The 72,089-nt window shown below is 39.6% G+C and overlaps 1 protein-coding gene across 1 annotated transcript; it reads left to right on the plus strand.

Moving 5' to 3' along the window:
• Window positions 1-1,285: 1,285 nt before the first annotated feature.
• Window positions 1,286-1,810, plus strand: LOC119805497 (protein LTO1 homolog). The gene has a single exon (XM_038317457.1). The coding sequence runs from the start codon at window positions 1,286-1,288 to the stop codon at window positions 1,739-1,741; it is 456 nt and encodes a 151-aa protein (XP_038173385.1). The 3' UTR covers window positions 1,742-1,810.
• Window positions 1,811-72,089: the final 70,279 nt, after the last annotated feature.

Consider the following 72,089-nt stretch of genomic DNA (forward strand, 5'->3'; position numbering starts at 1 on the left):
AGCTGTAAGTCTTTTCTTTTATGTTCTAGAATTACATATAAGTGTGGTGGCCTTCAGAAATGATTGTCCAGCAGTAAAAAAGGTTTTCTTGGTCTTTAACATTTTCATCAAAATAATTTAGACATGTTTTTTTCATTTATGTAAATAATAGTCTCTATATTATATGATTAAATGGTTGAACTTGTGTGGATCTTGGAGACCAAAAGATAAATTACCTTCATCAACAACTCCCTGCTGTATAGTATATAAATAATACCTTTCTATAGATTTTTGAATGTATTTTTGCTTCCTTCTTTTATTTCATCAATAGCCCATTAAATCATGTGGTCTGCCAAGGTGATACTCTGTGGGTTCTGAAAGCTCAAAGGTACACTCACCAACTTTAGTCAGCTCTGTTTTCTCTAAATAGCAATGCACACATCTTTTCTGGGGTTAGAGCAATGAAACTCCTCTGGACATCCTTGTCACTCACAATACTTCTAATTTAGGAGGCATTTCCCCACAGAGAAGATAAAATTATTTACTCAGTAAAGTGTCTATGAGGTCAGCAGTATGGAGGGAGTTGAGGGAGGTATAAATGGTTGTAATAGCTCAAAGTGGTAGCACACCGCTTCACATATCTGGGATTAGGATTTTCTGATAAAACATAGTTTAGTGTGATGTGGGAGTATAAGCATGGCATGTCTATGTATTTTAGAAGTTTTTTCCTAATTGATCAATACATATTGTTCTGTAATTATGGTTACATTGCTCATAATCTCAAAAATGATTCTTGCCAATGAACCAATAAACAGCAATTCTGCATTCTCACGCTGTTTGCATTGTTATCATTAGAAACCAGCATTATTTTCATTCTCCTGTGTCTTTGAACTGTACCTAAAATCACATAATTCCAATCACAATTAACTCTATAGACCCCCTTTCTATGAGCTGCTTCTTTGCTTTATAGATATTTAGAGATACAATTTACATACCAAAACATAATTTCTTTGAAATATATTGTGATTTTAGTAAATTCACAACATTATATAACCAGCAACATCTGAATCTAAAGCATTTTCATCAACTTTTGAGAAATCCCATATTGCATCCTTAGGTGACATGCTGGTCGTTGTTGTGGTCCATAGACATCATAACTGGATAGGACTATTGGTTGTTTTCTTCCTTTGGAAGCTTGCATGGCAACTTTTGGCACCTTAAAAGCTACTTCTCGGAAGTGGTTTCCTCCAGCTGACAAGCCGGGCCTTTGTAGCCGTTCCTCGGCGGCTGGCGACTACTACACAGAATGGCAGGAGTGCGAGGGCCCGGGGAGAACCGGGCCGCCACCATGGCTGTGGAGCAGGACATGTCCGACGCCGTCGTGATGGCGGATGAGAGATTCCATGGGGAGGGATATCAGGAAGGCTATGAAGAAGGCAGCAGCTTGGGGATCGTTGAAGGAAGGCAGTATGGCACGTTACACGGAGCCAAAATTGGATCTGAGATTGGGTGCTACCGTGGCTTTGCTCTTGCATGGAAGTATCTCCTACACAGTGGTGCAGGTGAGAAAGACAGCAGGAAGATGAAGGTGGTAGAGAAGCTGATTGCACCGCTGCAGCACTTTCCCTATGATGACACCACTTACGAAAGGCTCCATGAAGACCTGGACAGAATCAGAGGGAAATTCAGACAGCTATGCTCACTGCTCAACGTGCAGCCAGACTTCAGGGTGACCGCGGGAGGCTCCAGACTTGCGTTTTGAGGACTCGGAAGAGCAGATGTCTGCACATATAGTGTCAGAGTGATTAAAGGCAGCCTGAGTGGCCCTCATTGTTCCATGAGAGGACCAGTGTGGCCTCTTCCCTAGGCTCTTGCTGGCTGGCTTGCCGAGATAACACTACCCTGCCTTCTGCACAGGGTCCTGGCAGCACCCTCAAGAGATTGCTCACTGCTGGCCAGAGTGAGTGGCTTTGTCATCCCAGTGGTCCTGGGTTGGATCACCCTGAGGGTAGGACTCAGGCAGGCTGATGTAAAGGCGCTTAATGGGGAGCTGCAGCAGGTTCTCTGCTGTGTGCTGAGCCTCTGTTGACCACACTTGGGCTTCCTTTGGTTCACTCCGCCCTTCTGGCAGTCCCAGAGGTGAGTGCCGTTCCACTTTAGAGGTGATGAAGTAGACCCACCTAGTGTGACAGCCTTCCAGCAGAGCTGCCTGCTACCCCAGATCCATGTCCTGCAGTGCCACACACACAGTGCCTCTTCCTTGAGCATATGTCGTCATTGCCTGCACCACTGGGACCCTGTCCTCTGCCGCAGAAGACCCAGATTCCTGCAGTGTGTACAGGGTTCAGACTCCATTGGGCTTAGTTTGTCTCTGGATGCCCAGCTGAGAAGGCAAGGCCAGTCGGATCCCTAGGAAGCCGAGGCATGGCCTTCATGCTCTCCCCAAGTGTGGGATGAGCTCTACACATTAAGAAGTGGCCGCGGGGGACTCCTGGGCACCAGAGCAGGACCAGATGGTGACTGCCGCTGTGACTGTCAGGGGCTTGCCTGTGTGCCACTGCTTCTTTAGCAGCAGCTTGCGCGTCCTGCATGGTGTTCACAGGCAGGTATAAGGTGAGCTAGCAGGAATAGGCTCAGTATATACCATTTCACAGGCGTGGACACACATGGCAGCATGTGTTGATATGCCCTCCTTTGGGTGGCACCATTGTACCCTGACTGTCCTACTTCAGTTCTAGGGCATGATGTGAAGGGGCCACCATGGATGTGTGCCACTTTGGTTTGGGTTCTTTTTTTTTATTTTCTTTTAGAAACAGTCTCACTGTATAGCTCAAGCTAACCTTGAAGGGTGATCCTCCTGCCTCAGCCTTATGAGTGCTGGGATCTCAGGCCTGTGGCCCTAGGACACTGTTTTGAATATCATTTCATAGCATCTTGATAGAGTAGGTACAGCTGGAGCTCTTCCCTCATTCCGTCAGCCCAGCCTAGCCAGAGAGGGATGGTGCTGGTGCTTGAGGCCTCGGGTGCCACGCATCTGGCTTCCCGAGCCTGGCAATGGCCTCTCGGGAGTCTCACACTGTCCTCCAGCTGCTCCCAGGATCACGTGCCCTTCTGTGAGCTCCTCTGGGTGCTGAGCTCAGACAGCTGTGGCTGCTGTTTTGAACATAATTTACTTTTCTATTTGGAGAAAAGAATAAATAATGTGCTTTACAGCGGAAAAAAAAAAAGCTACTTCTCAGGGGAGAGGCTTTTAGATCAGTTCCAGCTCAGGGACTTCTTGTCCCTATATCTAAAGTATATGGTGTCTTCAGCAATAGGGACTTACCTTCCTCATCTGGGAGGAAACAAGGGAAACAGCAATAGCCTGGATGTCTTGGGCAACCCTGACTAATAACTCAAAACAACTTCTCATGCCTGGTCTTGGGAACTTTTTTAGGTGGGTCTTTTGCTCTGGGAAGAAACATTGTCAGCCCAGATGAGAATATTTCATTTAAATTATGTGTATATATTCATACACAGGCTTAAATGTATTATCACATATAAGGTCTTTTGGGTAAATAATTAATGTATAATTCCTTATGGTTTTTTCAGTGCTGTTATTTTGTCTTCCTCCATCCTTGAATATCTTCCCCTCCCTAGAGACCCTTTTCCTCAGTTCTCCAATATGATCACCTCTACCCCAACCACCCTACTCCAGCAATGGTCCCTTTTTACTTCCCTCGTTTCTGAAGTCACTCTAGAATATGTACTCACATCTGAAGATTTGGAGCTAGGACCCTCCAATGACAGAAAGTGCATTATTTTCGTTTCTCATTCTATGTTTCCTCACTTAATATGATCATTTTAGTTAGATCCACTTACCTGCAATTTTGATGATTTCTATAAAGCTGAGTAGTATTCCATAGTGTGTATTTATCACATTTTCATTACCCAGTCATTGGTTGAATGAAATTTAGATTGTTTCCATTTCATACATATTTTGAATAGGGTAGCAATGAACATGAATGAGCAAGTATCTGTGGAGTAGGACGTTGAGTCCTTTGGACATGTGCCAGAGAGTGAGATAGCTGGGTAATATGGTAGATTTATTTTTCATTTTCTGAGAATTGTCCACACTGATTTTCATAGTGGATGCAACAGTTTACAATGTAAGAAACAGAGAATTGGGGAGTTTTCTATGACATGAGTTTCTTCTAGCAACGTAGAGTTACACGGATAAGTATCACCACCATGAGCAGAACAAGGACAAATACACACACACACGAGAGAGAGCGAGAGAGAAGAGATGAGAGAGAGAGAGTTAGAGAGAGAGATAGAGAGAGAGGAGGAGAGCTTCTTGAGAGAGAGAGAGGACGGACGAGGAGAGAGAGCTGAGAGAAGCAGATGAAGAGAGAGAGAGAGAGAGAGAGAGAGAGAGAGAGAGAGAGAGAGAGAGAGAGAGAGAGAGAAAGAGAGTTAAAGTAGTCAGGGGAAAGAAGACAAGGCCTCAACTTTTGCAAAAACCTAGAGACAGATATTGGAGTTCAAATTGAAGATCAGAGAAAAAAAATCAGACAACTAGAAAAACCTTTTACCTCTACCAAATCTTCAGACTGAAAGGACAAAATCCTATCTCTACGAATCCTCAGACTCCACACTCCACGGAGTTCCCGTCCTTTCCACTTTATATTCCTCTCTCTGCCCAGATATATTGCTTCTATCTCCACCTCCCTAATGCTGGGATTAAAGGTGTGTGACTCCCAAACACTGGGATTAAAGGTGTGAACCACCACCACCTGGATCTGTTTCTGGGTCAGTCTTTTGTAGCCCAGGGTAGCCTTGAACTCACAAAGATCAGGCTGCATCTGACTTCCCAGGTCTCTCTAGTTGTCTGATTTGCTTTTCTGATCTTCAATTTGAACCCCGATATCGGTCTCTAGGTTTTTATTATTCATGTTACACTCAACCCTATGCAAAGAGCCTTGGGTAATTAGGAAATGCTGAGTGTGCTGCCCAGGTGGCATGCAGGATCCACTCTCCTGTGTGCTGTTACTGATGTACAGCAGGGCTAGTTCTCTCACTGTTGTGAACCTCGGGGCCAGCTCTCTTACCTGCCACAGGTAGAAAGGGGTGGAGCAGGGAGGGCATCTTTCCCTGACCCTGTTTTTGGGATTGCAGGTAAGCCAGCCTCGAGAGCATGAGATCAGGAGACCTCACCCAAACTACTATGCATCCTACAGAAATCATGAGAGAGGGCCCTGCACCTGGTCTGGGAAAAACAGTAGAGTGTTCCCTGGGAATATCAGTTAAGGCAGACCTGGACCTGGAGGGCTGTAGAGTAGGAGAATTGGCCCTGCTCCTTGCTGCAGGCTGTGTTGGTAGACAGTGCTGGAGAGTTTCTCTAAGAGAAATCTGGTAGGCTGACCAATCAAGCTACCACCAAGGCTCAGAATTGGGCAGTGAGTTGGCCTATCCTAACATTTAACCCCCACAAACTGCTGGAGCATGTGAAGGGGACGAACCTACAGATCCAAATCAGCAGGATCTCCTTGACACAGCACAACAGGATATCCAAGAGGAAATCCCCAGTAAGATCTCATTATAGGTGGTTAGGCCTTGACCAGTAACTCTTGGTAATGAAAACTTGAAAGTAAAGATGAACAGATTAAAGGCTAAACTGTGTGTCTCAACAGGTCACAGTACAGCTTCCATGAGAATATTCTTCTATTCTTGTTTTGTTTGGATTTTGGTTTTTCTTTTAAATTTGGATTTGTTTTATAAGGATAGATGCGAGAGGAGAGGGAAATAAGAAGGAACAGATGCATACTGTGACAATGTGCAAAGAATCAACAAAAGTGAGAGAAAAAAATGCTGAGGGTCAGAGAAATATTTGTCCTCAAGAAAGACCATATCGCTTGGGTAATCTATACCAAATGATCAGCCCTGAATGCACATATACAAATAACTCACACACTGAGTAAGTTATGTTTAGGAAGATAGATAGATAGATAGATAGATAGATAGATAGATAGATAGATAGATACATAAATACATACATACATAGATGATAGATAGATAGATAGACATGTCACAAAAATTAATGAGAAAAAGGCCATGAACATAGAAGAAAGGATGGATATATGTGAGGCTTTGGACATAAGAAAAGGAGAAATTATGTAATTATATTATAATCTCTAAAATAGAACAATTCAGGAAAATTGGAGAACACAAAAACGCTAGAGATGTAACTCTGTGTCAGAGAGCTTGCTTAGCATACATTTGCTCTTTGCTCAAGTCCCAGCATACTATATAAATATTGAGAGGATGAGGTATCATTGGACCTCAATAGACATTTCTCAAAAGAATACATAAAAATAGGCAACACGTATATGAAAAGTTCCTGTCACCACTAACCACTGGGGAAGTACAAATTAAAATCACAATGAATGCCACTTCGCCTGAAAAACACTGGCTACTATGGATCAGTGAAATAGCTCAGAGGGTAAAATTGCTTGCCAGAAAAGCCTGACCACCCAAGTTAGATTCCTGGAACCCAAAATAGAAGGAAAAAACTGACTTACAAAGTTGTCTTCTGACCTCCACGTAATCACCATGGCATGTCCACGCCTACATTAGTACATAGTCATCATCTGTGTATATGTGCACAGACACATATGCTGAATGACAATAAAAGCAAAATTAGAAAAGTATAGTTATTATAAAAAAGACAGAAGATAACTGTTAGCAATGACGTAGTGAAAAGAGAATCCAAGCATATTATTAGTGGAAAAAACAGTCTTGAAGCATATTAAAATATTAGATGTAGAACAACTTCTGATCCAGCAATCCCATTACTGAGTATATAGCCAACATATCAGTATGTCAAAGAAACTTCTATAGCCTCTTTATTATAGCAGAATTCATAATGGTTAAGGTGTCAGAACAAAGATCAACAGCCAAATGTGCAATTTCTACTCTCTCTCTCTCTCTCTGTGTGTGTGTGTGTGTGTGTGTGTGTCTGAGTGATTTCTACTGTCTATCTCTTTCACTTTCTCTCTTGAGTAATTTCTTCTTCTTCTTCTTCTTCTTCTTCTTCTTCTTCTTCTTCTTCTTCTTCTTCTTCTTCTCTCTACCTCCCTTCCTCTCTCTCTCTTTCTCTCTCTGTGTAATCTCTCTCTTTCTCTCTCTCAGTAATTTGTACTCTCCTTTTCTCTCTCTGAGTACTTTCTACCCTGTATGTGTATGTGTAAATATAATAAAAAATAAGAGAACACAAATTTGAGAAGTAATGAGAATGAGTGCACAGGAGAGGTTAGAAGGAGGAAAGGCAGGGGGAAATGCTATAAATGCAATACACATCTGAAATTCTGAAAAATATATAAAATTTTAAAAACAGAATTAAATGGGGCTTTATTAGTCACAATTTTACTTAATATCCAAGAGTGAAAGTGAAGACTGTAATATGTATACTACATCTACACTCCCTACACAGACACAGAGAGAGTTTTAAAATGAAGCATCATGCAACTGCTGGACCCCCTGCTCCAAATCTTTCTCATATTTACTTAAGTTTTTCCTGTGAACATTATCACACCCCTCCCTTCATGAACCATATTGAATAAATATGTTGAAATAAATTAATTCAGCGAGACAGTGAGGGATGGAGAGACTGAATGATCTCCACCGGAAGTGAAAACTAGTAAAATGCGTAGCAGAAGCAAAGTCTCATCCCTGTTAGTAGTACAGATTGTGACATCCAGTGACCCTAGGTGGACATGGCTATGGAGTGTATGTTCAATATGTGACCACAAAATTCTCATAAAATAAACAGTTGTCCTAATTACAATATAGAAACAACAGACATACTACTATGTGTGAAGCAGGTCCCCTACAGTATGCTTTATTTGGTCCTATTACCCACCATTAAGAATAAAAGCAACAAGACAATGACAACATACAGGATCAGATAGGAAAGATGCAGAAGGCCCTGTCTTTTTTATTCTTCTATGCCTTGGTGTTGTGAAAGACCTTACATGAAGGAGATGCAATTACTCAAACTGCTGATCAGACAGAGGTACACTTAATAGAAACATAAAACGTTTTTAATTGGAAAATAATGAAAGACCCTAGCTGGGGCTCTGGGCTCAGTTATCAAGAGGACCAGGTGGGCTTGAGAAGGAAGTATATCAGGACCTAAGAATTCTTCTTGAAAAAAAATCCATGAGAAGAATCAAGATAAGTGTATTTGATTCAGCGCAAATAGATCAATTTTTGAGAAGTAGGAAAACATACATAAAATACACCGTGGTGTATATCTTGTTATGTTTTAGGCTGATTTTTATCTGATAGAATAACCTGTGAGAGCCATGCTTTCTGATCTGAATGAATACATTTATTAAGTACATAGCAAGCAAGGAATGGAAGTGCAAGCAGTAGCTAAACAGCAGAACATCAGATCAGACATTTATATCACACAGCAGGAGCGACTAGAAAAGCTTCATGATCATAATAGCTGGAAACCTCTGAACACTGAAGAGGGTCCTGATGGAGGAGAGTTATCTGTCTATGTTACTTTTCATTGGTTAATTAATAAAGAAACTGCCTTGGCCCTTTAAGAGAACAGAAAATTAGGTAGGCGGAGTAGACAGAACAGAATGCTGGGTAGCAGGAGTGGGGAGACGCTTCAGGCAGTTGCCATAGTGAGTCTCCATGATTCTCCTCTCCGAGATGGACGCAGGTTAAGGTCTCTCCTGGTAAGCCACCCTTCTTGGTGCTAAATAAATTACTAAATATGGGTTAATCAAGATGTGAGTAAGAGGCTGAAACTATGGGCCAGGCAGTATTTAAAAGAATACAGTTTCCGTGTAATTATTTCGGGTGTAAGGGGCTAGCCGGGTGGCGGGACGCGAACCCTGCCGCTCCCTTCTACAGGGTCCCCTTAAGAATGTCTTAATCCTCAGGTGAAGCGTCTGAATAAAAACACATAACAAGTTGCGATAGATTATCATCATGAAATCAGGTCATAGAAGAACAGCAAAAATGACTGGAGAAGGAGTGCTGAAAGTCATGCTAGGGTCCCAGTGAGAAATTTCTGGCTAAAGCAGAATAGTCTCTCTGTGGGTCCACCTCCAATGTCCCGTTGCCACAGCAATCATTTTTATACTGTAAGATAAGCAACAGTAACCTCTGTTAGAAATGGTTTACTGTACATTGTTCCCAAGGGCACAATGGTTTTACCCAATTTACTCACTTTCTGTTCTCAAGGGTACAGTGCTTTTCCAGGTGAGCTATCTTACTGTTGCGCTTTTCCTCTTTGTCATAGGGCTATGGAACTAGTCAGTCCTCTCAAAGTGTCTGTATTCGTTACTTTTCTGTTGCTGGGATCAACTGCCATGACCAAAAGCAGCTTGTGGAAAAAAAGAATTTATTTTGACTTATGGTTTCATAGAGGATAAGAATTCATTATGGCAAGCATCATGAAAGCATGTGGCAGACATTTGGTAAAGAGTACAAATCTAAGTGATCACATTCTCAAGCCCAAACAAGAATAGGAGTGAGGTTCTTCCAGCAAGGTCACAACTCCCTATGTTACCCCCACCCAAAACACAACCCCCAAACTGTAGACCAAATGTTTAAGTACACAAGAGTATGAGGGACATTTCTCATTCAAGCCACCACAGTTCTCTCCCTGACCCCCATAGGCTTAATGCCATATCATAATGTAAAATGCATTAAGTTTACCTGCAAATGTTCTCATACTATTTTTTTTATCATTTTCAACACTCTCCAAAGTCTCTTCTGAGATGCAAGGACATTTTTTTTAAAGATTTATTTATTTTCATGTCAAGCACATGAGTATTATTCTTGCATATACTAAGTACAATGCATGTGTGCCCAGTGACCACTGGATCCAAGAAAGGGTACATGGAATCATGGGTGTTTGCAAGTAGTTACATGGATGATGAGAAAACCAACCCTGTTCTCCACAAGAACAGCAATAGTTCTCTTAACCATGGACTCTTCCCTTAAACCCCATCCAGGAAATTTCTTAACTGTAGCTCCCAATAAAACCAAATAGCAAATTATATACTTCCAACATACAATGACATTAACATTCCGAAAGGGAGGCATAGAGACACAGTGAGCAAATATTGGATCCAAGCAAGACCAAAACCCAGCTGGGAAAATATCAAATGCTTTAGGTCCATGACCAATGTCTGAAAATTTAGTCCTCAATGACTTAGATGACGTAGCCCCACAAGTGTAGCTGACTGCAACATATATCATTCTGTTTGACTAGTCCAACTCACTGCATGCAGCCTCTCTTGCAGATGTCTCAGGGATCTGGCATCTCCAGCAACCTTAACCTCATTTTTCATAACTTCACAAACAATCTCTGAAGGCCTCCTGCCCTCTAGGGGCCTTCACTCACCGACTCGGCTGTCACACATTGTCTGGCCTTAGTGCCTCACTGAAACCACAGCAGAATCCACGAACCCTTTCATTCTTGCATCTTTCATGCCTCTAAAGCCAGCCCCATATGGATAGCTGCCAAATTCAGCAACCTGCTTGGGGTGGCATCTGACTTTTATAATATCATATTTTTAGCAGCTTTTATTTACTTTCTAGAAGCTGAAAAATCATTGAGCCCTTTTGTAATCTGCAAGCTTAGCTTGGTGGGGTCCTGCCCTGAGGGTATCCTTGCTATTTTTTTCTAGTATCCATCTGGAGGTTTCTCATTGACTTTAAGCCTCCTACTGCTGTTTTTCTCTCCAAACTGCACATTTGGTTTCTTTCTGCCCCACTTGTTTTTTCTTTGTAGACCTACGTTAACATTATGAGTATGGTTAATGCTAATAACCATGTTCGATGTTTGATTGTCTTGAAATTTCCCCTGTGGAGGAAAGTAGTCCATTACTTGTAAGTTTAAGCTTATGCAAATTCTTTGGATATGGGAATAAGGAAGCCAAATTCTTTGTCATAATATCTCATGAATAATTTTTTGACTCGTTGCTAGTATTGTGACCCTTAAAAATTCTTCAGTTTTGCCTCTACAGTCTTCATTGACCTCAGAACTACTATATTCCAGGATCCACCTAGAATGGCCATTTAAGCTCTACTTACAGTATTCGTTTCGTTTTAGTCCAAAATTTTAGTCTTCCACATTTCTCCACAAACTTCATAGGGAAAAGCCTTCCCTACATAAAGAACTTGAAGTGACTGAGTAAAGCAGGGAGTGGGAGAGATGGCTCTCTCCAGGAAAGAGCACAAGAACTGGTTGTCCAGTGCCAAGCATCCCTGAAAACATGTATAGAAGCAACATTATATGGAATCAGCAGATTATATGGAATCAACATCTTATATTTTGAAATATACATATTATATATATATATATATATAATATACCAAGTATGTATCTGCATGCAAAAACAACTGATAAAGAAAAAGACCATGAATTTGAAGGAGAATGAGGAGAGGTGGTGTGGGGTGTTCGGAAGCAGTTATTCTTAACCTTTATAATGCTGTGGTTTAATACATTTAAATTAATCATTTAACCCATAATAGAGTTCCTCATGTTGTGGTGACCCCCAACCATAATATTATTTTCATTGCTACTCATAACAGATCAATAGGTTTCTCTGCCAAGACTAATTTTTTTGAGCCAGGAAGATTGTGAGCTCAAGGTCAGCCTGAGGTGCATAGGGAGAACCAGTCTTAAAATACATATGAAGAGAGAGAGGGGAGACAGAGACAAAGACACAGAGACAGAGAGAAGTGTTTGTTGTTAATGTATATGAAAAGTCTACACATGAATAAAAATTAAATTGTAATTACTTATACATCCACATTTTCTTTCCATAAGACAAAATTGTAAATTTAGAAATAAGGGGTCATCATGGAAAAAGGAACTTGCCAGACAAGCTGGCTACCATAGTTCCATCCCTGAGCACACATAAATGAAAAGGGAAAGAGTCAATACTACAGAGTTATGCTTTGTTCTTATATACACATACATATACAATAATAAGAAATATGTAATTTTAAAAGAGAATTGGAACTACTTATTGCATTTTTTTCTTTTTAAAATTTTTAAGCAACCTTTTTTATTTTACATAATAATCCCCAGTTCCCCCTCCCTCCCCTCCTCCTGCTCCCCCCACCTTCTCTCCAACCCACTCCTCATCCATTCCTCGGAGAGAGTAAGCCCTCCCATGGGGAGTCGTAGTCAACAAACTCTGGTATATCAATTTGAGGCAGGACTAAGGATTGTATCTAGGCTGAGCAAGGTATCTTTTCATAGGGAATGGTCTCCCAAAGAGCCAGTTCATGCATTAGGGATAAATTCTGATCCCACTGTCAGCAGTCCCACAAACTGCCCAAACAACACAACTGTCACCAACATTCAGAGGGCCTAGTTCAGTCCCATGCAGATTCCCCAGCAGTCAGTCTGGGGTCAGTGAGCTCCCACTAGTTCAAATCATAGTTTCTGCGCATAACCCCATCATGGTCTGGCCCTTTTGCTCATATCACTCCTCCCTCTCTATGCCTGGACTCCAGGAGTTTGGCCCAGTGCTTAGCTATAAATCTCTGCATTCTGCTTCTATCAGTTACTGGATGAAGGTTCTATGGTGACATTTAAGATAGTCATCAATCGATTACAGGGGAAGGCCAGTTCAGGTACCCTCTCCACTATTGCTTAGAGTCTAGCTGGGGTCATCCTGCGGATTCATGGTAATTTCCCTAGCGCCAAGTTTCTCTCTAAACCCCCATAATGGCTCCGTCTATCAAGTTATCTCTTTCCTTGTTCTCCCTCTCTATCCTTCCCCCAACTTGACCATTCCATTCCCACATGATCTTCCACCCCTCCATTTCTGCTCTCCTTCCTCCTCCCTCCTACAATCTAATTCATTTAAGAGACCTTGTCTATTTCCCTTCCCAGGAGGATTCATGTATGTCTCTCTCTTAGGGTCCCTACTTGTTACCTAGCTTCTCTGGGCTTGTGGGCTGTAAGCTGGTTATCCTTTGCTTATGTCTAATATCCACTTATGAATAAGTATATTATTGTAGAAAACCACTTTCCCAATTTGTTCCCAGCTGCTCAGCCCCAAAATAATCACACAGAAACCATATTATTTGCAATACTCTTTGGCTAATAGCTTAAGCATATTTCTGGCTAACTCATATCTTAAATTTACCCATATGTATTAATCTGTATACTGCCACAAGGCTGTGGCTTACCAGGTAAAGTTCTGGTATCTGTCTCTAGCCGAAGCTACATGGATTCTTTCTGATTCTGCCTTCTTTCTCCAACATTCAGTTTAGTTTACCCAAGCCTCGTTCTACTCTGCCCTTTCTAATTGCCAAAACAGCTTCTTACTCATGAACCAATAAAAGCAACACATATACAGAAGGACATCCCACACCATTTCCCCTTTTCTGTTTAAATAAAAGGAAGGTTTTTTAACATTAGCATAGTAAAAATACATATAACAAAACAGGTATCAAGCAAGAATTATAGTTACAATATTTATAGCTATTTTATATGTTATCATAACTAAGGAAAACTAACTATAATTATAGCTATCTATTCTTCAACTATATAAAAGATTACAGAAGGATGTAATATTACCTAAGTAAACAGGAAGTGCATTATAAGCAACTTCCAAAACTCTAGAATTGACAGAGATATCTCATTGCCTGAACAATCACCCAAAGTTCTTCTGTAATGTTGCAGCATCCACCTTCAGCTTATAGGCCCATAGTATCCGGCAGACTTTTCCATGAAGGAGGAAATTTGAAGATCTATTCTGATTTCTAATGGTAAAGTTCATCAGTTGCTTTCTTCTGTATCCTGAAGAATGTCTGGCAGACTCTTTCCTGAAGCAGGAACCCAAAAGACTGTCTCACTTTCTTTAGTCCACCTTAACAGTCATTTTTCTGTGGGTTTTGCATGTCCACATGATATAGCATAACATCAAATAGTCCAGGCAAGAGCAGTTTCTAGCCCAAAATGACAGACTCTTTCATGAAGCAGGAACACCAAAGGAATGTCTCACCTTTAGGCAAGTTCATCTGTCATTTCTCTGTGGGTCTTGCATGTCCAGTTCATCAAGCAGTCCAGGCAAGAGCAGTTTCTTGCACAAGTTGCTATCAAACTCCATAAAAAGCCTCTTTAATGCTCATCTTCCTCTTGAAGTAATTGGTGCTGCCAGGAGCAGATGTGTCTCATGTCATGAAAAGTCCTAAGTTATTATAAATGCAATATTCTATAGTCTTTGAAAGGTTTGAAGATTATCTATCTAATTGAAATATATCTCTATATATCTAGAAAACCTAACATGACTACAAGCTTGACTATTATAGATGATTATTCTTTAACCTATATTTCTTAATTATACATTTACATTTCTAATGAGCTCCATAAACACCAATGCCTTAATCAAGAGCAGAAATATTGTAACATGAGGGGATGTCTGTCTGTTGAGGTTTCTGTCCTGCCTGGTATCCCGCAGCCGGCAAGCCCCAAAGAAATCACACAGAGATCTCTATAAGTTATAAAGATGATTCACCCATTAGCACAAGCTACATATTAGCTCTTGTGACTTACATTAACCCTATTCTGATCTATTTTAGCCATGTGGCTTAGTGCCTTTTCAGTGGGGCAGATCATATCCTGCTGCTTTTGGTAGTCTGGAGTAGGAGGAATCAACTCCTCCTTTCCAGAATTCTCCTGTTCTCATTGCCATCATTTCTAATTCCTGTCTGGTTTTCCCCACCTATAATTCCTGCCTGGCCAATCAGAGTTTATTTAAAACATGATTTACAGAATACAGACAATTCTCCCACAAAATATACATATAACAAAATTGACCTTAAATTTATAACAATAAGGCAAGATCCATACCAATGCCAAATTCTCTATAGCATATCCCCCTTTAAATTTAAACAAACATTTATATACAATATTTGGGAATTTGGGCATAGTTCTCTCCAAAATGCTTCCTGCTGTTTATGGGTGAAGTAATTTTTTGAAGGGTGTTCAAGGTGCCCTTTTGGGGATTCTTGGTCCATCAAACCACATAGGCTGGAATTAATCCATATGTTCTCATCTTTTGCAGAAGCAAAGAACTTCTTTTCCAAAGCAAAAAATCCTTAGATAGACCCAATTTTGGAATCAAGGTACTTTTATGATGATTTAGCTTAGCAACCCATACAATGAAATGTCTCTCTGTACTTAGCTCTTTCACAGTCAAAAGTTAAAAAACACACACACACACAATTAATACATAATCTAGACTCTCCATGTATTTGCATCTTTACATGGCTTATTTTTCTTGTTCCTTTTAATCTATGACTGTGTGTACTCCTGTTCTCTTTTACAGACTTTGTTTATTTTTCAAAAAGGTGATTATTTTCTTTTCTAACTCTCTGTACTCTTTTTCTTCTCTATCCCACGCCTACAAATATTTATCCAACACTGTGACCCATTTAGAGGTCTTTTTAATCTGAATTTGTCTTTTATGCATATCTGTAATCCTTTTCTGACCAGAAGTGGTTCTTAAAAAGCTAAGCGACATTACTATGACTAAGGCTGCTTTGCCTTTTAGCTCTGCCCAGTCCAACATGTTAGAGGAGGTCCATTCATTGCCTCTGAGAGCCATTCTTTCTGCCCCAGATCAAGGGTCGGGTGCAGCAGGTCTTGTGTTACAATAAGCCAGTTGTAGCACTCTGCTCATAAATCCCATTTAAATGCTTCATAGCCAGACCTCCAGAAAGAAGTTAAGAGTTTGTGCCAGGAGCATGGCCCAGGAAGCCACCATTTCAAAACTGCACTGCTTACCACTGAATCAGGAAGATCTCTCTTAAAGGAGCTGCAGCATGCCACCAGCAAGCCAAAACCCTTTCAGAAAAAAAATGCCAGCTAAAACTTTGTTGTTCTGTGTCTAGAATTCCTTCCTAAGATTTCTCTGGTTTTAAGTGGATTATAGTTGGCCCACATTAGAGCCAATTTGTAGTAGGAGACTGTTTTTTTTCCTGGTGCTCAGCCCCCAAAATAATCACACAGAAATCATATTATTTGCAATATTTGTTTGCCTAATAGGTTAAGGTATTTCAGGCTAACTCATATCATAAATTAACCTATTTTCATTAATCTGTGTATTGCCATGGGCTGTGGCTACCAGGTAAACTTCTGGTGTCTGGTCTCCAGTGGGGCTATATGTCTTCTCTCTGATTCCACCTTCTTTCTCCAACACTCAGTTTAGTTTACCCTGATTAGTTCTACCATGCCCTATCACAATCACCTAAACAGCTTCTTATTCCTTAACCAATAAAAGCAATGCATATACAAAAGGAATTCCCACATCAGTACATACTATGTTTGTCTTTCTGAGTCTGGGTTACCTTACTTGGGATGGGGTTGTTTTTCTAGTTCCATCCATTACCTAAAAATTTTACCCTAAGTGATATACTCTTTGTGTAAATATACCACATTTTCTTTAACTGTTCTTTGTGGGGCATTTAGGTTGTTTCCCGATTTTGGCTGCTACAAATAATGCTGTTCTTATGCCAATACCAGGCTGTGTTCAGTACTGAAGCTCTATAGTAGAGTTTGAAGTCAGGGATTGTGATGCTTCCAGAAGTTCTTTATTGTTACTAATTGTTTTTGGCTATCCAAGTTTTTTATTTTTGCTTTTTCCATATGAAGTTGGGTACCATTCTTTTTGAGGTCTGTGAAGAACTTTGTGGGATTTTAATTGGCATTGCATTGAGTCTGTAGGTTGCCATTTTTACTATCGTTAATTCCCAGATATTATCCACATACCTTCAAACACCTGATTTTTGACAAAGAGGCAAAAAATGTCAAATGGAAATAAAGAAAAGCATATTTAACAAGTGTGCTGGCATAACTGGGATATCAACATGTAGAAAAATGAAATAGAACCATATCTTTCAGCATGCACAAAACATCAAGTCCAAATTGATTTAAAGACCTCAACATAAAGCCAGCCACACTGAACCTATAGAAGAGAAAGTGGGAAGTACACTGGAACACATTGGCACAGGGAACCATTTCCTAAATATAACCCCAGCAGCACAGATACTGAGAGAAACCAATTAATAAATGTGCACCTCCTGAAATGAAAAGCTTCTGTAAAGCAAGAACACAGTCAACAAGACAAAATGACAGCCTACAGAATGAGAAAAGATCTTCACTAACCTCACATCAGACAGAGGTCTGATCTCCAAAATATATAAAGAACTCAGAAATTGGTCATCAAAAGAGCAAATAATCCAATCAAAATAGAGTACAAACCTAAACAGAGGAACTCTCAACAGAGGAATCTAAAATGGCGTGAAAGATACTTAAGGAACTGTTCAAACTTTCTTAGTGTCAGAGAAATGCAAATCAAAACAATTCTGAGATTCCATTTTACACCCTGTAAGACTGTCCAAGATCAAAAACACTATAACAATTACACTGAAGAGGTTGTGGGGGAAAGGGAAACACTCTACATTGCTGGTGGGAATGTAAAGCTGGTACAGCCCCTTGGATGTCAGTGTGGCGATTCCTCAGAAAAATTAGGAAACAACCTCCCTCAAGACACAGTAAATACCACTTTGGGGTATATATCCAAAGGATACTCAATCATGCCACAAGAACATGTGCTCAACTATATTCATAGCAGCATTGTTTGTCATAGCCCAGAACCTAGGAAACAACCTAAATGCTCCTCGACTGAATAATGGATAAGGAAAATGTGGTACATTACACAATGGAGTACTACACAGCAGAAAAATAACAACAGCTGAATTTTGCAGGAAAATGGATGGAGCTAAAAAACATTATTTTGAGTAAGGTAACCCAGAGAAACAGAAAGAGAGTTAAAACATGTACTCACCTCATAGGTGGTTTTTAAACATAAAGCAAAGAAAACCAGCCTATAACCAGAATCCATGAGAAATTAGAAACAATGAGGACACTAAGAGAACTACATAGATCTAATCTACATGGGAAGTAGAAAAGACAAGATCTCCTGAGTAAAGTGGGAGCATGGGGACCTTGGGGGAGGATTAAAGGGGGAAGGGAAGAGGCAGGGAGGGGAGCAGGGAAAAAGTAGAGCTCAATAAAAATCAATATAATAAACATATAATGCTGTTATGAACATAGTTGAACAAATGTCCTTGTGGTATGAGGTGTGCATTCTTTTTGTATATGCCTAAGAGTGATATTGCTTGGTCTTGAGGTAGATTGATTCTCAAATTCTGAGAAATTGCCAGGGACATTTCGTATTCTTCACAGGAAAAATTCCATCAAGATGAAGTCTCCATTCTGAACATCTTTGCCTCAAATACAAAGGCACCTACATTTGTAAAAGAAACATGACTTAAACTTAAATAGCACATCAAACTCCAAACACACAAATATTCAGAGACTTTAACATCCTACTTTTACCACTGGACAGTACTGCCAGACAGAAACTTAACAGAGAAATATAGGATCTAACAGATGACTCAAATGGACTTAACAGACATCTAGAGAACATTCCACCCAAACTCAAAAAATATACCTTCTACCGAGCATCTTATGGAACCATCTCTATAATAAACGTCATACTCGGTAACAAAGCAAACCTTAGCAGTGCTAAGAGGAAAGTTCATAGCACTAGTGCCTACATAAAGAACCGGGAGAAATCTCACATTAGCGACTTAACAAAACAACTGAAAGCTCTAGAACAAAAAGAAGGAAACTCACCCATGAGGAGCAGATAACAAGAAATAATCAAGTTGAAGGCTGAAATCAATAAAATAGAAACAAAGAAAACAAAGAAAAATGAAACAAAAATTTGGTTCTTTGAGAAAAATCAGTGAGAATTGGAAATAATTAAAAACACCAACATACGTTTTAATTATTCATACTGTTAAATATTAATAACTATTTCAGATATTTCACCTCATCTTCATCCCATCTTTCGTTTTTTGGTTTTTTTGAGACAGGGTTTCCCTGTAGTTTCTAGAGTCTGTCCTGGAACTAGCTCTTGTAGACCAGGTTGGCCTCAAACTCAAAGATCTGCCTGCTTTGCCTCCCGAGTGCTGGGATTAAAGGCGTTGCGCCACCACCACCCGGTCATATCATCTTTCAATATTGTTTTGTAATTTCTTAATCATCCATATGTCAACAAAGCTCCCCAGCTATTTGAAGTTGTTTTATTTTTCATAAGCTCTCAATTCTCAAAGGGAAAAATAAAGGGAAGAAGACAAAGAATATTTTTAAAGGCATAACTCAATGAAAATTTCTCTGAAATAAACTTTGAAACTGCATATAAAAAGAGGAAACTAGCTTTCCATTTTACACAATGTGGAGATATAATCTCGTTCAAGTAACTGAACAAAAGAAAATCTCAATAACATTGTTAAAATAATTTATGAAAGAAATGAAACCAGCCTATTTATCTGCCTAACAATATTTATCCTAAGAGAAAATGGTACACTACCCCCTAAGTAAAAAACATAAACTATTTTCCATATACCAGCCTGTTTTCAAAGAAAAAGATTATAGATATTTGAACAGTATGTGAAAACAGGAGCTCTATTATTTGATAACTTCTCCCTTATTTTAAAGGAAGCTCATATAATACCTAAAATATCTAGAAAGACATCATTAACATGTAAACTGTTGATATAATGACACCTAATGTCATAGATAAAAAGAGGCAGTCAGTCTTTTTATATCTCCAAATAGAATAATTCACAACCTATGAAGCTAAAAGAATGAATAAAAATCAACACAAATCTGATTTTACAGAACTAAGTGTTAATTTATAGCAAGTGTAGGACAAAGTAGCACATCAAATGGTAATAGAAGATGCCAAGTCTGGGGAAGGTCTTAGAGGACAAATGATAGCATTGCTTTAACACATAAAGTATAAATGGAAAATAATAAAATTCTCTAGATAAAAAGACCTTTAGAGGTCAATGAAGTACAATGAAACTGCTGCTTAATAATAAATGTTTTGAGGATGAAATATTCAAGAAAATAAAGAGATTTCTGCAATGGCTGGTGTGTAATTAGTTATTTTTGAGGAGATAGAAAAAGATTGATTGTTATAAATGTCTGCTTTTTTCATGGATTATGAGTACTAGACTTTGAACCATCAGAACCTATGTAAATCTGGATGCAGTAGAATGGACCTGTAATCTCTTTACAGTGATGTGAGTCAGGAAATCAGGAATATTATTTGAAGAATCCCATGCCAAATGCATCAAACAAGATGGAAAATGATCACCAAGACTACAGGTTATCCTCTGATATCCACATACTTGCTGTGGCACATGTACATTCACACATACTTAGACTGACACCCACATATGCACACTGAACTCATACAACATATACACATACATCTTACCAAAAGAGCTCAAGGTCATTATTGTGTTCATAGGTAGTTTGGAGCCAGTGCAAGTTAGAGAGATTGTCTCTAAAAACGTAAAGGAATAAAATAACACTGTTATGTTAGCACATGTTGGTTATCTTTTTATGTGTACAGTGGTTATATACTCAAATGTACCCCAAATATGTATAGTTTTCAAAGCATGGATATAGATGGTATGCATAGAATAAACTAGTTACTTAGGGAAGAGTAGCTAAGAAATTTTCAGAAAGCATACAGGGCAAGGGAGAAAAACAGTAAAAATAAAAAAGACAGAGAGAACCATTGACAGATTCCATTTCTTTTTTTAGAAAAGTATCATACTGTCATTATTTTTATTTTAAGTAAAACTTCCCCTCATTCTTTTATCAAGGCTAAACAACAACCAAATATCTGTCTAAGAAAAATGGTATATGCTGGATGTACTACAACATACCTGTAATTCAAACACTCTGGAAATAGAGGCAGGAAGATAAAGGACTATCCTCAGTTATATGTCAAGTTCATACAAGCCTGAGAAATTTAAGACCATGGTTTTAACCAACAAAGAGGAGCAATATTCAAAACTTCAGGGCTACCAAGGACAGCTATGGGGATAGATATATCTGCTGCCAAGTTGCATGATTTGAGTTTAATCCTCCACTTAGTTGAGGGACAGAACAATCTCCTGCAATTTGTCCTCTGACCTCCATATGTGCACCTACAAATGGACAAATTAATTAATTTTAAAAGAACAGTGTATAAAACATAAATACAGCTTTTAACACCTTTGTCTACAGAAGACCAAAGTTATTAAAAGCTAGATCTACATAGCTACATAGCATTTCCCTGATAGCTAAGGAAGTTGAACACATCCTTAAGTATCTTTGGCCATTTGAAATTCTTCAGTTGAGAATTCTCTTGTTTAGTTCAGTACCCCATTTTTTAATTGGGTTATTTAGAATTTTAATGTCTAGTTTCTTGAGTTCTTTATATATTTTGGAGATCAGAACTTTGTCTGATGTGGGGTTGGTGAAGATCTTCTATTCAGTAGGTTGCCTTTTTGTCTTAATGACTGTGTCCTTTGCTTTACAGAAGCTTTTCAGTTTCAGGAGGTCCCATTTATTCATTGTTGCTCTTATTGTCTGTGCTACTGGGGTTATATGTATATATCTCTAATAGTCACAGTCAATCTTTTTTTTTTAAAAAAAAAAAAGAGGAGGGGTATATGATATAGAGGTGAATACTTTATATTGGTATGTATTTTTGTTTATTGATACAAATTTAAGGTAATTTTTTCAAAATAATGATTGACTGTGACAATTAAAGATATATACCCTACCCCTTTTAAATGAAAGCAGATATTTATAAACAATCATTTCAGGAATTTGGGAATAGTTTTCTCCAAACCACTTCCTGCTGTTTGTTGGATGAAGTATTTTTAGGGTTCATGGAGACCTTTCAGAGGGTTTTGTTCCATCAAACCACATTAGCCTGAAAGCAATCTACAGGCTCTCATCTTCTGTAGAAACAAAGGCAGACTCTCTTTTTCAAAGTAGCATATCCTTAGACTCAAATTTTGAGGTTCAGATACCTTTAAAATATATATGTTGGCTTAGTTTAACAGCCCTCAGATGTCAAATGTTCTCTGCAGTCAATGAGTTCAAAGAAAACACAATAATATACATAATACAGACTGTGTAGATCCCATCTTTATGTGGCTTTTTTTACCTCTATTACTTTTTAATATTTATTATCTTTATTCCTTTAATCTATAACTGTCAGTACTCTTTCTCTTTCTCCTAAGCCCAATGTGCATTTATCCAATACTGTAACCCATTTAGAGTTCTTTTTTGTCTGATCTATACTTATTGAGTATCTGTAATCCTTTTCTGACCAGAAGCACTTTTTAAAATGCTAAGCGGGTGTGTCTAGGACTAAGAGTGTGGCTTTGCCTGTTCACTCCACCCAGTCCAACAAAGAAATATGTTCACTGCCAGCTCTGCTAGCCATGATCACTGCCCTAGCTACAGGAATATAGTGGGTCTATGTTGTCATTAAACATGTTGCTAACAAACCTCTTTTAAGTGCCCCATAACAAGACCTCCTGAAAGAGCCTGAGCCATTCAAGAAACAAGCTTGAACCAGGAAGCTGTCAATTAAAGGATCTGTGTAGTTTTTTGCTGCTAATGCTGAGTCAGGAAGCCTTTGCTTAAAGGAGCTGTACCTCTGCTTGCCAACAGCAAACAGAACCTATCTAAGAAAAAATGTGGCTACCAAGAAGCCATGCTTGGCTCCTGTTTTTGTGAGTCTAGAAACTTTCTCTTTTTTTCTTAAAAAAAATGTCCTATGTGAATCTGTGCCCCGTGTTGGGTACCATTAGGTAAATGGAGACTGTGATTTTGTTTCCCAGCCACCCAGACCCAAATAATCCCATAGAAACTATATTAATTGCAACACTGTTTAGCCACGTGTCTTAGGCATATTCCTTCCTAGCACTTATATCTTAGATTGACCCATTTCTATTAATCTGTGTATCGCCATGAGGTTGTGTGTTACTGAAGAGATTCTGGCATCTTTCTCCTTCAGCAGCTATATCATGGTGTCTTCTTGACTCTACCTACTGTCTCTCTTTCTTTCTCTCTCTCTCTCATATATATATATGACTGGCTTTATTCTGCCCTGTCATAGGCCAAAGCAGCTTCTTTATTAACCAATGGTAATAAAACATATTCACAGTATATAGATGGTAATCCTACATCAACTTGAATTCCATCTTTTCAAAATTTTGGACATGATCTTAACAAGACATATATCCTAGTTTTTCTGTTTGTGATAAAACAACGACCAAAACCAACTGTGGAGGAAAGAAAAAGATTATTTACCTTTCAGGTTATAATCAGTCCTGAAGGAAGCCAAGGCAGCAGCTCAAGGCAAGAGTTTGAAGCAGCAACCAATGAAGAAATACTGCTTACTTTCTTGTACTTCAAGTGCCTTTCTTATATAGCCAAAGACACCTGCCCAAGGGTGGAATTGCCTATAGAGAGCTGGACCTTCCTCTATCAACTAGCATTTCAGATAATATCCCAAAGACATACCCACAGGCCAATCTGATCCAGGCAATTCTTCAGACGAGGGTCTAGCTCCCTAGTGACCCTAGGGTTTGTATCAAATTGGTTGCTGAAACTAACTATGGCACATCTCTAGAAATAATGTTTATATTCAAAACATAACTAGCATTATCATCTCAAAAGTTTTGAATGCAAAAAAAATCCTAGTAGTATTTTAAAAACCTGTAGACTAAAAATTCTTGTTAACACACAGTTGTAAATATTGCTGGTCCAAACTCACACTTCTACCTCCATGAGAAAAATCTAAAGCATAGCATGATTTCTAGACCTACCCAGACTCCTCTCCTTTAGTGTATTTCAAACTTGCATCTCCTCCATAAATACTTATACAAACAATGAAGTACAATTCCTAATTATCCCTAGTCATTCATTAAGATAATTGGACTAAGTGCTAGAGAGATGACATGGTAGTTATGTGCACGGGTCTTCAGAAGACCGAGGTTTAATTCCAGCACTCATATGCCAGTTCACAATGATCTGTAACTCCCAACTCCAGGGGCCTCTAATTACTGTTTCCCAACCTCCACAGACACTAGGAATATATGCTCCTACACAGACATATATGCAGGCCAAGTGCTCATATACATAAAGTAAATAGCAAATTTAGAATTCACTGGAATAATTCATCTTATTTTTAGATAATTTGTTAATAGAAAGAAAGTCTTTAGTTGAAAATTCAACTCCCATGCCTATTCAACAAAAGGCAGAGGATTTTAGCATTCACCAGCATTTCTTTTTCAAGTCCAGAAGTTCAAACTTGAATATTTCTACCTCTGAGTGGCTAACTTTTCCTAGTAACTGGCTGACTACTTTATGCATATATCTCATGTACTCAAAGATTTGATCTGTTATTCCTGACTTTGCAGAATCTGCTGCCCTCTCCTAGGCTATCATTTTGCTTTCTCCTTAAGGTGCTCAACCATAGCCTGAACTGTCTGTCTGTTGCCCATATCTCCTTTTCAATAAGAAAGCACTGAAAGGTTTAATACCAATTCTCTACTATTGTTGTGGTTTTCTATATACATTTGCTGTTTATATTTCCCCACTGTGATCCAGATAACTGGTTGTTGCTACTATTTGCGAATTTCTTACTCACCATCCCATGTCTCCAACTTGCTCCAGGGTAGAAGACTGCTTGTTTGTTTCCCGGATGATCAGACACAAAGAATCACACAGAAATTATATTAATTACAATACTGTTTGGCCTATGGGCTCAGGCTTCTTATTAAATAACTCTTACATCTTAAATTAACCCATTTCTATCAATCTGTATATCATCACAAGGTTGTATCCTATCCCTAAGTTTCTGTCTGGCTCCTGTCTCCCTTGGGGAGCTATGTAGTATCTCCCTGACTCCACCTGCTCACAGTGTTTTTCTCACATTAGGTGTGTTAGTCAGGGTTCTCTAGAGAAACGAACCAATAATGAATGTCTATTGTAGTGGTTTGAAAGAAAATGACCACCATAAGATTACTATTAGGAGGTTTGGTATGTTAGAGGAAGCATGTTTACTGGGAGTTGGTTTGAGGTTTTACATAGTAAAGCTAGGCCCAGTGTCACATAGCAGTGTGTCTTCCATGCTGTTTTTGGATCCATATTTAGAACTCTCATCTACTTCTCCAATACCATGTTTGCCTGCATGCGCCCATGCTTCCCACCATGAAGATAATACTAACTTCTGAAAATGTAAGCCAGTCCCAATTAGATGATTCCTTTAGAGGACTTTCCATGATCATGGTGTCTCTTCACAGCAATAAAACCTTAACTAAAATATATATTAAAAGTGTATTTATAGACACAGAATAGATGATAGATAGATAGATAGATAGATAGATAGATAGAGTAGATAGATAGATAGTAAGAGTCATAGAGAAAATTTGTATCATACTAGATAACCCCAAGAAGTCATAAACCCAGTTTTGTCAAGTTCACAAGTTCAATCTGGTCGTGGAAGACCTGGAAGAGCCATGGAAAGGTGTTGATCATCAATTCATTTCAGAAGTCCGAAGAAGGTGGTTGTACCATCAGTGAAGAAATTAGCAGGGTCTTCTGTCTGCTTTTAAAGCCTTAAAAATAATTGAATGAATTATCATCATTTGGAATCCTTAAAATATTGGAAGGAATCATCAATCTTATCATAACCAGCAGCAGCAACAGAACAGATTAACTCAACAAGAGGCAAAGGACAGGCAACAACAAAAAGAACACACTGAGATTTCCTTCTTCTATGTCCTTTTCACCTGGGAAGCTACCAAAAGGTGCTGATCACTTTTAGGCTAGGTCTTCCCACATTGATATGACAATAAAGACAGTTTCTTACAGACACACCCACAGGCCAATTTGATATAAACACTCTGTTATATCAAATTGTAACCACTCTGTTATATCAAATTATAACCAGTGTAACCAGTCTGGAAACAAATATTACTATACTTATTTTGGCATAAGATGATTTTGTTTGCTCTTTCTTCAATCTAGCAGTTACTTGCATTGATCAAGCCACGATAAACTTGCCCTAGGGTCTTATATCACTAGAATTAACTTTGATGTCGACATTTGTTCCATATTTCCTTCACATAAACATTTACTTCTTAGAATTAGATGATACAAACAGCTTGTCTACAAATACACATGTAATTTTAGAAGTGGGCCATATCCTCATTCCTCAACATAAAGGGTTCGTTATATGGATTAGATCCTTGGCTAATTTGTCTCAAATTCAACTTTCACTGCAATTAATTTGGGTGTATTCCATGCTCGTCTCTCAAATAAGCATTTATCATACGGAATAGACAGCTAGCAGAGTAAACAACTTGCTGGATGTAATTTCGGCAATGACTTTTTTAATCCTGTCCTCTTTGAGATAAGCATTTAATTATGTTAGCTAGACCTCACAGCTCTCATCCTTTAGGATCAAATGTCACTGAATTAAGTTCAGTGTTTGTCTAAAGCCAGAACCTTTCCCTGGGCTAAATATGCAGATTCTTACTTTTAGTTACTTTGGAGTCTCCTTTTTGTCTGTTATTTCAGAGAGAAAAGAAAAGGCTTTGTTGATTCTATAGTATCAAAAGTTAAATATTGTCTGAAAGAATCCCATAACTTCCATGGACTTCATTTTTTTTAAAGCTGTAAATGTAGATAGATTCGTGATATTGTTTTTGGCTTAGGAAACATTTATTGAAGGTCTCTTATGTAAGAAATGTTTGCTAGACTCTGGAGATGTGATGAAGAAATCCACAAGTTCCTGTTCTTGGGCTAGAGTCTGGAGGAGGAAACAGATATACAGACTATAGTAACTTTCTAGGGAAGATCTGTGTCCCTAGAAGATATATGCACATAGGTTACCACAGAGGAGAAAATGGCTGCTGTTAATGTGGGGTGCTTCAAAAAGCAGCTTACGATTAAAGCTAGAGGTCTTGACAAGTGACATAGGAGTTTAATAGATGTTGAATTTGAAATACTCCATTCCGAGAAGGAGAAATAGCATTTACAGAGACAGAAAGGCATCAAAGTTTCTTGGTAGGTTTGGGGGCAACATCAAAGAAATTTAAACAGATGAGAACTGAATGTCTACTGATGGTAACAATTAACATTTATTGAGCATGTCATATGAGCAAGGAGCTGTACTGTGATTGGTTAAAAACATTAAATCCCCCCTTTTAAAATAGAATATGTGGTCTCTACATCTCAGTTCAACCAGCTACATGTCAGATGCTTAAAAGACACTTTTGGAAACTGACAAGATTGATCAGGGTGCTAAACTCACTGGCTACCAAGTCTAATGATGTGTGCTAGAAGTCTGGAGCCCATGTGGTGTAAGAAGAGAATGTATTTCTGCAAGTTTATCCTCCAGCCACCACATGTCTGGTGTGGTACAAGTTCAAAAACATACATGCACTCACACACACACATACACACACACACGTACGCACACAATGGTACACACACACACACAGTTTTACAACTAGTTCTGTTGTAGTGGACACCCTAGCCTGTTGTCTGAAGGCTGCTCATTGGTTTCTGGACACCCATACTCAAAATAATAACACAGAAACTATACTATTTGCAATCCTGTTTGGGCAATAGCTTAAGTGTATTTCTAGCTAGCTATTATATCTTAACTAACCCATCTCCATTAATCTGTGCATCACCACGAGGTTGTGGGCCTACTGGCAAAGTTTTGGCCGACTGTAGCAAAGGCGTCTATCATCCTGTGGCAGCTACATGGCTCCTCACTGACTCCATCCTTTTTCTCCCAGCATTCAGTTTGGTTTTCCCACTTAGCTCTACTCTGCCTTATCACAAGCCAAAGGAGCTTCTTTATATTCATTAATCATAAAGCAACACATATGCCAGGAGGGATTTCCCACACTGATACTTTTTAGGGAGAAGAAGTTCTTATCACTGTTTCCTTTGTTTGTTTTGTTTGTTTTCTGTCTCTCCTTTTCTATTTCAGCACTGTTCTAATCTATCTGATGATTTCATTGGATAATTAATAAAGAAACTGCCTGGCCCATCTGATAGACCGGCCCTTAGCTGGGTGGAGTAGACAGAACAGGAAGAAGGAAGTGAGGTAGATGGCTCAGTCAGATGCCACTTCCTCTCCATAGTTAGACAGACCGCCATGCCTCTCCTCAGGAGAGACGCAATGAAGCTCCAGCCCCAAGATGGATGTACGCTAGAAACTTCCGGTAAGGCACCACTTTGTGGTGCTACACAGATTATTAGATATGGGTTAACTCAAGATGTGAGAAGAGGCAGAAAATAATGGGCCAGGCAGTATTTAACAGAATACAATTTGTGTGATTATTTTCGCGTGTTAAGCTAGCCAGGAGGCAGAAAGCTGGGCGGCGGAACGCAGCCCGCAGCTCCACACTACAGCACTGTTTAGTGTTAAAATGCACATTTAGGATGACCTTTCTGGGGACCCTGAAAACTGCAACGAAATCATTTAACTGATGTATTTGGTAGTTTTAGTTCAGGCCAATGAGCATCCTCTAAATAGATCTCACATTCCTAGTCATACCTAGTGTGCAAGAAAATATATGTATATTTACAACATAAGATAGGCTCAATATCATGCATGATGACTAATGAAATTAAAATTCAGAGGTTAGATTAGTCAAGGACAATTGCATAGAGATAAGAATAAAAGGAGAAGGCAGGAGATCAAGGGGACTCAGGAAAATAGCCACATTGAAGGAGATAGAAAAGAAAATACATTATCAAAATATTGGGGAGGGCATAACAAAGAATGTAATAGTTAGGGAGCCAAAACAACCTGGAGGAAAAAAAGGCAGGAAGAAAAGTTTCCCACACTGTTTTGGTCACCATATTAACATAGCAAGAGGTTAGTAATTACCAGAGAACTGGTCAGCTCTCTCATTATACAATTACTTGACAAGTTAACTAGTATGATTTCGGAGACACACATACAAAAAAAAAAAAACCAAAAGAAACAAAAAAAAACATTTTTAATAAAACTCTTAAAGACAGTATAGCCTATATTAAACTTTTCATTTTTGGGTGAAGCTCCCTCTTGTGTCCGGAATGAGAATTTGCTTGACAATTAGCAAGGACTTCAAGTCTTTGCTGACCTGTTTTCCTGATGTTCTTCCCATATGTACCAATAAATGCTTATCAATCCTGTAACAAATCAGAAAAATCACAACACAAAACCACATTTGTTTCCTCTTAGACCATATATGGTTTCTGTAGAAGAAAATTACATGTGTGGCAGGTCGTTCCATTGAATATTATAGCCCTTTTCCAGAGTACAAAGAGAATTCCTTGACGTTAGTATGGGGTGGAAATGGCTGATATCTTTAATTATCAACAAGAAGTGAATTCAGATTTACTCTCAAGTTTTGAGAACTATTTCTGTATAGCCATAAGCTATCTATCCATGTCTTCCTGAAAGGAAAGAAACCTCCTTTTGATGATTCTGTGGACTCCCATTGCAGACACAGAAAGAATTAACAGTGGAAGGTGGCGTTAAGAGGAAATCCTAAGGAGATTATTCTGCTGGTAGAGGCTGTAGAGAATTTGCAAAAGAACCCTATTATAGAAAGTTTAGAGATTTAGGAGCTTTGCATCTCTTCTCTGGCACTAAATTTGGCTGTGTATGATCTTGCACAGGACCCTTCGAATTTTTAATGAGATAAATTATTTCAGGGTCTAAAAGTCCACACCATGAGATAAGTGAGGCTATGAAGCATTTGACATCCCTCCAATCCTTCATCTTCCCTATTGTTGAGACTATGATCCCCACCCCAAGGCCCTGATGCCCTGCTTTCTAAATGTAAATCAGCACACAGGCGTTTTTTCCCCACTCTAAACTCATACCTTCAGTAAAATAACTTTATAAGGAAAGAAGATCAGTTCATCTCACAGTTTGGGAGGTTCCATATTCAAGAGGGTTCAAGCTCTAGTGTTGGAGGTAGATTACATTTCTGCAGGTGTATGCACAAGAACAAATTCCCGCATACAATACTAAGAAACATAAAGAGTGTGAGAGGTCAGACCTGACTCTTTTATAGCCATCTCTTTAAGAAAGATGTCAAGGAATCATAGAACTGCCACACATTTGCAGTGGCATAATCCCTACACACACACACACCACGCACGCACACACACACACACACACACACAGCTCCAGCTGTTAAAGAGTATTCAGTATCTTAATAACCCTACTCCGTGGACCAAGCTTTTAATCACATGACCCGTGCAAAAGACTCCAACGCAACCAAGTCCACAGCAAGTAAACCGGACAAAACAAGTAACTTGGGCCAACCTTCACTCCTTGACAAAGTATACTGTCAAATATAGAGTGGGTTAGCAGGAGTGCAATATTACATTTAAAACCAAAATTAAGAGTATTTGTGATGCCGTTAGAGACGTTTTCTTGTTTACTTTTCACTAGACTTGAATTCTTTACCAAATACACATTGAAAGGCTATCCATATGTGTTAAGTGATCATACACTTTCTTCACCATTGGCATTCATTTTCCTCATAGCTGTAGATATTTGAGAAGGGAAGCCTTCTCGTGAGATATTACTGACATGATGATAAAGGTACTATATACATCTCAGAAGGATTCTTATCACCACCAAAGCTCAAATACACATTTCTTAAGTAAAGGAGCCTCTATTTCATTAGGGGTCAGATATTTACTGATACTGGAATGAGAATCACGTGTATGTAATTCCAAAGCCTGTCTTCTTTCATACCATATATTTTCCTTGACGCCACAGCAGGGGAATACAAAAGCTGTGGCTCAAGTAAAGATCACTTATTTAATGCTTTTGTGGGAAGAGAAATAAGGACAGCAACACCACTGGGGCATGGACCCTGAGGATATTGGGGTCAGGAGTTATTCTGTATTCCCTTTGTTCCCATCCCTGTTCCTCTCCTTTCCCATCTGCCTTCCTGTCTTCTTTTGGTCTTTGCTTATTCCTTCTCTGGATTTTCTTACATTTTAACTATCTTCTGATTTTTCTAAAGACTACAAAAAAAAAAAAAAAAAACAATGCCCCCTACCTTCATCTCATAGACACAAAGTTCCATAGAGTGCCAGTAACATCAAGGACTTACTTGATCCTGATGCAGCCTGATGTGGTGGGTGTGGTGGCCTAAAGCCCAGCAAATGGCTAACAGTATTTACCACAAAATGCAGCAGTCTTGTAAAGAGAGGCCATGGGGGGGGAGGCTTTAGAACATGTGTTTGTTTTTAACTCTAACAATGGTGTACTGGAGAATAAAGGTATGTAGGAAGCCATGAACCCTGTCTTCTGCTTATCAAAGAATTAAAAGTCTCAATTAGATCAGAAATGTCACCACTTGTCACAGAGAAGAAAATCGCTTCAAGGAGATTAGAACATAGCTGGGAACTAATCATTGCAAACACAACGTACCCCCAAATAATTGCATATTGGGGACAGTACACTTTCCATCCTTGTCCTCCTTAGTTCTAAGCCTTTTCCCTCTCCTTCTCCTTCCTCTCCTCACTCACCACAGAGTCTCTTCAGAGATTTATTACAATGAAATTGGGAAAAACAGAGCGCTTTGCTCTTCCCTATAAAATCCCATGCATGGACTGCAATTCGGCACTCACCAGGGAGTTCTCTAACTTCCCTTCTTCCCTTGGGAGGGCGGGGTTGCAAGCAGCTAGTCAAGCTCGCCTGCTGAATGAAGGCCAAATGTGGGGGAAATGACTGAGTGCTACTCCTGGGCTGTCAAATGGAGTTTGCCTCCAGAGCCAAAGCCACTAAAAACTGGGTCTGGAAGCTATCAAAGAAGAAATTTGATGCATGTATGTTTTTTACCCCAGTCGTCCATCATCAGGGATTTCTGTATTTGAGGTATGTTGCAGACTTAGGCAAGCTGCTGTATATCAACTGTGATCAGTTTTTAACATGCTGTAATAATCTAAAGGGAAACAGCCTCTTGGAATCCACATGCCAGTATTTTTTTTCCATTTTTGTAATTTTCCCTTTGGTACCAAATCATTAAAACAAAACCCTGAAAGGCAAGACAAATTGAGCAATTGTTATTTAAGAAAGCTCTGACTTACTTGTATATATGTCTATGACTGCAGGTTAGGATGTGAATATTTAGATATAAACAATGAAGTCAGATAATGCCACTTGAAGTGTGTTGGCCACCCACAAAGGCTTCGACCTGGACACGGTGCCTGGTCACTTATATATATTAAACTGAAAGAAAAGAAAAGAAAGATAGAAAGGTAGAAAAAAAAAGAAAGAGAAAGAAGGAAAGAAAGAAGGAAAGAAAAGAAAGAGGGTGGGAGGGAGGATAGAAGGAAGAAAGAAAGATTGCTCTTGCTAGATATAATGGTCTGAATACATACCCAGCCATACCACAGTTTTTACAATGAGGGACCTTACTTCACAGCAGGAAGGTATTTGGTAAATATTCCACGGCATCCAAGCTCTAAACCACTTCTGGTTTACAGCACATTAAGAAGTATTTCAGAAAAAGATATAGTCAATATTTATCCTCTATAATGTAAGACATGCAATAGTTTCAGAAACTTTCAAGTTGATAGACAGAAGCTTGCCATTTTGAGATTTCTCATTAAATTCCAGTTCTGGCCTGGCATAGTGATATATGCCCTTAATCCGAGCACTCTGGAAGCAAAGGCAGGGGTTATCTCTGATTTCAAGGTCAGCTTGTTTCTATAGAGTAAGTTCCAGGACAACCAGGACTGCACAGAGTGAAACCCTGTCTTGAAAAGCAAAACAATCAAAAGTCCCACAGTTACCAAGATGTAGTATAAGGCAGTAACCAACCTCTTGAATCCTCTTCTCTGTCACTTGAATGCTAGGAATTCTTTGAGATTTTATACTGTGTCTCTCCTGACTCACTAAATATATTCCTTCTAGGAAATCTCACTGTGATGGTTTTTCACTGTCACCTTGGAGCTCTAGACTCATATACTAAAAAGTGCGGGTATCACTTGGGTATCCATAAGCATCTGAGACTCATACGCCCACCAAATTAATTTGCTATTTTCCCCCTAGAATTTGTTTTTCCATGCTGTATCTTAATTGGTTGAAAGAAACATCATCAATTGTTAGTCACAAACCTAGGAGACTTCACCAATTCCTTTTGCTTCAGCCACTATATCAAATTACTTATTAGGTACTCAGTTCTACCACTTCCGTTCCAATCACTTCATATGCCTCATGTCCTGCGTTTATCTAGGCACTCCCCATCATTAATGACTTGTTGCAATCATTTTTTGTCAGATCTTCCTGCTTCTTGTCTTCTCTCTTCTAATGGCAACCTCTCCAGTAAAACCGTCCACTCTGCTACCAGTCTAATAATAGGCACATCCATACATATGGAAATCATTTCAATAGCTTCCTTCTCTACACTAGAACTAGTGCAGACTCCTTGGCATGACATATACATATCTTCTGAATGTACTCCCTATTTTCTCTCTAGCTTCATCCATCTACCATTCTATTTACTGGTGTGCTTTCTACTTCAACAAATATGGAAATACCTACCTATAACATCTCCAACATCCTATACTTTTGCAGACTTGTCAACTTGTTTGTGTGATTCTCACTATTGGAATTTCCACATTGTTGCAAACACTTTTGTTTGCTGAAACTCTTCTGCGAGGGGTCCTTTTTAGATAGCGTTTCATGATCTCCAACCTTAAAACAGCATCCATTCTCTCTGCATTCCTCCCTTTCTCTCCAGAGAACATACCATATCATACTGTAATTGCTGATTGGTCTTTGATTTACTTTACAGTGCAGAGGATTAGAACAAATATAAAAACTTGCATGTGGTAGTCAAATATGTTTTTGTAGATGTTTTATTATTATTTATGTATATAGGTCTACATATGAGGACGGAATAAGAATGTCAGTTTGCCTGGAGCTGGAGTGAGCTGCCTTATATTGGTGCTGAGAATCAAACTTGGACCCTCTGCAAGAATAATTTGGTGCTCCCTAACCACTGAACTTCCTCTCCAGCACTAGTGAAGTGGGCTTTACCACAGTTACATCTACAGGCCCAGACTCATCTTTGATTGGGTCTTATTTCTGCATTTTATGGTGATGTTTTGAAGAGAGAGTAAAGACTAAAACCCCCAAACACACGAGACTAAATAACGTATTTATTTCTAGGAAGGGGAGAGAATACTTATTTTCTACCTCTCTAGGTTAGTTATTACTGCCACTCTGGTTGTATTGAACCGCATCATTTCACCTCAATCTATTCACAAAACACATTCTGGATATTGGAATTTTCAATGATTCTCTGGAGGGCAAGGTTAAATTCTTTAGCTTGCCAATCACAGAATTGCCACAACAAATCTTGAGGCCTTGTCCTTGCTGATACCTACACAGGCACTACTTGTGCTTCAACTATGCACAATGACAATACGCTGATCTTCGCTTACTCTCTGCTGTTCTGGATAGACCCTTTGGAGGATTACATTAAGTGCTTTCAACCCCATACTTCCTTTCTTAACTTCCCACTAGTCCAAATTAGGTATGCCCATCTTTGTGTTCCTGGCACAATTGTCTGTTATAATATTTTTTTTATACTCAACTCTAATCGTCTCATTCTCATAACCTTCATTTCCTCTTTTGGAAATGAAGCATGAGTGTTTAGTCTATAGAGGATTTGTAAGATGTGAAGGAAATAACAGAGGAAAGCTATGTAGCAGTCTTGCCCATAGTTGGCACTAAATAAACAGTTGATATGAACTGTGTTAGGCATTTTGCATGTATGAACTCCTTTCTTTGTCCTACCTACTAGGTACAAATATGGTCTCTGTATTCCTGGTAAAGGCACAATGAGTTGGAGACAAAAATGGCTTGTTCAGGGTCACAAAAGTGGTTAGTGGGACATCTGGTTGAATCTTGGTGACTTAATACTAGAACCATACTGTCAACACTATTCATTCATGTGTAATACTTTTCACATGTACATAATGGGAACTGCTATAAGAGGATGGACCGCTTCTACCCACATCTACAATAGCTATCCTCTCTTTGGGCTGTTCCTAGGTGCTTTCTAGAAAACCAACAGGTACTTGCTCTGTTCGTCCTCACTGCCTCCATGCCATTATCCATCCTAGAACCCTACTGGAAGTCTGGATGCACTTCAGCCAGGAAGGTAACTGGATCCATGCTGAAAAGCAATTTTACTCACTGTTTTATTTATTGTTTTTTATATAGTTTTATGATGATTACAGTTAAAACTTCAACTGCATCACGCAGACCACTATTTGGCTTTTTATGTTCATTACCACAATGTGAGACCCACATAAACAACATAAATTGTACAAATATCAAAAGTCCATTCTAATGATATTAAATGTGTGTATTGTTTTGCAATTTTTAGAAAGTAATGTAGCATATATAAAGTCAATGGACAAAGAATTCCAATATTGTAGTAGTCCCTCCATATTCACAAGGTGATGACCCTCCATGGGTACCAAAAGGTATAGATACCCAAATATCTAACATAAAATATCACTGAGTTTACATATAACCACAATTGCTAATATAAAATGGCATATTGTTTATATATTGCATAGGCACATTCCCTATAGACCTTAAACCATCTCTAAGTTGCTTATAATACCTAATGCCAAACAAATACTATATAAATGATTGTTAGACTATTAGTTTTGGGATATGACAAGAAAAAGGGATATAATCATCAGTATAGATGCATTCTGACTGGTGTTTCTCAACCTTCCTAATGGTGTGACCCTTTAGCCCAATTTCTCATGTGATAACCTCAACCATAAAATTATTTCTATTGTTACTTTATAAATATAATTTTTCTACTGTTACAAACTGTAGTGTAAATACCTGTGTTTTCCGATGGTCTTAAGCAACATCTGTGATTTAAGCTTCCCTACATAGAATACAAAGAGATGCAAGGTACAAACACTGAATGCTAAAGAGATGCTGCATGTGTATGAAATAGCATGAGGCAACAGCAAGATATGTTTTCAAAGGCTTTCTTTCCTGTGGGTTCGGTGCAGTGTTTGTCACACAGCAACCTCACATTTTGATTTTTGGAGTTTTCTAGAATTAAAAAAAGAAATCTAATCCAAATTGGTTGAATCTGTAGATTTGAACTTCATTTAATATTGAAAACCACACTAACCTTCCCCTCCATGTATCCATTACCATTTGTGTTTATATTTTCTATGTCTATGAAGCAAATTGGTGGGGCCCATGAACATTAAGAACTATTTCCTGAGGTGTGTTTATAAGGCAAGCATACTTTTTATAAACTTATTTGAGGCAACTTGATGAATTTGGTTCCCCAAACCAAATGTACTGTCAGTGACAGTGACTTTAAAGATGCATAGAGAGTCTTGGGTTAAACATAAATTACAAGTTTTCATTCTTTGGCTTAAATTGCTGGGTGGGTTATAGAAAATTAAGTTCCATCTTCCTTTCTAGACATTTAGTAATTTGGGAGAAGATGAACCCCCTTAGCTAGTGAGAAAGTCCAATTAGAGAGATAAGAGAGTCAAGCTGGGGAAGGAAGGAGTGGGGTAGGGGGATGGGACAGGAGCCAGGAAGGAGGAAATCACACCCACCCTGGAGTCAAGGCAAGGTTTGTAGTTTCCACTAAGAAACCTGAAAGCTCAAAACAGGAAGAAAGAGGTGAGGTGCAATCCAAAAAGCAATCATCTCACTGACATTTTATTTATTTTTACCTGGGGAAAAGGGTTGTGAGGAAGGGGTTTTAGGCTCCCAGGCTGACACAGCAGCTGCAGCTGCAATAAAAGAAACGGGTGTCTGGAGAAGTGGAAGAGGGGCCCGGGGTAGGGAGGGGGGCTTAACCTATTTCTCGTTCTGAACAGAAACTCAGACATTCTGAATAAAGGAACCAGAGACTGTGTGAAGTTCAAAATGGGAGATATTTTCAAGCCTGACCGAAAAGGAAGTAACTCTCCATGGACACAAAATCTATCTCAGTAATTACCTAGAAACCTAGGGGAGACCTCTCTGCCCCGAGTACCTTTCAACTACCCTATGAAAAAAAAAATGCAGTGGGAATGGAAAAAGAAAAAATGAGAGAAAGAGAGAAGAAAGCTTATACAAAATTAAGAGAAAAGAAAGCTTGTTTGAAATTTTTAAAATTGATTTTTATTGAGCTCTACATTTTTCTTTGCTCCCCTCCCTGCCTCTCTCCTCTCCCTTTCAACCCCAAGGTCCCCATGCTCCAAATTTACTCAGGAGATCTTGTCTTTTTCTACTTCCCATGTAGATTAGATCTATGCATCTCTCTCTTAGTGTCCTCATTGTTGTCTAAGTTCTCTGGGATTGTGGTTTGTAGGCCTGTTTTCTTTGCTTTATGTTTAAAAACCACCTATGAGTAAGTACATGTGATAATTGTCTTTCTGTGTCTGGGTTACCTCAATCAAAATAATGTTTTCTAGTTCCACCAATTTTCCTGCTAAATTCAAGATGTCATTTTTTTTTTCTGCTGTGTCTTGTAGCATTGAACTTCATTCCTCTTCCAGGAAGGACGGGAAAGAAAAGAAGAAAAAGGGAGTGTGAGAGACGGTTGAGAAAGTATTCAGTGGTGTCCTATAGTATCCGCAGGCAGCTAGCAGCTCAGACTCTTGTCACTGAAGAAGCCAAAAGTACACTGTTATGGGTTCTAGGACAAGAGTGGTCTAGGACACTGAGTGGTCTCAAGAAAACCTTTTCCACCTCTGCCAGCCTCTGCTATACAGAATGGGTAGTGAGCGCTATTTAAAACGAAATAATAGTACGGTAGAAGGTACAACAGTACAGCTAACAGTTCCTAACAAAGCTTTATTGTGCATTACCTGCTACACATTTAATTCCCCTAACACTTGGGGTGATTAAGTATCATTATTGCTTCCTTCAACAAACAGGAAAACTGGATTGTAAAGAGTTTGGTCCATTAAGGCAAAAAAAAAAAAAATAGCTACTAGCTGGAAGACAAAAGCCAGCTCTGATTAAGTCTAGAACTTTTAACACTCGAACTCAAGAAGGTAAGGTCATCTAAGTAGTTGTTAAGTTGTGAACTTCATAGTGTTTATATTTTATTTGTAGGATGTAATACGTATTGAGTAGTAATACCTTAGAGAATAGGGTAAAAATGTTCCTCTATTGATGGAAGGGTAATATTCTGATGAACCTAGTGTAAGTTGAAAATATCAGGTCCTAAATGCACTTGATATACCCAGTCTACCAAACACCTCTGCACAGAGGCACAGCATACCACTAAGTATTGCCTCTTTAGTCTTGAAATCTTGTGGCTGACTTGGAACTTTGAATGACTGTTGCTGCCATGTATCTTGAGAGACATTATACCCTTTTGGCAAGCTGAGGGAATGATTAATACTTAAAATTGGAAATCTGATTTCTAAGGAATGCAAATCACTGTATGGTATCAAGAAATTATATATATATATATATATATATATATATATATATATATATATATATTCATAAGCAAGACACACTCTGTACTGCTTCCTGTTAAGTAGGAATAAAGAGAAATAATTTAGAGTCATTATCTGAATTCCAAATTTAGAAGTCAAGCAATATCTAGCCATTGGGTGTTCTAGACTCATTCATGTCAGGTGTGAGGAAACCTGATTCCCTTGGAAGGCTGTAGATTCCATTACTTCATTAAAGAGAATTCCTTAAAGGAAGAAAAATTTTAAGATGCATAAAGATCTTTCTAACTGCAAATTCATGTTGGAATTATAAAATAAGTGACTGAGAAAGAGGAGTGGAGGGGAATACCCTAAAGGGTATTTCTGCTAAAAGACAAAGAAATGGATATGATAGCCCTTTACTCTTTCTCCCAATACACCCATTCAGATGAAGCTGGCTAGGAAGAAACCTCAGAGGCTACTGCAACCTACTCCAGTGATGCTGAAAGGGTTCACAAAATTGTGGGACCCAGGAATGCCTTTCAGAAAATGGATACTTTACATATATGGTATTGTCTTCAGTTCCTTAGTCTTTCCTTATTCCTCTAATTGACATCTGCTGTCCCTCAACAGTACCATCCACCATCTCTGTCCAACAGCAGCCTCCTAAAAACCAGAGTTCCTTCAGGAAGGACTAGAAAGGACTCTGGAGCTAAGGAGGGGATGCCTCGGCTTGCTGACTCTTGCGGTCATATCCCCAGCCTTAGCTCTGTAGTAGCATGATTATGAGTAAGTCCCTTGCCTGTCAGAGGGAAAGGGGGAGTGAAGGGAGAGAGAAAGAGGAAGGGAAGATACAGAGAAGAGAAAGAGAGAATGAAATCTATCCATAGGTTACACCTTGATTACATTTTACAATATCAAGTGTGAAAGAAAAACAATTGTCATAAACTGAAAGTGTTTAAAGAAAAGAGAATTATTGGTTTTAATTGGCATTTCATTTTTGACATGAAGGAATTGGGTTTCTTGGCATCGTAGGCACAGAACAGCAAGCAGCAAGTTCCTTGTCCTTCAGAGGTTTTACATGGCTGGGTTGCTGCTGAGAAGAGACAATGATCAGAAGTAATCACTGAAGGAGAATGTAACCAGTCAGGAAATCATCCAGAAAATTAAAATATAGCTCCCATTTCTGGTGACGGCTTGGCAAGTAACTTTGAAGAGGAAGTGAGAGAAGTGTGAGCGAAAAACATAAGGGAACAGAGATGCCTGGCTCCAGAGCTGAACCATCAGAGGGGAAGCCAGGGTAAAGGACAATGAGTTTAAGACATGTGGCTTTTAACACATCCAACAGATGTGTGACCCTGGAGAAGTCATGAAAGGGGCATATGGGTTTTCATTTCCTCCGCAGAAAAGACAACATAAGAATTTGGCTAACATGAAGATAGCTTATGATTTTTTTAGTCATTAATATGTGCTTCAGTATAGAACTCAATGTTTTTCTGCTGTGAATTAGCTGTAGTCTCATTACAAGTTGTTCCCATTCCCTAACCTTTCGTCTTCTTAAAACATACTGAAAGGGCAAAGGAAGTGACTTTGTGGGTGAAATGTTTGCTATGTAAGCATGAAGTCCTGAGTTCAGATCCTCAGAAGCCATGTAAAGCTGTATGGAGTAGTGTGTGTCTGCAGACCAAGTGCTCACACATATGACAAGATGGGAAGCAGATATGGGACTATCCCCAGAAGCTCTCGGGCCAGACAGCCTGACATGTACAATGGAAACCAATCAGAAACCCTGTATCAAATAAGGTTGAAGGTAAAAGGCAACACTGTTGTCTTCTGACCTTTATGTGTTTCATGTCTCTCACAAATGCCCACATTCAAACATGTGACACACTCCTAATACTCATGAGTGCAACGCATGTGTGCTCATGGGTGTGCATTCACAATATTGAAAGTCAGAGAGGATGGGATAGAAGCAAAGAAGGGGCAAAGAATTTAGAACAGAGGTGATTCGGATAAAACAGGACTGCCTTCTCCGCAGAGCAGTTTGCTGACAGCACAGCAGCACCCACAGAGGGCAGTGGTGATAGGAACTGGTACAGTAGGAGGCAATGTTGGGCCTTGAATCTGGTTCAGCCACTTACCAGATATGTGACCTTGAATTACTTACTTCCTTTCTCCACAACCCATTTTTCTAGCTGGAACTACAAACATAGTAGCCTCGATCTCTTCATGCCATTGTGAGGATTAAATGAGTTTTGGCAAATAAAAGGCATTCAATAAATGTTTGACATTAAAATAATAATTTGATACAAAAGAAGACTGTCCTCTGGGCCACATTTTACAGAAAGAATGTTTTCCATCCAGAGAAAATTGCTTTAATCAGACTACTCTGTGCTCTCCACACTTTTTCAAATATATCCTCACAATACTGAAAAGATTTTTCTTTTATCCATTTTGGTGCCCTCTCCAGCAGCCTGTTACCCTCTCTTTTATTCTCCCATCTCCCTATCCCCCTCTTCCATCATCTCCAAAGAATCTACCAATGTAGCAGCTAGGTAAAACAAATGTGGCAGTGCACAGGCCTTACTCCACTAGGATATATGTAGGTTTGTCCAAAGGGGATAGTGATGCTACTTTGTTTCTTAGTTACTAGAACTTCCCTCAAACCTTAAGTGCACATAAGTGCACAGTACCTCTTCAGTCTTCTCCCAGCTACTACAACCCTGATGTGGGATGTCCTTCTGTATATGTGTTTCTTTTATTGGTTAAAGAATAAACCTGCTTTGACCTATGAAAAGGCAGAATATAGCCAGGCTGGAAGAGATATAGAGAGAGAGTAGGTGGAGTCAAGGAGATGCCATGTAGCTGCCAAAGGAGGCAGATGCCATGTAGCTGCCCAAGGTGCTACAAACCCAAGCCTCGTGGTAAAATAGAAACGGGTCAATTTAAGATGTAAGAACTAACCAGAATGCCTCAGGCATCGACAAAGCAGTGTTGTAATTAATATAGTTTCTGTATGATTATTCAGGTCTGGGCGGCTAGGAACAAATGAGCAGTCTCAGTTTACACAACCCTATTTTCTGTTGATAGTTACAGTAATGTATAGACTGGGTACGTTAAAATAGAAGAGGTTCAGTTTGGCTCCTGGTTCTGGTCCAAGGCTAAAACTTTAGAGCTGGTGACAGTCTTCCTTGGCCCAAGGACTGTGGGTCCAGAGACCTGCACTCAAAAGCTGTACAAGAGAAGGCTATAGGAGTCTCATCTGATCAGACTTTCAGGTAGATTCAGAAAATGTTTAAACATTGGGATCGAAGGCCCCACCTTGGAATCTGGTCCCATTTCCTTTTGATACATTCTACTGGAAATCTGCAGTTTTCTTATCTGTGTAGCCTTTGGACCTTGGATGCATTTTCACAGTAATAATAAATTTCTAACAACCATCTGGATGGCTCAGTAAAGAAACTCAGGACCCTGATTTTGCATCAAATTGACTTTGATGTCTAATAGATTCCTTTCTCTTTAGGAATGTTTTTCTGACTACCTCCTAGAGAATAGTATTCATATGCAAACAAGTACATCAAAGTATCTGCCCAGTGAAAGTGAAATAAAATGAAATGGTCATTTCACCAAAAATTTTAAAAGAATAAGCAGTAAGTGAAGGAATTGTATGCTTGCCCATTAATTTTGCTGAAATCCCTCATCCCTGCTACTACATGACTATACTAGAATACAAAAGACAGCGTCAAATTTAGCAAAGAATTATGTGTGTAGATATTGTTTATTTACAGATGAATAATTCAGGAGATTTCACAGTGCTACTTGAACCCCAGTACTGTGTCACTGGGACAAGATTAGAAACTCTAGTCCAGGAGTTGGATCGCTGTCATTATTTTATATGATTTTTCTCACTCTCATTCTTGCTACCTTCTAAATAGTTCTCTACATAGTAAAAAGTATAATTATGGAACTATGGTAATCAGATCATGACACATCCCAGCTTTAGTCTCACTGGATATCATACGACCTCAACATTTGACGCCATTGTTTTCTCCATTTTACAGAGCACATGTGCAGTCATCAATCGCATGTTGAAACCTACTCTGCTGCTAAGTGGAAGACCTGGAAGTCCGAATTTTATAAGACCTCTGCTTTCGACTGTGCCCTAGTAGGTCCCTGGTGGAAACACAATTCACTACAACCTCACCAGGTGAATAGTCAGCGTATTTAAAAATGCTCATGTCTGGGGGCTGGAGAGATGGCTCAGTGGTTAAGAGTACTGACTGCTCTTCCAGAGGACCTGGGTTCAATTCCCAGCACCCACATGGCAGTTTACAACTGTCTTATAACTACAGTTCCAAGGATCTGACACCTTCACACCAATGCACATAAAATAAAGTTAAATAAACCATAAAAATATTTTAAAAAATGCTCATGTCTGAATTACATGATAGTGTGAATACCCTTTCAAGGAATTCATAGAGCCTACCATAATCCTCAGTTCAGCTTGGAATCTACTACTTGCATCAAAAGGTGTTTCTAACATTAACTGGGTGGGTCCAATGAGCTTCAGATGCCCTTCTAGGTTTCTTTTAGTTATTTGATAGGCATAGTTAAAGATTGAGAAAAAAAAATTCCTCAAGATTCAAAGCTATCCAGGGCCAATGCTAAGAAGACAGGTGTGGACAATTCCAGTATTTTAGGAATACAGCTCTGTCTCGTTGCCGTGATGACTGAAGATCATGCTAGTTTCCTGTTCATAAAAACTGCTCTGTCTGCTTTCGTTCTTCAGTAGTATTTCATCTCTCAAGTATTCGTACAGTCACCAGAGACTAGGCAATATCATGAAGCCAAAGGTCAATGAGTGATAACTTCTAACGGAACTATGACCTTTCGGCTAGGGTCAGCTTCACGGCCCAGTTTCCTGCAGCTCCAGATCCAGGATCATTTGAAATCTTCTTCTCCCTGAAAGTCTATAACAAGGCCTGGCTCTGGGATCCTTGCCGTTCCCTCGCTGAACACCGTTTCATCGTAATCAACTATTTATGTTCCCTCTCAGCTTTGTGTAACAGTTGAAATTCCTTCTAGATAAACAGTAGGATAGTGGCCAAAAAGGAGCCAAGAAAGAAGTTGAAGATAAGCCCCTAAAGCTTGATTTATAAAGTTGGGTTTCTGAACATGCCCGTACCTTCCATGACCAGGGAACGGCTGGGTGATTTCTCTCTTTTACCTTCCCTTCCACTACCTCCAGACCTGCTGGAACTCTTCCGGCGCTCCAGCCTTGGAACACTCCTTTCCCTTATCTATGGTCTGCCTTCCTCAAAGTGAGTCACCGCGACAGCTACCAACTGCCAGACTGAGCTTCCTGAGTGCAACTGAAAGTGCTCAGGGGCAAACAGCAAAAAAAGCAGAAGGCTACCGCAGTCACAGCCAGGCAAGGCATTTCAGCACGAACGTGCACCACTCCAGAAACCAGTTTTCATCTCTGTGTGTCTGGTATGCCTATTCGAACGTGTGTGTGCACGTGTATGCGAGTGCGTGTGTGTGAAAGCCAGAGACACCGTCTTGAGTCTCCCTCAATTGTTCTCCACTTTGCTTTTTAGAGACACACTCACTAGGCTGAAGCCTAGACCTGAAGCTCATTGACTGGTTGAGCTGACCAGTCAGCCACCCCTGGAAACTGTCTGTCTCTGCTCCTTTCCGTAGTGTGCCAGTGTCTGGGCTTTTACCCTTGGGTGCTAGAGATTCAAACCCAGGTCCTCATCCTTGTGTGCCAACTGAACCGTTTCCTCAGCCCCTCCATTGCTATTCTAAGTCCAGGCACCTTCCGTTTAAATTATGATGACTCTTTCAATGGCCTTCTTGCTCCAAAATGGAGTGTTGTCTTCTAATTTTTGAGCGGCATAGAATAGTAGTTAAGAGTTCAGGCTCTAGAGCCTCACTAGCTCTGCAGTGATTTTTGTTGTTTCTTTTTATGATTTTTAGTTTTGTGATTTCTCACACACACACTCTGACACAAAAAGAGAGACAGAGAGAACATAAAGAAGTTGGTTAGTAGAGAGTTGTGGAAGATGTGGGAAGAGCTGAGAAAGCATGATCAAAATATACTGTATGAAAAAAATTAAATATAAATAAAAGAAATTAACTGATAAATGAATGAATGTACAACAAATAAGACGAGGGATGGGAAGTCTTGTAAAATAAGGCAATATGGGGAAGGATAACTAACACTAAAAACTTTTCCAAAAAATCAATATACTACTTTAGAAGCTTCCTAAAATATAAACACACACATGCACACTTGCACATATGTCACAGAAGTATGTTACAGCTCAACACTTTCAAGATTTTGACATAATGATGTACTGCCTACAGCATTTAGTATGTCACTCTCCCAGTGAGGTTCAGGATAACAATGACACAAATTATACATGCTCCATATTCATCAAACATGTTAAAATTTATGTAGCAAAGTGTTTGCTCACACTATGTGAAGGAATTGAAGATTACAAATAGTCACATATCTAGCTTTTCCCCAAATGAATTTGTGCCAGATTTTTAATAAAAAATGCTATGTTCAGAGCTCTCAAGATGAAATAAATGCATATAAAGTTGTTTCTTTTATGTTCATATTCTCTTTTACTTTTCCACTCTTCTCTATACATATGTACTTTTATGTATACATGTGCACAAGCGGGATGTTAGATACACTATTTTGGACTTGAGTCTCTTTCCCAATAAATAAAATGAGATATTTCTTTAATCAGTTGTTATTGGTAAGTGTTTTCTATCTCTGGTATTAGGTTTCTCTGCCAATGCAATAAGCCAAATTGAGCTGAATTAAAAGAAAAGGGCCAGGGTTAATCTGAGCAAATCATTCCTGGGTAATCTCAGGGGAAGACAAGAAATCACATGGTAGGTCTATGGAACAGAATTTCAATACCCTGCAGCTGTGGTCTTGAGCAGCTCCAGGGGAGTAGCCACCCCTTGGGGGACTTTCTGAGGGTCAGGGTTTGGAGAGGGAATAGTGGGGTCTGAGGTGGAGCTTCCAGTGGAACGTCCCAACAGATACAAATTTAACTTTTTCTTTTCAGTATTACTTTTAATATCCCAATGTTAAGTGTCTAACAGTGTGAATTTAATGGATCCCTGCATGGTGGACATTTTCATAATTACTGAGTATTTGTTTCTGTCTTTTGTCCTTTTATTTCTTCTTTTTAAAAATTTTCTCTTTGGCTACAAAGTTGCAGTGAACCAATTTTTTCTTCATATCTCTTGATATTTTGTAAGTATATTTTTAGAGATTGGCTACATGATGATTTGAACATTATATTTATTTATTAGATTGTACTCACAAATACTCAGGTGATTGTTCATTGGAATCCTAGGGAAGAGTCACACCATTTTTTATCAGAAGAGAGTCAAAGAGATTAAATTATAGAGTCATCCCAGTTTGTTTCACTATCTGGTGTCAGTTTTTTTTTTTGGGGGGGGGGCTTAATAGTTTCAGATGGGTGCCTTTTGTAGGTCCTGTATTCTTCCTACCTGTCTTGGGATTTCTATTGTTCTGAAGAGACACCATGACTATGGTAACTCTTATAGAGAAAAACATTTAATTGAGGTAGCAGCTTGCAGTTTTATAGCTTTAGTCCATTATCATCATGGCCAGTAGCATGGTAGCATACAAGCGAACAGGGCACAGAAGAAGTAGCTGAGAATTCTACATCTCACAGGCAAAAGGAAGTGAACTGCTTCACTGGGTGTGGCTTGAGCATATATGAGACCTCAAAACCCACACTCACACTGACACACTTCCTCCAACAAGGCAATGCCTCCTAATAGTGCCGTTCCCTTTGGGGGCCTTTTTTTTTCAAACCACCACACTACCATTTTCTGTTTATTTGATAAGTTAATAAGTTTATAGCTATAGTTCACATTCCACAAAAGTCACCCATTTAAACTGCACAGTTTAATGGCTTTGAGTTGTATTATATTCAAAGTTATTCAGTCTTAATGACAATAAACATTAGGGAATTTTCATAATCTCCAAAATAAAACTGATACCTTTTAGCCCTTGCTTCCTAATCTCTCTAGTGTCCCAGCCCTCTCGTTTAGAAATTCCAAATATAGTATTTATAAATAAGAAATTCCTGGTATCCTACCCTTACTGTTTGAAATGACATCTTCAATCTAGGTTCTGTACTTTCCCAGATGTTATAGACAATGACAAGTGCTAACAAGGGGCGGGCTGCTTCTTAGCTACACACTACCTACCATTTTAAATATGCTGCTTCTTTCATACTATATTGACATGTTAGAGTTCATGATCCAGATCTGTTCAGTAATCTATCTTAATATTATCTGTGAGTTCATAAAACATTATGAAACTTTAACCTTTTTTTTTACAAATCACATTTATATGCCACGTTCTGACTACTGTAATACTCTACCTATGTATATACCACGTTCTGACTACTATAACACTCTACCTATATATATACCACATTCTGACTACTGTAACACTCTACCTACTGTCTCTTATTTTTTTCTCCAATTTATTATGCCCCCTCCACCTTACAAATCCCTTTCCCACATTAATGTCTGCTTGATAGAACAAGTGTTTTTCAGGGACATCTGTACAAAATATAATGATGGTATTTCTTTGACAATTATTGAACCAGGGTTATGGATGTGCAAAAATTCTGCATAATTTTAGCATGCTTGACATTTTCCAAAATGTAAACATAGACGAGCTTTCAAACTAATCACACCAAGATGCTAAGATGGCTCAATAGGTAGAAGAGCTTACCATGTAAGTCTGACAACCTTAATTTTGACCCCAATAATCCAATTGAAGGAAACAGTTGATTCCCAAAACTTGTCTTCTAACCTCCACATTTACGCAAGGACAAGTGTGTACCGACTTACTTTCTCTCTCTCTCTCTCTCTCTCTCTCTCTCTCTCTCTCTCTCTCTCTCTCTCTCCCCTCCCTCTCCCCCACACACACACACACACACTACACATATCATATACACATACAGTAGTAATTATTTTTTAATTATAAGAAGAAAGTCTTTGATGACCACAAAATTACATAACATTCAAAACAAATTTTAGAGCTTATGTACAGTACTTTTTATTCAAATACACCCACACCCATTTCAATAAAAAAGTGTCTGTATTGTTTTAGTATTAAAATAACAGAGGTGAATAACTGTGACTAGACTTTATGATCCACAACACTTTTTACAGGAAAACATGGAGATCTTTGTAGCATAGTGGTTCTCAACCTTCCTAATCCTGTGATCTTTTTAATACAGTTCTGCATGTTGTAGTGACTCCAACCATAAAATTATTTTAATTGCTACTTCATAACTGTAGTTTTGCTACTGTTATGGACTATAATGTAAATATCTGATATACATTCTATCTCATAAGCAACCCATGTGAAAGGGTTGTTTGACACCTAAAGGTGTCATGACCCGCAGGTTGAGAACCACTGCTGTAGCACATACCAATAAATCCATTAGTTGTTAGTATTTTCTATTTGGTAAATGTTAGGCTAATGATGAAAATGGAACAAGCACTCTTGATTCTATTCGACTGCTCCACCTCAATCTCCATTACTAACCTCTCCTTATGTTTCCCCTTAAATGCCGCAGTAATTTGCTATTTTGTCCTTATTCCTATTTTATGCATTATGTACTATTCCTGTGCAATAGCAATGGTACTGTTCTGTAGTCTTAAAGTTAGCATATAAGTTGATGAACACAAAATCTTTATGTCCATAGTAGATTGCTTTGGGTCTCGTATATTCTTCTGCCTCTTTGACAGTAGCTTAGAGTTCCCAAAGGGACCTAGAAGACAAGAAATTCAAACTAAATTCAGGAGCTCTACTAGTCCCTCTCCAGGTTTCTTCTGGGTAGTCTTAGTGCATTACACCCCTTCCCACTCTCAAGTCGTCTAATCCAGAAACATGGAAGTAACATTGGCTTCCTCTCTCTACCTTTCCCTAACACAGTTAACCACTTAATATGTTTCATAAATGATGTTTCCTAATTAGCTCTGAAATGCATCCTGCAACCCTCCATTCCCACTGCTAATACTTGTCCAGGTTTAGCGCTCTTTTGCATTTGTTAAAACAGAAAAAAATTCCCTTTCTGGGCCCTGATACTGATGTCCTGTTTATAACAGGAAATAGTTACAGAAGAGAGTATTTGACTGATGGAGGAGTGTCTATGTGTTACTTTCATTGATTAATAAAGAAACTGCCTTGGCCCTTTAATAGAACAGAAAAATAGGTAGGCGGAGTAAACAGAACAGAATTCTGGGAAAAAGAAGGGAGACGCTTCAGGCAGTCACCATAGTCAGTCGCCATGCCTCTCCTCTCCAAGACGGATGCAGGTTAAGATCTCTCCTGGTAAGCGACCACCTCGTGGTGCTACACGGATTACTAAATATGGGTTAATTATCCAATAAGAGGCTGAAACTAATGGGCCAGGCAGTATTTAAAAGAATACAGTTTCCGTGTAATTATTTTGGGTAAAGCTAGCCTGGTGGTGGGACACAGCCCACCGCTCCATCTACATTTGACCCTTTGTCTTCAACAGGCTGGACTATTGGGTCAAAATTGTATGTTCCTGATGGAGGGGACAAAAATGTCTGCCTATACTTTCAATTGGCATACAGAAAGATACATGGTAAAAATCAAATATTCCCAGATTTATCAATAGACAGATTTATTTTCTGAAGTAGTTCTACAATATGATGGGGCATTCAACCTACTCTATATAGAAAAAAGGATGTATTTTGTGGAATTAAAATAAAAGTTTTTATATAAATATATTCATGAATCATTAGAGATAATTTGGCTATATTCAAAATTGTTGCAGAAAAATGGGACCCAAGATGAAAAATAACTAGTTCCCATTCTCTTGGTTACTCTGATTTCAGCTATCACAGGACTCTTCTGTTTCTGCTAAATACTATTAGTTCTTCCATTCGTAATACCTTAATTAGACACATAAATTCCAGTCTTAGTGTTAAGTGCATAGTTACTAGATCCCAATATAACCAAAAGCCCACTACAGAATCAAAAATTTCACACAGGATACAATTGAAGGAGGTGTGAAATCAAAACAGAAACAATGCATCTTGCAAGTTAATGTTTCTGTTTGCAGTTAAAACAGTTAAGACTATGTTCCTGAGCCAAGGGGTGGTGGCCCACACCTTTAATTTCAGCACTCAAGATGCAGAGGCAGACAGATCACTGTGAGTTCAAGGCCAGCCTGGTCTAAAAGAGCTAGCACCAGGATAGGCTCCAAGGCTACACAGACAAACCCTGTCTAAAGAAAGAAGGAGGCGGAGGAGGAGGAGGAGGAGGAGGAGGAGGAGGAGGAGGAGGAGGAGGAGGAGAAGGAGAAGGAGAAGGAGAAGGAGAAGGAGAAGGAGAAGGAGAAGAAGAAGAAGAAGAAGAAGAAGAAGAAGAAGAAGAAGAAGAAGAAGAAGAAGAAGAAGAAGAAGAAGAAGAAGAAGAAGAAGAAGAAGAAGAAGAAGAAGAAGAAGAAGAAGAAAAGTTGAAGTTTCTGTTTGTCCTGTGCAGGTTAATGTTTCTATTGGTAATTAAGAATAAGGTCCTGTTTCTTAAATCTGATGTAAATGGCAAAACATATTTTTAACTTACACTAAACCTGCAACCCCATCAACATGATGTATATCTTTACCCTTGTTCCTTCCTGATCATTGTACTCCTCTAACAATGCATAACAGCCAACTCTCCTGCCTCTGTAAACATTTTCTCTCTCCTATAATAGAAACATAAGGAGGCCGATAAGGCTGATCTATAAAATCCTGACATAGGAAGAGACAGACAAACTGACCAGTCCGGGGTGTACTCCAAAATAAAGCCTGTATTACCTAGACAATCTTAGATTCAATATTACTCCTCACAATTCCAAGGTTTAGCAGAACCCTCCCAGTAGAGCAAGGGAATTCACCCAGGGAATATTAGGCTCTTGGGTGCATAGTAAGTCCTGGTTTTCATTTTCAGATATGCTGACCTCTCAAGAATTCTCTCTTATACTCACTGTGGTCTGGCCTATGCGCTCTCTCTCTCTCTCTCTCTCTCTCTCTCTCTCTCTCTCTCTCTCTCTCTCTCTCTCTCTCTTCTCTTCTCTTCTCTTCTCTTTTCTTCATTGCCAACAGTAACCTCTTCCCATCTGGTGTTACTAGAAGAATTATATGAGATTATACTGAGCACCTGGTAAAGAGATGGCCAACATTCCATGACCATAAATGTTCATCCTACCTTCTATCTGGGCCCTGGTTTCCTAAACATTCCAAAGTTGAAAATCTGACTCAGAGGTATACCCTGACCTTCCACAGGCCACCAGAATATCTGACTCAAGGGTATTCCCTGATGCTCCACAAACCACCAGAGCCATGGATTATGATTTTAGCAATACCATGAGCTGGTCCTGAAACACAGTCAATATAAAAGTTGTTTAAAACTGCAGTTGAAGATACTGTGCTGAGATCAAAGACAATGTGGCTGGGAATGCAACTCAGATACATAGCACCTGACTATGCGTGAAGCATAGAATTTGATTCATAGCATTGAAAATTACCCCTCAAAATAATGGCAATGAATGTTCAAGTCTCTTCAAATCCTGATGATGTACCCACATTTTACTGCAATCTGGAGCCTAAAAGCTACTACCTACTGCACTGGGTTCATTTGGTGAAAGACTTTGGAACAATGTATAAGCTTGGACCCTCTTTGGTGACACTTCATGACTATCATGACATTAACATTGAATGGTGTATTTATACCACAACTATCCAAACAAGATAGTTGACGCCTCAGCCCCTGGCCTGGCCCCTGCAGTGCTGTTGCTAAGCATCAATTGCAGACAACAGACCTAACTCTTCTTATTCAGGTCATCGACCCACTTTTTAGCTCAGAAGAGACAGTCCAGCCCAGATAAACATTCACCTTCCCTTGGACAGATAAGGAAAATAAGGTTCAGAGACATGAAGTGACCTACCTGAGCACAGATTAAAACAACAGCCACTCTGTCCTTTAGTACAGAAGAGCTAACCAGATCCTGTCAATCATGATCCTACCTGCCTGCTACATAGATAAATAAACAGTGACCACAGAGAGAGGAAGGATTTGACAAAGGTCATACAGCTGTCAATGGTACAGCCAGCACCAGAGCTTCACCATGTCTCTTGGGTAGAGGCTGACTCTGCCATGTATGTCACATGTTTAATTGTCTAAGCTCATAGCTGCATCTCAACTCTAACCAAGTTCTCTGTCGATGCAGATAGCAACTCCTGCAGGTCTAGGGACCATCCCAGAGGTCAGCAAGATGTAGACAGAAAACTCTATGGTTTCCCTTTGACGCAGGTGGGTTCATAGGACTCAAAAAGAATATGGTGAGGTTTGAATCAGGGGGAGCAAGCAGCTTTCCTAGTCGTAACAAATCAGGGACTCCTTAATTGGCCTCCAGCTGACAAGGCCTCATTGAGGTGCCATGTGGATATTGACTCATTTACTAAGATGTGTACTACAGAAAGTTTTCTGGGTTACTGTCTGGAGAAGGAAGCTGAGGGGAATAGCAAAAGGCTGTGCTATTACAAAGCACTGAGGGATATGAAATAGTCCCTTGGAATGTCACAACAATGGGGGATGCAGAGTTAGACCTGAGGAAACAGTGCTTGCTGGGCTTACAAAAGACCCAGTTTGGTTCCCAGCACTAACATGTCAGTTCACTGACATCTGTATCTTCAGCTCTAGAAGATCTAGTACTCTCTCCTGATCTCCTCGGGAACCAGACATGCATGTGGAATAGACACATGTGTGGCAAAACACTCATGCACATAAACAAAAGGGCAAACAAAAAGATGTCAACCTTGACATTGCAGACAGAATTTTCTTTGGGACAAGAACCCACAAGAAACAACGTGAATAATCATTAATTACAACAGCTCAGCCTTAGTTTAGGCTTGTCCCACTAGCTCTTATAACTTGAATTAATCTCCACATCTCTGTGGTGTCTCCTGAGTGCCTCAATTTTTCACTTCATCTATCTGTCCAGAAGACCTACCTATAGCTCTTGTGTAGCTATTGGCCATTCAGGTTTTTTTTTTTATTATACAGATCACATCAATACCTCTTCACAGTGTAAAAACATCCCACAACCTGACATATCAACATGGAGTCAGCAGTGACATCTCCATGCCTCTGGAGTGAGAAAACACTCAATAAGGCTCATATATCTTAGATGCAAATAAGAATTTAAGTCCAAATATATCAAGCTCTGGAGCAGTTTTGAATTTGTTGTTTTTCTGCCTTGGTTGCCTCTCCTATAGAATTCTAATTGTAGCTTCTTTTCTTCTAGGCTGGCTAGAGGAATAAAATGTCATGATGTCTACACACTGCCACAAGTTCTGGCCAGAGCTCATGAACTGGAATCTCCATCCCTGCCTTCTGCCCGTGTTTTGGTTTCCCAAGGATTCATTAGGAGAAGAACTTCCTGCTGAGAGTGATGATTGATAAGCGGTTTGAATTCCTGTGAGCTGCTCCTTAAACACAGCCAATAGTAAAAGTTAATTATGAAATGATAATTAAATAAATTGTACTGGAAACAAAGCCAGAGTGCCTAGCAATGTGGCTCAGCTGTATAGCACCTGAGTAAATAGAATGCTTGAGGCTAGAGTTTGAATCATGGCATTAAAAAATGAAGGTAACACAAGCTATGAACTCTACACATCCTGATGACCAACCCCCATTTTCCTGTGAACTTTATTCTAGCAGTTGTTTAGTGTAATGAATTTGCTGGTTGAAATACTATATAATAACATGTAATCTCAACTGCTGTTCAAGGGCATGTGTTGCAATCATTGCTTTGGTCAAGATTGGTGTATTTACACCTTTCTAATTGGCAATTGGCACTAATCAGAAGGACCTTGGCCCCTGCAGTGGTGCTAAGCCTTGCTCCACATCTCTGACCCCAACTCTCCTTGATCCTGTTGCTGATCCTCATCAGCTCTGGAGAAGCAGTGGAGTCCAGGTAGAGAGGCTTCTCCACAAGGATTAATGAAGAAATAGAGGTTCACAGAGAAGTAGGCAGTTCTGTGATTGAGCGTCACATATAGAATGACACAGCCACCCTGACACTGTTGGTTTTGGTCATGGAGATTTTATTATAGATGTATAGAAATGGGTTCAAGAGGGAAAGACACACACACCAATTGAGTTATACGTACGAGAGCCACGTGGCTGCTCCAAGGGATTGCACATGCTGTATAATTAAAAAGACTGCAGCACTTAGAGATTCCATAGAATAGTTCTATCTGCCCATTGCACAGATAAAGAACCCAGAAGACATGAGCAGTTTGGGAAAGATTGCCCAACAAGTAAATGGTAAAAGCAACAAACTCCTGGGACTGGCAACTTCCCTCTGGGGGTGAGGCTGAATCTGACATGTCTATCAGATGCTTAATGTGTGAGTTCAAGCTATTTGCTGTATATGGGTTCTAACCAAAAAGGCTCCTGTTTCTCAGAGCTGGGCCGAGTCCACAGTGGTCATGGGGTTATCCCAGAGGTCAACATGAAGAAAAGTCAAACTCTAGAGATTTTATTCTGACTCAGGTGGACCTACAGGCCTGAAGGAGAAGATGCTGAGCTTTGAGGAAGGAGAATCCAGCAGATCCGCAGGTATTACAATTGGGTCTCCTTAATTGACCTCATTAATGGAGCATGTGAGAATTGGCTCATTTTGTAAGATGACCACTTCAGAAAGTTCCCTGGTTTTGTGTCTGGAGAAAGATCTTATGAGAAAAAGCAGGAGATTGAACTGTCACCAAACAATGTGACAGTTAAAATGGTCCCTTGGGACATCACTATGAATCTCATAGCTGGTTTTACATGTGTTTCCTCACCAGATCCTCACAGCAGGCCTAGAAGCTAAGCCTATGGTTCCCATTTCACAGATGTGGTGAATATGTCAGACACTGAGCCTTTGCCATGGCCAAGACTAGGAGAGTTACTGACTCTAGTTTAAGGCATTTTGGCATTCTTTTCATCAGAAAGGCCCTGTAAGGCCAGCATAGCCAGATCCTTACCCTTTTCAAAACATAAAATCGAAATCCTCCAAATAAAAGTGATTCTCAACAAGTTTGGATAATCTGTGGGAGCCTGAAAATTTCATGTGTGGCCTCCTTAAGGTACATGTGTTTGTGTGTGTGTGTGTGTGTGTGTGTGTGTGTGTGTGTGTGTGTGGTTGCACATTGACATTTGATGATGGCAGCCTTGTGACCCAAGTTATGGGTACCCAGTTAATTATGAGCCCTGATTAAAAAAGAATTATAAAAGGTAACAAATAATATAGGTGGGTCTTCTGTCAATGTGTTAATTTCATTGGTTAATAAAGAAACTGCCTTGGCCTTTGATAGGACAGAAAATTAGGTAGGTGGAGAAAACAGAACAGAATGCTACGAGAAAGAAGCTGAGTGAGTCAGTTGCCATGCTTCTCCGACCCGAGACAGATGTGGCTAAAATCTTTCCCGGTAAGCTACCACCTCGTGGTGCTACACAGATTATTAGAAATGAGTTAATCAAGATGTGAAAGTTAGCCAGTAAGAGGCTAGAGATAATGGGCCAAGCAGTGTTTAAATGAATACAATTTATGTGTTGTTATTTCGGGTGTAAAGCTAGCTGTGTGGGAGCTAGGCGAGAACGCAGCCCACTGCTCCTTCTACAAACAAAAGTATTTTTATCCACTGACATATATTTATACATATGTATTTAAATATCTCTAAGATAGATAGATAGATAGATAGATAGATAGATAGATAGATAGACTGAGTTCGTTAGCATGGTCATTTAATGGCTTGTGTTCATGTATCAGAAGACTATGTTCTTAGGATGTCAGTACATCCTAAACAGATACACAGACTGAATGTGCTCTATCATCATTCTAGCAGTCACTGTTTTGAAATTGCCAAATGGATCCTAAAGTTCAATGGAGAGTTCAAGGGACTCAGAAGAGGCCTGTGGTGATTTGAATAAGAATAACTCCATAGGCTCCTATATTTGAATGTTTAGTTTCCAGACAGTGGAACAATTTGGAAGGATTAGAAGAATTAGGAGGTGTGGTCTTGTTAGAGGAAGTGTGTCACTGGACGCGGGCTTTGAGATTTCAAAAGCACATACCAAGTCCACTGTCTCTCTGCCTGTGGATCAGGATGTAGCTTTCAGCTACTGTTCCAGAGCCATGAGCACCACCATACCACTACCATGATAATGAATAGGGAACTAAAACCTCTGGAGCTACTAGCAAAGACCCAATTATATGGTATCCTTAAAAAAAGTTGCTGTGCTCCTAGTGTCTATGCACAGCAATAAACCAGTGATGAAGAAAAGGCCAAACAATCTTATATGGTGATATTTTGTTTACGATCTATCAAATAAAGCTTGCCTAAAGATCAGAGTGCAGAGCTAGCCACACTAGTTAGCCATGAAGGTCAGGCAGTGGTGGCAAGCACCTTTAATCCCAGCACTCAGGAGACAGAGGTAGGCAGAGCTCTGAGAGTTTAAGGCCACCCTGGTCTACCTATAATCCCAGCACTAGGGAGGTGGAGACAGGAGTGATACAGCTGAGTGGAGAAAGGAATATAAGGTGGGAGGAGACAGGAGCTCATTGCCGTCAGTCTGATGCCGTCAGTCTTAAGCAGCCTAAGGACAGAATCATCCATTTGGTCTGAGCACTGGGAGAGGTATGAACTCTAGTGGCTGGCCACTCTGCTTCTCTGATTCTTCAGATTTCACCCCTTGATAGCTGACTCTGAGTTTTTATTATTAAGAACAATTACAATTCAAGATATATCTGGTGCCTAACTTTTTGGGTATGGATTCATGAGGAAGCTGTTTGCCTGGACAGGCTTTGCAGCAATTGGCATATGCCTGAGCTACACTCGACTGTAGTCACTGCCCCACCCCTAGGTTAATCTTTCTTCTCTCCTGGTGGGGTTTCCCTGGACCCCCTTCTCCAGATGCTGCCAAAACTAATTGGGTGCCTTGAAATATGGTCAGGCTTATAATGTTCTAAGCAGCAGCAATCATCAGCCTCACATCTTCATCATCACCATCAGCAGATTCGGTGAGAAAATTAGGAATTCTTTTTTTTCACTATTTAATTTCTTTTAAAAAAATGAAAACAATCTTTTTTCATTTTACATACCAATCCTAGTTCCCACTCCCTACCTTCCTCCCATTCCCTCCCCTGACCCCCTCACCATGCCCCCCATCCACTCCTCAGAGAGGGTAACGCACATTACTTTGGGGAACATCCAAGGCCCTCCCTACTATATCTAGGCAGAACAAGGGATACAGCTAAAGAGAATAGGTTCCCAAAAACTAATACGTGCAGTAAGAATAAATCCTGGTGCCTCTGCCAGTGGCCCCTCAGTCTGCCACAGCCATACAACTGTCATACACATTCAGAGGGACTAGTTTGAATCTATGCTGTTTCCTTTCCTGTCCAGCTGGAGGTGGTGAGCTCCCATTAGCTCAGATAAACTGTTTCAGTCGTGTTTCCATTATGGTCTTGACCTTTTTGCTCATATTCTCACTCCTTCCACTCTTCAACTGGACTTTGATGAGAGTCTCTACTTCTGTTTCCATCAGTTGCTGGATGAAGTTTCTATAGTGATATTTAAGATATTGATCAGTCTGACTTCAGGGAAAGGCACCCTCTCCTCTATTGCTCTAGGGTCTCAGTTGGGGTCATCTTGTGGACTCCTGGGAATTTCCTCAGTGCTAGGTTTCTTGCTAGCCCCTTAATGGCTCCCTCAATCAAAATATGTCTTACCTTGCTCTCATCTTTCTCCTTACTCCATCTCTGCTATCCCATTCTCTCAAGTTCTCCTTCCTCCTCCCTTTGTCCCCTCGTCTTCCCCTTCTGCCCTCCCTACTCCCCCCACCCCCATGCTCCCAATTTTGTCAGGCAGTCTTGTCCATTTCCCCTTTCCAGATAGATCTATGTATGCTTTTCTTAGGGTTCACCTTGTTACTTAGCTTCTCTAGAATCATGAACTATAGCCTCAATATCCTTTGCAGAGAAATACAAATCAAAACAACTCTGAGATACCTAATCTTGCACCAGTCAGAATAGCTCAGATCAAAAACACCAGTAATAGCTTATGCTGGAAAGAATGTGGAGTAATGGGTACATTCCTCAATTGCTGGTGAGAATATGAATTTTTACAACCATTCTGGAAATCAGTATGGCAGCTTCTCAGAAAACTGGGAATCAACCTACCTCAGGACCCAGAAATACCACTCTTTGGCATATACCCAAAAGATGTTCAACCATACTATAAGGACATGTGCTCAGCTATGTTCATAGTAGCATTATTTGTAATAGCCAGAACCTGGAAACAACCTAGATGCCCCTCAACCAAGAACTGGAAATTCTTAAACGGGGAAATTCATAAAAAGAGAGAGCTTCTTCCAACATTAAAAAAAAATGAGAAACACAATTATGATAAAGTTAGGTCTCTGTATGATTATAAAATGCATGATTTAAAAATGGAGCAATTAAATGAAGGGATGATCAACTTAACTGGGACTGTCATAATGTTATTATTTTGATAATCCATGTCATTTTTTCTGATTTTTTATTTTAATCTTTTTTTTAAAAAAACTACTTTTTTCTCATTTTCATGCCAATTCCATTTCCCACTTCCTCCCCTCTGCCTGCTCACTCCACCTTCCACCCCTTCCACCCCCTACCCCACTCCCCCCTCCACTCCTTAGAGAGGGTAAGGCTTCCCATGGGGAGTCAACAAAGTCTAGCACATTGCTTTGAGGCAGAACCAAGGTCCTGCCCAATATATCTACTTTGGGCAAGATATCCCTCCAGAGAGAATGGATTCCAAAAAGCCAGAACAAGAAGTAGGGATAAATCCTGGTCTCACTGCCAGTGGCTCCACAGTCTACCCAGCCATACATCTATCACCCATAATCAGAGGGTCTAGTTTGGTCCTCTGATCACTCCCTTGCTGTCAGGCTGGAGTTGGAAGGCTTCCATTAGCTCAGGCAAGCTGTTTCAGTGAGTGTCCACATCATGGCAGGTGGGCTAACAACCTTAGGCAGCTCATCTCTAATTTTATGAGGTAATGGGGAGGTAGTCTCCCCTATAATAATTATGATCTATGTTTGAATGTTCTTTCTATCAATCTTAATAAGTTCTTCTAAGGCTTGAAATCTATTAGTAGTTGCCTTTTGTAAGGTCTGAACTTCCTGAACTGTGAGTGCTTCCAAAGCCTTCATTAAATCAGCTGGGTTTTTTGTTTGTTTGTTTGTTTTCTTCCTTCATATACATGGTTTACAAATTGTAAACATTTTATTTATTTATTAATCAGTCTAAAGTTTAAAGTTATCAAATAATTTACCTCCATTAAAATTCTCAGAGATTGTCATAAGTATGATGATCTTGATTGACCAGCAGGTAGAGTCACTGTCTGGTAGCAGGTTTGTATGAGAATTTTAGGATATAATAGTGATGTTTGCAGGTGTCACGGTTGTGGCACTAAAGCAGGTCCTGGTACAGGACCTGAATGACTATGAGACCTAGCAGAGCTGGAAGTAACTACACCTAACAAATCTGATTAGTTAGAGCCAGTGTCGGGGTAGAGCAGAACCTGACTGAGGAGCATGCTAAGCAAAAACAGTCAGGCATGCAGAGTGATTTGGAAGCACTCCCATGAGCAGGTACATGAGACTCAGTTGCCCGTGGGAAATGCTTGCACCAGGGTGGGCATAGGCCAATCTGCCACAGGCACTATTTTATCTTTTTATTTTAATTTATTTTAAATTTTATTTTACTTTTCATCCACGGCTCTCCACTCCTCCTCCTCTTCCTGCCCACTTCTGCCTCCCCACTAGCCAACCCCCATCCACTTCTCTCAATTGGTAAGGGCTCCCATGTGAAGTCAACAAAGTCTGACACGTTAAGTTGTGGCAGGACCAACCCCACCCCCTACATTAAGTCTGAGCATGGCCTGCCACCATAGGGAATGGGCTCCAATAAGCAGATAGTGCAAGTTTCACCACTGTCTCCCACATATTGAGGACCTAGTCCGAGCCCGTGCAGTGTGCACAGCTGTCAGTCTAGGGTTCGTGAGTTCCTGTGAGCTTGGTTCAGCTGTCTCCGTAGATTTCTCCCTCGTGGCGTACCACACCTGTCAGTGCTCTATGCACCACCGTACAGTTCGTGAACTGGGCAAGGGGCTGGAGATTGAAACACACAAAGACGCACAGACAGAGAGAGACAGGTCATCCTTGATGCCAGAATGCCCCAAGAATGCCCCCTTTATTGTGTTCAGGGGCAACTTATATAGGGATAGCCATGCCCCAGCCAAACCCACCAGAAACCACTCTCCTGCCAATAGGAACTCCTGAGGTCTCCTGTTCAGAGCAGGTACAGGCACTCAGATAAGGGGAAAACAAGTTGTTTCAGGATCTGGGGGTTCACAGCTCCCAAAACTCCCTCATGATCTTTACCTCCCTTGCTCATGTATTACCTCCTCCCTCTCTTCAATTGGATTTCTGGAGCTTGGCGTGGTGGTTGGTTGTGGATCTCTGCATCTTGTTCTGTTAGTTGCTGGATAAAGGCTCTATGATGTTAGTTGTGGTCAAAACCGGTCTGAACTGGTCTGAACCGAATTAGACCAGTCTGAACCGGTTTGATCTGGTCTGAACCTGTCTGAACCAGTCAAAACCGGTGTAGACTGGTCTGAACTGGTCCGGACTGGTCTAAACTGGTCTGAACTGTATTGAACCGGTTGAGACTAGTTTGAACCAGTCTGAACAGGCTTAGAACAGTCTGAGCCAGTTTAGGCCAGTCTGAACTGGTCTAGACTGGTCTAAACTGATCTAAACTGGTATGAACCGGTGTGAGCAGGTTTAGACTGGTCTGAACCGGTTTAGACTGGTTTGAGCCGGCATGAACCGGTCTAAACTGGTCTGAACTGGTCTGAACCAGTCTGAACCGGTTGAGCTGGTCTGAAACAGTTTGAATCAGTCGTAACCGGTTTAATCTGGTCTTAACTGGTCAAGACTGGTCTAGACCAGCTGGAACCAGTATGAACCGGTCTGAAACTGTTTAGACTGGTCTGAACCGGACTATACCAGTCTGGACTGGTCTGAACTGGGTTAGACCGCTTTAGACAGGTCTGAACCGGTTTAGACTGGTCTGAATTGGTTTGAGCCATTCTGATCTGGTTTGGACCAGTCTGAACCAGTCTGTACCAGTCTAAACTAGTCTGAACTGGTCTAGACCGGTTTGAGCAGGTCTGAATCGGTTTAGACTGGTCTGGTCCGGTATGAACTGGTCTGAACCAAGCTACTTAAAATGTTATCTCTTTCAGCCTGTCCTCCATGCATCTTCCACAGTGATTTCTCTGTAGCACAAAGCTAGCTATGCTATCATCTTCCTTAAAGCCCTATATTATCACTTTGCAGAGAGTCAAGTTGAAATCCCTGTATCTGACAAGGAAGAAAGCATTTTTAACTACGTGTCTTGCTTCTGCCCTCCACAGTTTCCTTTTCAGTTCTGTTCCTGTAATCCTAAGTATGCTTGACTCTGTACCTCCACACACTACATCACACACACACACACACACACACACACACACACATGTGTGTGTGCATACACTACTTATGACTTTCATGCCCCTGTGTGCAATGTTCTTCACAACTCTCTATGTACACAATTACTATAATACATCTTGTCATAGTTTCACTACGTGACAAGCTAGCTGATATAAGATAGACATTTATAACATATGTGATTTTTTATTTTTGTCATATGAAAAATTTTTCCAGTGCTAAGAAATATTTATAGAATATTCTCTTGTTGCAGGCATCCTAGTGTTTTCTTCTAGTAAACCACTTAGTATTCACAATATCTCTGTAAGATAGACACTGTTACAATCTGTTCTTAATAGATGAGAATACAAAGTCACAGACACCACTCTTCATCAGTGATAAAGTGAGTTCATGCTCAGATAGCTAACTTCAAAGTTAAGCTCCTTATTACTGCCCCCTTGTGACTGCAATGCTTTCATTGTGTAGGTAGTTTGTGTAAGGACATGTGATATAGGTAATAGTATGGACAGCTCAGAAAGAAGATGTTCAAATTGATGCTCTGTAGATGTATGACTCTTAGCTTTCTGTTTCTAAAATTGAGATTGCTTAGTATAGATTAAATGAGATAAGCAATACATGTTAAGGATAATCATGTACTACTTGGTACACATTAAATTTTTCATAAATTTGTTGGCCGTTACAATTATTAAAAACAATAACACTAATGTTGGGGATTTCAGACATCAAAGAGAAAAGAATATAACAGGGTAGTTAAGAAAAGAACTTCAAATCTTAGCCCTACCTCATAATAAATGAATTAATTGCTATGGTTCTCATATAAAACACATAAGAGAGCCTGACACTAAGTGCTTCATAAATTTGCCTTATGATAGCAAATATGTTTCCTTCGAGGCCTTTGCTTCTTCTGATGTAGGATTTCCCTCTGTATGCTGTGATTGCTGTTACTGAATAAAGAACTGCTTTGAGTCTATAGCAGAGCAGAGCGGGATGGAGCTGAGCTAGGCGAGGAGGACTGGACTGAATGCTGGGAGAAAGAAGGGCAGAGTCAGGGGGAAGTCTGGAACTTTAGCTGGTAAGCCAAAACCACATTGCTGTACACAGATTAATTTAAATAGGTTAAATTAATATGTAAGAGTTAGCCAATAAGAAGCTAGAGCTAATGGGCCAGGCAATGACTTAATCAATACAGTTTCTGTGTGATTATTTCAGGTCTAAGCTAGCTGCTGAAACCAACAAGCTCACTACTCCAACACTCTTCTGCCCATATATCTAGTTTATCAAAATACAACTTTGTTTTGATAACACCTGTGATAGTCTGCTGCCTCTTATTTTCAATTACTAGTCTACTTAAAGGCAGGCTTGATTTCTTTGTTCTACACATCCACAATCAGCAAACTCCAGATCACAGTATGATGAATGGCTAGACACATGCATATAGTTATCAGTAATGGATAAATGATTGAGTCTGAGGTGAAATACCAACAAACAAAAAGAATGAAACTTTTCAGGGCTGGGGATGTGGCTTCGTAAGCAAAGTGCTTGCTTTATGAGCATGAGAACCTGAGTCTAGATCAACAAAAAAGCTGGCTTGGTAGACTGTAATCTCAGCACCGGGAATAGGAGAGAGAGGCCAGAGAGGCTACCTGAATTGGAGCTTCATGTTTACTGGCCTCATGTTAACCTTGTCTCAAAACATAAGCTGAAGAGTGGCTAAAGAATACACCCAATTTCTCCCTCCCCTCTGGCACCCACATGTACACTCATGTATACATGCACACGTACAGAAACATATATATCACATACATACAATAAAAAGGATTAAAATTGAGGAAGTCCTATAGCTAGTACAACATCTACCACTGGGGTCAATTTTATTGACCGAAGAGTGAAATAGAAAACTCTTGACTACTTCTGAAAAGACATTATGTATTTAATAAATGGCACATAAATGTCAACTTAAAAAGGCTATATTTCATTTTATTTAGTTCACTGTCCTACCCCATTGGTCTTCATTTGAGTACAACACATTTTGACTTTCATATCAGTCATTATCTTGAAACTACTTTTTCCCCAAAACATGGAAACCTGTGGATTTGGAGTTGATGAAAGGAAGACTGACTGAGATGTGTATTTGTACAGATATATCTACCTCCCAATTATGAAAGCTCTATTTAGAATCCTGACTGTGAATCAGAACAATATGGAGAGTTTATTAAATATGCAGATACCCAGATTACATCAAGATCATGTTCAGAATGGAGAAGAAAGTCAAGGAATCTACATTTTTTTTTAAAGAATCTATCCAAATGACACCAACACCGTTCAAAAAAATACACAAGGTTAATTAATGGATGTTATTGAATCCTTCCAAGCCTACATGGCTCATTTGTATTCTTGTCCTAGCATTTACATATTTATCTGAAAACATTATGTAAATACATTCTTATGATATATCACATAGCGCAAGTCATGTGGACCCTGAGAAAGAACAAGGGTACTGTCATACAGAACATCTGGAAACCAAATGTTTTTCTAGACAGCTTGGTGAAGCAAGAGTGACAAGCAATTTGGCCCTTACAGGAAGCATCCCATAAGCCTGTGGTTTTTTTCATCCTGTCTTTGCACGCTGACTTGTAAGCTGATACAGGCTGAAGGAGCTCCTGTTCCTCTCAGTGATTGGAAATAAATGTGTTCATTGACGCACAGAATCAGAAACAGGAAAAAAATGGAGCTTTTAAAATGAAGACAATAAAGGTGCTTTAACTTTTAAATGGACGTTATTTTTAAATGTTCCTTCTAGTTGTAGAGAGCAAAGGGAGAAAATATACAAACAGAAGACACAGACATAATCCAGTCTGCTCCAGAAGGCCACCACAGAACTTGACCACTGAGAAAAGATACTGTTCTTGCCTCAGTAGTTCAGCTTCTCACGATTCAATGCAGCCAGCCTTACTATAGAAGGAGACAGGAAGCTATCCATTTGTACAGAAATTTGGGTACTTTAAAGCACAAATGGTCCTTTGCTATGCAACCATTGCTGATCCGGCTGAGTTAACGTTGAGTTGCAGCTGTCCTTGCTGTGGATTAGGTACCACTCCCATGTTGTCAACCATTCCTTCTCATGTATAAGGATTTCAGATAGCAGGAAGTGCATAGCCATTTCACTGTGGACGGGGTATCCACTTGTCTATCTGAGGAAATGGAATACCCACACGTATAACAAGTTACATGAAGCAGCATTATTATTTACAGAAAGGCAACAAGAGACAAAAGTCAAGGTGGTGCTCTAAGTCTTAGCCCAGAAAGCTTCTTGTGGTAGATGAAGCCAGACTGCTCTAATTTACACCAGATGAGAAGCTCCCGAAAGCAATCTGCCCTGGATTTTATGTCTCCAGAACCGTGAGAAAGTAGTGAGAAGTACACTGTTTCTAGGAGAAGCTAGAACTGAGATTAGTATGTTCTATGCAGCTCCCTCCTTACCTCGGAATGTTGTATTTCCAGAACATTTCATATGTATTATGGAGAACAACAATCAAAAGAATGCAGAAGACTAGATGATTTCAATGCTATTTTTTGAATACTCCTACAGGCAAGCAGTTTGGGATCATCAAAAATAGAATCCTATAGCATCAAGCAGCTTCTAGAAAGGTCCATGATAAAACAGAAGCAAATATCAGTGAGAGAGTAAAACAACTACCAAAGTGACAATCAGGCTTCTCCCCAGTAACCCTCATCTTCCATTTCATACCTACCCAGCTGACATTTTCAACAGGAAGTTGTATCCTTTTTGTCAAAGGATGCATTCTTTAACTTACATTTTAACAGGCACCCCAGCCAATTTAATTATATGCTCTAGGACCCAATTATTTTCCCTCCAGGGAAACATGCAAACTAGATAAAGCTAGGTGCCAACTAAGGCATAATAAGAAATAAATATCTATATATCAAAAGAGCAGAAAAATGAACTATCTGTACAACTCAATTTGAAGAACCTGTTTTACATTGTCTCAGTTGGTCATTATAATGGGAGTTATTGTTCCTATTTGACAAATAATCAAAGAGATTAAAACCACCCATGACAGTACCCAATGTTACAAACCATACTATTATTGAGATTAATGCTGATGCTTTAATAAGTGTCAGCAGTCAAATTCACCAACCAAATAATACATTCAGATTGGCTCCCTGGGAACCAGAAGTGTTCTTATGTATATGGGACCACATAGTATAGCTCTTGCTTTCCTTTCAATTACTTTGTATAAATTTATTCGTCCTCATGAGTTATTAATTTCTCAGAATTAAAAACCTAAGAATGTATATTATTGTTTTTCACATAATGCTAATGGTAAATTTGAGATAAAAAGCATGAATTCCCTGAAAATGCTTAATATTGATAATAGTGTTTTTCAGTTGAGCAAATTCTTTTAGATATCTTACAGCAGTCACAACACAACAGTACATTGGGAAAGGATGCTCTCTGTCTTCTTTTACTCATGATGCCCATTTTATTTTATTTTAATGTATTAGTTTAATGAATTATTTATTGAGAGATTACCATTTTTATTTAGTTATCATTTTTCCATTTATTTTTTATACTAACCACAGTTTCCTCTCCCTCTTCTCCTCATGTTTCCCCCACCCAACTCCCATCTATCTCCTCTTCATCCACCCACTCCTCCTCCCTCTCCATTCAGAAAGAGACAGGCCTTGCCACAGGCCTGAACAAAGCATGGCACATCCAGTTGAGGTAGGACCAAGCTCCTTCCCTACATAAAGCCTGAGACAGGTAATTCAGCATGGGGAGCAGGTTCCCCAAAGTCAGCAAACCACCAGGCACAGGTCCTGACCTCACCACTTAGGAGCCTTACAAACAGACAAAGCTGTACAACTGTCACACACTTGCAGAGGGCCTAGGTCAGTCCCGTGCAGGTTTCTTCACTGTTGGGCCAGACCTATGTGCTCCCATGAGCTCAGGTGAGCTGTCTCTATGGATTCCCTGTCATGACATTGACCCCCTGGCTCATACAATCCTTCATCCTTTTCTTCAGGAGGACTCACGGAGCTCAGCCCAGTGCTTGGCTGTTAATCTCATAAAGGCTCTGTGATGGCAATTAGGATAGTCTCCAATCTGATTCCAGTAGATGGCTAGCCAATTCAAGCACCCTCTGCACTATTGCTAGGGGTCTTAGCTAGGATCATCCTTGTAGATTACAAGGAGTTTCCCTGATGCCAGATTTCTCTGTAACCCTGAAATGCCCCCCATCAAGTTGTCTCTTTCCTTACTCGCCCCCTTCGTTCTACTCCCAAACTGCATACCACACACCCAGCCAGCCCCGCCAGCTTCCCCCTCAAGTTCCGATTTACCATGTCCCCCTACTCCCTTTAACTCCACTCCCAATTTACCCAGAGAGATTACCATTTCTCATTATTAATGACACACTATTTGAATACCTACTATGTAGTAGGAATTGAGTCAGACACTAAAACATATTGAGGGTACAGCTGCAACCCACTCAGCTTTGATGGGGAAACTTGACTGGGGCAATGAGGAAATGAAGAAATGACAGACACATAGACACAGAAAAGATGGGATCAGATGGGCAGTGCAGTCTGATGGAACCATACCTATACCACTGACACTGGGATCTTGGGCATCTTTCTTATGTACAGCACAGGGTAAGTGGTTAGTCAGACCCAGGAAGAGGTCTGGGGCTATAATCTTAGAGGAGAAAGTCGCAGTTGCCTGTTTTTGCATACACTGTTCTTAAATACTTGTACTCAAACTAGAGGAAGAATCCTTTGACAAATTGAGTAAGACAGACCCATATAAGGAAAAGCTTTGCCAATTTCCCACAGAGCTGAGGCCTCGGTCTTTGTCATGGCTTGGCCCATGTGAACAATATACATTCACTCAGAGCTTCATGTACTCAGTACTCCCTCCCTCCCTTCAGGGTACAAAATAAATCCCATGTTTCCCTTCACTAAAGGAAGGAATCCTGTGGCTAAATAAGTAATGTGCTGTAAGAATTGTCTAGTAAATGATTATTTGGCTTTAGGGCTAAACTTCTTCAGTGATAAAAGTATAATGATATTCTAGCTAAATCATTCCATTTTCTGAGGGTTCTGATAGAAAAGTCTTTCTCACATTGCAGATACATCTGTCTTCTGCATTCTACTCCTACATTATAGGCCTAGCTCAAGGATTTTCACTAAACACATATCAAGTATTTCAATCCAACTGTCATCATCAGCCACCCTCAGCTTCCCTGTTTCAGCCCTTGCTTGGTCTTTCTGTAGGAGAAACAGACCAGTGTACCCCAAGGATTCTTCCCTGCCCCCGTTTCCAAAGTAATTTAAGTTTGTGGTTGAATGTGCACAAGTGGCTGAATTCAGCCTCTGTCATTTCAGTTCTGAATTGCTTGTGCTTTGAATAAGATACCGTCCATGTTTGCTTAGTTTCTGAATCATAGCATCTCTGCCACCTGTGCCCAACAGGCTTTCTCCCTGGACCTCTACTCTGATTTTCTGGCATTACAGCGTAAGCCTTGGTTAAGAAACTGAAATCTGGGGCTGGAGAGATAGTTTAGAGCTTAAGAGCACTGGCTGCTCTTCCAGAGGTCTTGAGTTCAATTCCCAGCAACCACATGGTGGCTCACAACCATCTGTACTGAGATCTGGTGCCCTCCTCTGGTGTGTGGACATACATCGAGGCAGAATGTTGTATACATGACAAATAAATAAATCTTAAAAAAAGAAACTGAAATCTGACTGGACTGTGGTGATGCACGTCTTTTATCTCAGCACACAGGAGGTAGAGGCAGGCAGGTCTGAGTTCAACAACAGCCTGACCTACAAAGCTCCAGTAGATCAAGGACTACACAGAGAAACCCTGTCTTGAAAAATCAAAAATTAAACAGACAAATAAATAAATTTTTAAAAGCTGTAATACGGATATCATAGGGAAAAAAGGAGATCTCAGCTTGAGCACTTTAACAAAGAGAAGAAAGGGGAGGAGGGAAACAGAGGTTCCATATAAAGGAGTAAAGGGGCTTGTGGGTAATTACTTCAAAGTGCCTTAGGTGATGAAGAGATGTAGAGCAAGGAAGGGAAAGATGGAATTTGATGTTGTTTAGAAGGCTGCCTCCTCTGCACCCTGCAGATCTGAGCAGGAATTGAGTGGGATGAATGCACCTGTGTAGGGGGCTGAAAGTTGAATTCTGTGACGTTGATTTTCCTCTAGTTAAAAATAGCATGTCAAAAGCAATGATTTACACCCAAAGTGAATTCTGAGTGGCTAACTATATTTACACCCACCTAATTTTGTATGTTCTTAAGATACCTGAGATTTCCACCTGAAAACTGTTTTCATGTTGGATCAGGAGCTGAAGACTATTTGCGAGCAATGCAGGTGGATATTCATAGCCTGAGTGAATAGAAGACTGTGGGTGGAATATAATCAGGGATCATTTTACAGAGGACTACAAAAGCTCTGAGAATTTTGCTGTTATATTATTTCATCGTTGTATGAATATCAGAATGTGCTTACATACATAAAGATAGCTACAAAGTCAGTGGTTTAAATCACATGGAACTGCTATCATATATGTGGACCACATCTGACCAAACTGTCATGTGATTTGTAATTATTGTTACTGAGGGAAACAGGAAACTGGCTTACCAAAGTGGCAGCACAAACCATTTTCTAAGTGAGGCAGGCACGGTGGTGCACACCTTCAATCCCAGCACTCAGGAGGCACATGCAGTGGATCTCTATGGGTTTGAGGCCAGCCTGCTCTACACTGTGAATTCCAGGATAGCCAAGTCTACACAGAGAATCCTTGTCTTGAACCTCCCCACCCAACGATTTCCAGGTGAAACTAGAGATTATGAGTATGTAGTGACCCTAAGGCCATAATCTAGACATTTTAGTAGAATATCTAAGTGTAAGGAGTACAGAATGCACTTTGCTGGATTAATCATTAATTCTTTTATCTAAACAGTCTTATGGAGCACTATTTTGTATCAGCTATTATTCAAGTAAGAATTGGCAGTTATTGCCATAGGAGAAAGGTTGCATAAATTTGTCTTTTCCCTTTCCACTCCTGGAAATTATATAAGCACAACAGGAAAGATGAAAACAAAAGCCTCACAAAGAAAACATGTTTGCGGGGAAAAGTCAATGTTTCTGTCAGTTTCTTTCCTTGTGATTGTGACAAAATCCATGATAAGACGCAACTGAAGAGAGGATGAGTTCAGCTTAAGTTCAAGGCGATGCATTCCGTCAGACAGGGAAGACATGGAGGCAGAATCAGGGACAGATTATTATACTGTATCTACTGTAAGGAGGCAAAAAGTATACAGGAAGTGAGTCTGGGCTATAAAACATCAGGATACACACAAGTGGCCCAGCAACACTTCACTGTCCCAACATGCCCAAGCAGTACTACCAGCTGGGGCCCAAGTATTCAAACATAAGAACCTATGGGCAACATTTTACATTCAAATTGTAACAGTTTCCATTAGGTGGCCACAGAACTTCTTTTGATTATGTTAAGTAGCATTTGTATAAGGCCATTGATTTGGACTGAGCTTTTCCACTGCTTTCCACTGGACCAAAGCAAGGTGAAATTGCTAAAGTTTTATGGCAAGAAACCAAACATAAGTCACTCATGTAAGCTTCTGATTAATTAGAGATAACAACTAAATTATCTTAAACAGACCAGGTTTAGCCAACATAAGAAGTCAGCTCTGCTTGACATTTTAAAAAGAAAGCAACTTTTGGCGTAATCAATCCACTTTTGATTCTGTATTTCAGCTTTTTTCCATTCTATTCTATATCAGTTCCTCCTACCCACACTGCACAGTGGGGTTCTTCAATAATCTCTGGTTCTGAAGGATACCCAATCTGGGAAGTGTTTATTCTTTCCTCAATCTGCCAAATTTATTTTGTATAAAGTACTTTTAAACAGATTGTTAAGCAAGGAAGAGTCTTGTCACAGATTTTCCCGGGTGCTGCTTTTAAATGGATATAGGTTAGGATACTCCAAATTGTCCAGAGATGGATAATTAAAATGGAACTGAGCACAACACTGGATATAAGTGTATTTATTTATACATGGAGCTGTATAATAAAAACCCCAATGGTACAAAGCATTTTGCCACAGAATAAATAAATATTCTGTCCAAATATGCTTCCATAACATTAGAAATGTTATGATGAGAGTAATCAATTCTTTAAATCAAGAACACAACGCAGAGATTAGAGCACCATGTAAAAAATTGGTGGTCCAACAGAAAAGAGTAGATTTGAGTATTCACAACTCAAAAGAGATGTACTGGTCCTGGATGTATTTGGAGATGAAATGAATGAGATTTGTTGATAATGCAAATATGAAGTATGTGTGTCCACTCTAACATCCTCTATGGGTCCATATGAATGAGTTCGCATGGCTTCGTATTTCTATAAAATCTAAAAAAAAAAAGCACATCTTAGTATACTGGCTTAAATGATTGTGATTATTGACTTTATGTGATAACTGGGTGAAATCATTTCTTTTTCCTGGTACAGGTATTGGTGTGGTTATACAAATATTTCATAATGGAAGTGGGCTCCAGCCAATCACTTAAAGACCTTAAAACCAATGACTTAGCTTTCCCAAGGTACAAAAATTTCAGCTCTAAAATTGTGGCATCCGCTCTCACCTAAGTTTCTGGATCATAAGACAGTCTACTCTACAAAGATACTAGATTTATCAGCCATATATCAAGAGAAATAGTTCCTTATAAAAGTCCATTCTATCCCTTTTTCTTTTATGTTTGTTACCCTGCAAAGGGAAGTTGGGTGGGAGATAAAGTTAGTGGTGTTTGATCAGTTTTATCTTTGTGATTTATGTAGTTCCCTTTCAGCCTTATGCATGTATATAAAGGAATTGATTCCCCAAACACCTGTTGCTGACTCTGTTTATTCAGCATGATGACATAAAGGTGCAAAGCCAGAGTTCTTACCACTATAGGAATGTGTCTTATGGTACGTGGCATTGAAATCATGTGGTACTGGAGGAGTAAAAGTGGAGTTATGTGAATGAAAACACTAGGTTGTGGATCAGTGAGATGGCTTAGGAGTAATGGCACTTGTATAGCAAGCCTGCAGATGGGTGTTCTATCCCCAAAACATACATGAGAGTGGAAGAACAGAACTAACTCCTCAAAGTTGCCCTCTAACCTGGGCATGCATGCTTTGGAATACATGCTCACACATATCATGCACACACACACACACACACACTCACACATACATGATAAAAATAAAAATATTTAAGAGGCTAGTTTGCAGAAACTTGTTTAAGTTACCTGATCTGTAAAATTATAATGAAGGGGTGTTGTTAATGTATTGTTCCCAGAGAATTTCTCTTGTTACAAACATACTCAGTAACACAATATATACAAGTATAAATTGTACTATTTATTTTGGATAAAATAAAAGTTATCAAATTCCTTACATTGTAAATAGCACAAACCTATCTTCTACAAGCATAGAGAACATATCTACATGGAATTTAGAACATTCTTTTTGTCTCACTTACCAATAGGATAACGTATTTTTATCAGTCATTTTAATAGAAATACAAATTGTTGATTCTCTCAATAGAAAATGATTTCCTGGTATTGTCATACAACAGCAATATAAAGTAGTAGCAAAAATACATTAAATTCTATGCTGACTAATCTTGGTTTTCAACTTGACACACACAAGAAGAAGGAGCCTCAGTTGAAGAATTGCCTCCATCAGATTGGTCTATGGGTGTATCTATGGGACATGTTCTCGGTTGCTAATTGATGAAGGATGGCCAAGTATACTGTGGACCATGTCATCCTGGGCAGGTAGACCTGGGCTATACAAAAAACATAGCTTAGCAAGCCAGGAAAAGAAATCCAGTAAGCAGTGTATCTTCATGGTTTCTCCTTCAGGCTCATGCCTTTGCT

The sequence above is a fragment of the Arvicola amphibius genome, chromosome X (assembly GCF_903992535.2).
Source record: "Arvicola amphibius chromosome X, mArvAmp1.2, whole genome shotgun sequence".
In the NCBI taxonomy this organism is placed as follows: domain Eukaryota; kingdom Metazoa; phylum Chordata; class Mammalia; order Rodentia; family Cricetidae; genus Arvicola; species Arvicola amphibius.

Coding starts and splice junctions, on each gene's coding strand:
- LOC119805497 (XM_038317457.1), top strand. CDS start 1,286: ATGGCAGGAGTGCGAGGGCCCGGGGAGAACCGGGCCGCCACCATGGCT.